Raw genomic sequence first — 72,089 nt, 5'->3', positions numbered from 1 at the left:
TAAAAATAAAATAATAAACCACCATAAATACTCCCTGGTCCACCATAGTCTTAAATAACGAGTGTCCCAAGACAATCTCACGTGTAGAACAGTGACATCGGGAGATGTGACTGTTCTATCCAGCCTCCCGGTGATACAGTGACAGGATATAATTACTCCTGCAGTGTATCACTGAGCGTTCACCGGAGTTCGTGCTCTCACTCTACAGCACCGCTGAGTGAGAATTTTCTCACGCAGTGGTGCCACAAGTGACAGCACGAATTCCAGTGACCTCTGACACCGGCTCAGTGATATACTGTGGGAGGATACCTCCTGATACCGGAGCCGTGTAGAGCAGTCACATCTCCCGATGTGACTGTTCGACACATGAGATCATTGTGGGATACTCATTATTTAGGACTACGGCGGACCAGGGAGTATTTACGGTGGTTTATTATTTTATTTTTAATACAGGAGATCGAGGGCGTCGGGGAATTAGGTGTTTGGTGAGTATGAATGTGGGGTTTTTTTGTTTTACACTTGAACACAGTCCCATCATCGTCTCTTGAGGTCACTGTTATATATGACACCAGACATAGCCGGATGGGAGTAGTAGTCCCATCAGATGATGCCTGGCTACACACAGACACCCACAGACAGACACCCGCAGACAGAACATCACACATTCTCCGCTCACATATATTCTCTGCCCACACACTCTTTCTCCTCCCTATCTGCAGCGTTTTTGGAATGCAAATCCGCAGCTAATCCGCAGACCTTTTTACACCTAAATGTGAGTCAATAAGTGCAGAAACGCTGCAGATCCGCAAAAAGAGCAGAGTCCTGCAGTGCGCAGGCGCCGGGAGAGGTCCGGCGCCTGCACACTACAGTATTCTGCTCTGCCCTCAACAGGGCAGAGTAGTGCACCTGCGCTGGAGCCGCGATGGGCAGGAATGAAGAGGACGTCATCGCTGTAAGATGGGAGACGCCGGACCGGACCACGACTCCCTCTGGACCCGAACCGGGCCGGGACTGCCCCTGGGTGAGTATAATCTAACTCCTTTTTCTTCTCTTTCAGGGTACATCGGGGGCTTATCTACAGCATTACAGAATGCTGTAGATAAGCCCCTGATGGCGGTGCCGGCAGCTCATATTCGAAAAAAGGGGTGACAGATTCCCTTTAAACCCCACATACATCCGTAGGAAAAACGAGAAGCAATGGAATGAAACTGAAAGCAAGAAGATACAGATTAGATACTGGAAAAAACTTTTTGACAGCGAGGGTGATCAATGAGTGGATCAGGCTGCCACGAGAGGTGGTGAGTTCTCCTCCAATGGAAGTCTTCAAACAGAGGCTGGACAGACATCTGTCTGATATGGTTTAGTGAATCCTGCATTGAGCAGGGGGTTGGACACGATGACCCTGGAGGTCCCTTCCAACTCATTCTATGATTCTATGATTCTTTGACAATTTGACAATCGGCTTTTCAGAAAGTGCCCCCTCAATGTGAACCCCAACAATGCTCATCTGTGATCTGTTGGGAAATACAGTTGTGGCCAAAAGTATTGACACCCCTGCAATTTTGTCAGATAATACTCAGTTTCTTCCTGAAAATGATTGCAATCACAAAATCTTTGGTATTATTATCTTGATTTAACTTGTCTTAAATGAAAAAAAACACAAAAGAGAATGAAGCAAAAAGCAAAACATTGATCATTTCACACAAAACTCCAAAAATTGGCCAGACAAAAGTTTTGGCACCCTCAGCCTAATACTTGGTTGCATAACCTTTAGCCAAAATAACTGCGACCAACCGCTTCCGGTAACCATCAATGAGTTTCTTACAATGCTCTGCTGGAATTTTAGACCATTCTTCTCTGGCAAACTGCTCCAGGTCCCTGATATTTGAAGGGTGCCTTCTCCAAACTGCCATTTTTAGATCTCTCCACAGGTGTTATATGGGATTCAGGTATGGACTCATTGCTGGCCACCTTAGAAGTCTCCAGTACTTTCTCTCAAACCATTTTCTAGTGCTTTTTCAAGTGTGTTTTGGGTCATTGTCCTGCTGGAAGACCCATGACCTCTGAGGGAGACCCAGCTTTCTCACGCTGGGCCCTACATTATGCTGCAAAATTTGTTGGTAGTCTTCAGACTTCATAATGCCATGCACACGGTCAAGCAGTCGAGTGCCAGAGGCAGCAAAGCAACCCCAAAACATCAGGAAATCTCTGCCATGTTTGACTGTAGGGACCGTGTTCTTTTCTTTGAATGCCTCTTTTTTTCTCCTGTAAACTCTATGTTGATGACTTTGCCCAAACAGCTCTATTTTTGTCTCATCTGACCAGAGAACAAAACGTTTTAGGCTTTTTCAGGTAAGTTTTGGCAAACTCCAGCCTGGCTTTTTTATGTCTCGGGGTAAGAAGTGGGGTCTTCCTGGGTCTCCTACCATACAGTCCCTTTTCAATCGGATGCCGACGGATAGTACGGGTTGACTCTGTTGTACCCTCGGACTTCAGGGCAGCTTGAACTTGTTTGGATGTTAGTCGAGGTTCTTTATCCAACATCCGCACAATCTTGCATTGAAATCTCTTGTCAATTTTTCTTTTCTGTCCAAATCTAGGGAGGTTAGCCACAGCGCCATGGGCTTTAAACTTCTTGATGACACTGTACACGGTAGACACAGGAACATTCAGGTCTTTGGAGATGGACTTGTAGCCTTGAGATTGCTCATCCTTCCTCACAATTTGGTTTCTCAAGTCCTCAGACAGTTCTTTGGTCTTCTTTCTTTTCTCCATGCTCAATGTGGTACACACAAGGACACAGGACAGAGGTTGAGTCAACTTTAATCCATGTCAACTGGCTGCAAGTGTGATTTAGTTATTGCCAACACCTGTTAGGTGCCACAGGTAAGTTACAGGTGCTGTTAATTACACAAATTAGAGAAGCATCACATGATTTTTCGAACAGTGCCAATACTTTTGTCCACCCTCTTTTTTATGTTTGGTGTGGAATTATATCCAATTTGGCTTTAGGACAATTCTTTTTGTGTTTTTTTCATTTAAGACAAATTAAATGAAGATAATAACAAAGAATTTGTGTTTGCAATCATTTTCAGGAAGAAACTGAGTATTATCTGACAGAATTGCAGGGGTGTCAATACTTTTGGCCACAACTGTATGATTGTAAATGTGCAGTTTCCCTACAACATCACCACAGGGGAAATTATTTAATTGCACAATATTTATTCAAATTAATGGGAAGGATTTGTACATCTGGAACAACAAAAGAAAAACTCTTTTCAGCTACTCCAGCTTTGGCCAGAAAATTAAAGTTTTTATCAGAAGGCCCTCAGAATTTGTTACTAAGATGAATGAAAATTACTTTTTTAATACTGGATAACTCCTTTAAAGAGCACCTGTCACTAGGTCAAAAGTGGTCAGTCCCCTGAGTATTTCTTTTTTTTCTCTAAATCCAATATGAGCTTCCAGTGATATGGGCATTTTTATTTTGTGCTAGTTTTTCTGGTCTTTACCAAGGGGGCAGTGCTCACAAGGTAGTTATTCAAAGCATCCTAAAGACACGCCCCAGAGGATCTTTGAGCCACGCCCACTTGTCAAGATCATAACAAAGGTCCAAATCTCTGGAACTCTATGGCAGATTTCTAACAAAAAAAATTGAAAATGCACAGGGACGCAGCAGAAATTAAATAAGAGCAAAAACTGGCCACTTATCAACTGTGACAGGTTCTTTTTATATGTAAGGAGTCATAGACAACCTATTGCCGCAAATGGTGAGTCTGCCCCTGGTCCCCAGTCACATACAAGTAAACTAGTCATTACTATGATGTCAAATGATTTTGATATGACCCGCTCCCTAAGAATATATGAACTAAACCACCGATCAGTTCTTGTGTAGAGAAGAGTGACCGAAAAGAGAACAAACAGCGAACATCATCTGTGCATTTTTAAGTAAATCACTAACTTATGGTATTTCGTAATAGCCTATTAAGAAAATGGATGTAGCAATTATGCCAGTGACAACCGCCGACAATTTATTTTTCACATTTAAAGCGACACTTATGCTTTAGTGGGTATCATAATAATGAAAAGCCCATAATCAATGCATTCCTTTCTCTTACGTCAGTAAATTACTCTTCACGTTAGTCAATCAAGCTCCGAGATTAAACTCGGTTTTGGCGATCAAGCTGTTGCTATGGTTACGGAATCCTCAACTATCTTTTAAAAAAAACAAGGTTTAATCGTAGGAGCTTTACCTTTCATATAATGAGGGGGGAGTGGAGGCGGTGTAGGCAGCACAGAATGGGTTAATGGATGTGAGGCGTCCTGGCAATCAGGTAATTTATGGTGGGTTGAAGGTGGGCATGTGGTCTCTGAAAACCATAGATCACTGCATCAAATTTTTATTGGTTTAGAGAATGTGCTCGGGTTGAATTATTATCTGACCCCCCAACCAAGATTAAGTCAGAAGAAAGTGACCTAAGAAGCAGGGGACAATTTATGGCGGGCAGTGAAATTACTCCTGATATATAGGATTTACAGTTCTTTCCTGTCAGGCCTAATACAAAATAATACCTTGTCTTGTATAGAGGGGGATACGGACCTGTACATACCCGTGAGTATATACCTATAGCTACCAGCAAGGAGCAGATTATCACCCGGTACAGATTTTTGGGCTAGTTTTAGAAATGAATTATAATAGTTCCATCATGAAAATTAGGAATAAATTCTAGTTTTTCAGCTTCCAAAAGTGGCGCTATGACCATTAGACGAAATCTAGGTGACGGCCTGTATGGGAGGGTTGACATGGCGGTTATAGTGGCTGTCAGGAGCGGACATAGAAAGAAGAGGCCCCTATGCAAGCACAATCAATAGCAGATCAATAGCTCATCATAATACACAATTCCATCCGTTTTGGAGGTATAAGTGACCCCTTTATCTCATGGGCCCTTGTGCAGCTCCACAGGTTGCAGCAGCATAGGGGCGGACATAGCACTGGTGCAACCTGTGCAGCCATGAGGCCCAAGGATAAGGGGGCTACTACCACCTCCAAAGCAGAAAGCAGCTTCCGACATAGACAGAACTCTTGGACGGCCGAGGGCCCATATACGGTTTTTGTGAAGGGAAGCTGCTTTTTTCTGTCTGCGTCCACCACTGCACCAGTGCTATGTCCACCCCTCCTTGGGTTGTCTAACAGCTCCTCACAAAACAAATCCATAAAGTTTATGAGTTTTGGGAGTGGATTCACTCAAAAAAGGTAAAAAAAATTTCCAAAAACTCCTGGAAAAACTTTTCATTTCCATAGGAAATTCACTTTGCTACCTATACTAGGAGTTTTTTTTATTGTTTTTTCCTTGAAGAAGTTTTGAAAAACGCCTTGTAGAAAAAATGAAAGCTCAAGTCACGTCTATAAAGTATCGCCCGTGATTGAATCCACTCAAAACTAGATGCTGTCCAATTATAAAGGCTGCAAAGAACATTTCAGGGGAAACAAAACTTCTATAGCTTCTGCTTGAAAAAACTTGTGTGTCTCAGAGTTTTTTTGCTGAGTTTTCAGAGCAGAAAATTCAACCCTACAATCAAAACTTGTGGGATTTTAATTCCCTGTAGTTTTTGAGTTTCTGTTCCAAAAGTTTAGCAAAGAAATCCTCAGTGTGAACAGACCCCTGGTGTGTCTGCCTCAAAAAACTACATGTGAGTACAGCATTTCGAGACTGTTTTTTGTTTTTTTTTCAGTTTTTGAGCTTTCATTTTTTACTCCCATCTTTCAGGAGCCATAACTTTTTTATTTTTCTATCCAGATAGCCATGTAAGGCCGGTTTCACATTAGCGCTTTTTCAGCGCGCGCACGGCCGGGGGTAGCTCCGCCCCCGAGCCGGCTCTCTGCCCGGCGTGCCCGCCCCTTGCTTGTAGCGCCGCCTACTAGCGGACAGCGGCGCCTGCGATCGGCGCACCCTATCTTTAGCATAGGGTGCGCAGATCGTGCGCAGGCCGTGCGCTAGTTGCGCTTTGACCTGCGCTGCGCACTTTTGACGGTGCGTCGTGCGCGCCAAAATCAAACTTTTCGGATTTTGGCACGCACGGCGCACCGTCAAAAGTGCGCAGCGCAGGTCAAAGCGCAACTAGCGCACGGCCTGCGCACGATCTGCGCACCCTATGCTAAAGATAGGGTGCGCCGATCGCAGGCGCCGCTGTCCGCTAGTAGGCGGCGCTACAAGCAAGGGGCGGGCACGCCGGGCAGAGAGCCGGCTCGGGGGCGGAGCTACCCCCGGCCGTGCGCACGCTGAAAAAGCGCTAATGTGAAACCGGCCTAAGGGTTTGGGTTTCCTTTTTTGAGTTTTTTGCTGGAACCCGTTGCCGTTTTGAATGATGCCATGCTTTTCACTATGCATTGTACTAAAAGACGGGAAAAAATCCAACTGGTGTGAGAAATGATTATTCCAAGTGGCATAAAAAGGTGAAAAAAACAATTCTGTTACAGTTTTTGGTTTTGGTTTTACAGCTTTCATTCTGCAGAAAAATAACCTGGAAAAAATGATACTCCAGGTCAGAATTATTATGGTGATATCAAACTTATAAGATTTATTATTATATTTTAGTTGATAAAAAAATCTAAACTTTTTTTTTAAATTGTGTCATCATTTTCAGAGTTAAATAACATTTTTATTTTTTCCATCATGATCATCAGGATGATAAAAACATATACAATTGTAATTCTTTATTCATAATTCTTACAATATTTTAACTTTTTTTTGTCCCCTTTGGGGACTTGATCATTTGATCGCTCATACCCCAGAATCTATTTTACTATTTCTAAACACTGTTTTTCGGTGATTCCTTTGTATCTCCGTTCATACTGCACCCACACACACAAATGATACACCATTTGAAAGGTAAACTTGCTCCCTTCAGCAAGAAAATAGCCAAACAAACCACACATCCATGATCTGATCACAAAATACAGTTTAAACATTAATTTTCATAAACCTGCAGTAAGGAAAAATGACCTGCAGGTGGCACCACAGTACCCCAAAGCACACTACCAACACATTTGTAAACACGCACTACTTTTTCGCTGATTACTTAGCCCCACACACACAAATGATACACCATTTGAAAGGTAAACTTGCTCCCTTCAGCAAGAAAACAGCCAAACAAACCACACATTCACGATTTTATCACTAAATACAGTTTAAACATTAATTTCCATAAACCTACAGAAAGACACAATGACCTGCAGGTGGCACCTTAACCGGAAGACATTTTGTGTCCTCTACTTATCAAACCAATTTATTGTATTATCAATCTACATATATAAATACCTGTCTGTGTTCATCAGCTCATGAAATACATTTATATTTGACCAGCTTGCTTTTTCTGAAATTGCCTGCACCCCCGACGAACAATATGCGAAAATTTTGCACGGGCCAAGCTAGTATAGTAGAAATTACTTTCTTCAATGAAGTCGAGTCCAAGATTGCTCTTCATAGGATAACTATGATGGCGGCCATGGGGAAGCCTTCAGCAGGTGCCCAGCTCACATCGATCACGTCTCAGGGGAACTGATGGGAGCTGGTGGGCGCGCTCATTGGCAATCCTGTGTAACACAGCTGGCATCCACCCATTATAGAGTGGGCTCAGCTCCTCTACCAGCTCCATACATGCCGCATGTGACCTGCGATGAAAATGTACATCATAGGCGACCATAGGTCCTGTGTACCTGTGTACGCATATGGAGGATTTTCTTGTCGGTTTTCCCATAAATAAGGACAATATTTAGGGTGGTACCTTGCTAGGAACCATTCTCTGTCCACTTCTTTGTTAAAACAATTCAAAACTTTTACTCAATATCATGAAAAATATTGTCCCTCTCAATAAGTCCAATAAATGGAATTTTACTATGTGTTTCAGACAAGAAAAAGTCCTTAATCGTGGACTATTTCTGGTCTGAAACGCATAGTAAAAATGCATTTTCCTTGGACTTATTGAGAGTGCCAATTTTTTTCATGATTTGGAATAAAAGTTTAGATTTTTTTTAACAACTAATCATCTGGAGTATCCGCTATTTGCAGTACAATTTTTAGACATAACGGGCAGGAATGGCGCTTTTGTGCCAGTAGTTCTTGGAAGCCCTAATTAGGGAAGCTGGACTACGTCTGTTTCCACTCACGTCTTTGAGCCTGGACTGGAGTCGTCAGTTTTTGCTCTAATTTTATTCCTGCTGCTCCCCTGAGTATGCCGTTGCTCACAGGGTAAAGATGCAGAGCAGCCTAAAGACTCGCCCCAGAGAATCTGTGCACTTGTAAAGAGTCTAAAAATTATCACTAAAAATGATCACTAATTAAAAAGGTCCTATCTCTGGAACCGAATTATAGATATAATGAAAAAAAATGGGAGCAGCAGAAATTTAAAAAAAGACAAATCGGACCTTGACATTACAATTTTGCAAAGCGATCTGGATAAGATGTGTGAATGGGCAAACACTTGGCAAATGAGGTTTATTGTAGATAAATGTAGAGTAATGCACCTGGGTCTGAGTAATCCTATTGCTGCATATATATTAGATGGTAGTATACTCAGGGCTACAGAAGAGGAGGACTTGGGTATTGTGATTACAGGTAAGCTGAGCAGCAGCACTCAATGTCAAGCAGCAGCTGCAAAAGGAAACAAGATTTTAGGATGTATGAAAAGAGCTAAAATCCCATGATCAAATCGTTTTATTACCCCTTTATAAATCACTGGTGAGGTCACATCTAGAATATGGGATCCAGTTTTGGGCTCCAAATTTTAAAAAGGATATACAGAAATTAGAGTCAATTCAAAGGCAGCAACTACATTATTACAAGGGATGGCAGGCCTCTCATATGAAGAGACGGTTGGAAAAGTTGCCCTTGTTTAGCTTAGAAAAAAGACCTCTCAAAGGAGATCTCATTTATATGTATAAATAAATGTGTGGTCAGTACAGAAGACCATACTGAGGACCAGGCTGCATTACCGGTGGAAGAAAGGTGATTCCGGCAGCTAAATAGGAAAGGGTTCTTTACAGTTAGAGCAGTCAGAATGTAGAATGCCTGACCACAAGATGTAATGATGGCAGAGACTGTGACAGCTTTTAAAAAAAAGGAATGAAGGATTTCCTCACTGCACACAACATTGTGGCTTATAGTTAATTTAGTGACAAAAAAACAATTGATGGAGGAAGGTTGATGGACCGGGGTCTTTTTCCAACCTATGTAACTAAGATTATTTTTGACCTGATGACTGGTCCTCTTACAGCTCGGTCTTTGCCACTGTAAAGCCACGCCCCCAGAGAATCAGGTAGCCACACCCTCTTTTAAAGAGTCTAAAAATTATCACTAATTAAAAAAAGGTCTCTGGAACCGGTTGGCGAATGTAAAAAATAAATAAATAAAAAAGGGAACACTTAGGGGAGCAGCAGGAAAAAAAATAATAGCAAATAATTATCATTTTTTACCTGATGACCAGTCCTCTTTAAGTTCAACCTTTAGCACTGTGCAATGAGGTTTTGAAGACCTCACTAGGGAAAAAAAAAAGAAGTAAATCCTCACTGAATCATGATGTTTATAACTTGACACTATCCAAGCTGCAAAACACAGTGTGGAAGAAAAATACTTTCGAAAAGCTCATGAAAACCGAATCAAAAAGTTATTTAGAAAAAAAAAAGTAGAGTTTCCTGAAGCGGTTTCTTCTTGAAAAACTCATGGGATTTTTTTGGCACCAAAAAACTCATATGAACATGACCCAGACATCTCAGGTCTCTCCACATCTCCACTATGTGCACAGCAGGGGGCGCTCACACATTGAATTCTCTTCTCTCCCTTTCACCTCCAGAGCCTCTAAATTGTACCAATTCCCGGCTGTAACTTTTGATTTTTATGACTTATTTACGTTGTGCGTCTATTTAACAATACTGTTAGCGTTTGAGAATTCGTTTTAGAGAACATATTTCGTTATAGAGCACCCATAAAAGCCACAGCCGCCTCCGCACAGGGGCAGCCATTCTCTCTGCTTTGTTTTAGTATCAAAGAACAATTTGGTTCTGGTGGAAGATTAAACTCCGCAGACATTTCCCTAATATGCAGAAGAGACCTACACTGATTACTGTCATCTGTCCGCACTCATTGTATGTCACAGGTGTGAGAATAGAAAACAACTCAATAATGATCACAACCACACAAATATATATATATGTCCTGGCTAAAGTAACATCTGACAGGAGAGAAAAATCACCTGATTACAGGTCAGAAAGAACACCATGAATGCTAATGGATGGAGATTAGATGAATTGATAGATAGATAGATAGATAGATAGATATTAAATAGATAGATAGATAATATATAGATACTGTAGATAGATAGATAGATAATATATAGATACTGTAGATAGATAGATAGATAGATAGATAGATAGATAATAGATAGGTAGATAGATAGATGGATAGATAATAGATAGATAGATAAATAGATAATAGATAGATAGATAGATAGATAGATAGATAGATAATAGATTAGATACTGTAGATAGATAGATAGATAATAGATAGATAGATAGGTAGATAGATAGGTAGATGGATAGATAATAGATAGGTAGATAGATAGATAGATAATAGATAGATAGATAATAGATAGATACTGTAGATAGATAGGTAGATAGATAATAGATAGATAGATAGATAGATAATAGATAGATACTGTAGATAGATAGATGATAGATAATAGATAAATAGATAGATAGATAGATAGATAATAGATAGATAGATGATAGATAGATAGATAGATAGATAGATAGATAGATAATAGATAGATAGATAACTGGAAAAAAAACAGGCAGCACTCCAGTTACAGGAAAAATTGTGGGCTTTAATCCAGCGCCAAGTGGTGCAACGTTTCGACCTCACAACGCAGTGCTTGACAAAGACGGTGCTGTGAGGTTGATGGTTGCACCACTTGGTGCTGGATTAAAGTCCACAATTTTTCCTGTAACTGGAGTGCTGCCTGTTTTTTTTCCAGTTATATTTTGAGTTGGACAACCGCATTACTCAGGATTCAGTATTGCACCCAAAATCTCAAGTTTGTGCTGCTGTCTGTCTTTTCTAGATAGATAGATAGATAGATAGATAGATAGATGATAGATAGATAGATAGATAGATAGATAGATAATTTCACAGATCTAGAGGGCTGCATTTTTTATCCATCTCACACTTTTTGCACTCATCCATGATATGGGATTTGCTCACCGATGGTTATTAGCTCCTGACTTTTCCCCCAGGTGTTTTCCCTGCCCCTTTGATGCTGCAGACTCTCCGCACTGGTCACTGTATACAGCGCGCTGTCTGCGGGTATTTACCCTGCGCGAGGGTATGGTGATTGTGCTCCTGGTACCTGTGTCTGTGGCTGGATTTACACCTGATGCCTAAAGATGATCTGCTCTAGATGACAAGTTTACAATCACAGGAGAGTTCCGGGAGCCATAAACTGTCACATGTGACGTCACAGCACACTGAACATATCGGCTGCCACATACAAGGAGGAAGACACAGCTACATCTCACAATGTACAGCAGGTACTGGAGGAAATGTCAGCTCAGGTCTGTGTGCACACTGTGTGCGGCAAGAGCCAGCCTGAGTCACACAAGAGACTGGAGAAAGTACTGTCAGTCCTCTCCTAGCAAGGTGAGAACTATGCAGGTCTTACAGGGTATATCCTTAATAGAATAGATAATTCAATAGATACATAGATAATAGATAGATAGATAGATAGATAGATAGATAGATGATGGATAGATAGATAGATAGATAGATAGATAGATAGATAGATGATGGATAGATAGATAGATAGATAGATAGATAGATAGATAATAGATAGATTGATCATAAATAGATGGATGGATGGATAGACAGACCACATGAAAACAAATATAAACAAATAACTTAAGAAGATATATGAACTTCAAAATTAAGAGAAAAATGAACAGATGGAAAAAGCAGAAAGATGAAAGAGGCAGACATGCAGAATGATAGATATATAGAGAGGCAGGCAGACAAACAGTGCTGCCCTTATCCTTCATTCCCTTATTTTCCACTTGCTCTGGCAATGTTTGTGTGCATTTGGTGCTGCAAAAAAGCTGATTTCAGTTTATACACATATGGATAGTAAATAGTTAAATATACAGATAAATAAATAAATCATATAACGTAAGTACAAATACAAAAAAAAGAGTGATAGATATACAAATGTATAAGAGAGAGAGAGAATAGAAGGCAGCACTCCATGATATGTAAAAAGTGGACTTAGGATTGCAATGTTTTAGTTACAAAGAACCTTTATCAGGCCTTTATTTCTTTCTATATTTTGCAATTGGATAACTGCTTGGAAGGCCTTGCATCCACCATTAATTGGTTATTGTGCTGTACTATATGTTTTCATAGATAGATGAAGGAAAGAAAGAGAAAGAAAGAAAGAAAGAAAGAAAGAAAGAAAGAAAGAAAGAAAGAAAGATGCAGGCAGCACTCCAGGATATGCAAAACAAGTGGACTTTAATTAGCCATTGCAGCCTTGTCAACATTTCGGTTACAAAGAACCTTTATCAAGCTTTTATTTTTATTTGGTTATTGTGCTGTTTGATGGATGATACATAGAGCGATAGATGGTGAGATAATTATGAGTTGATAGCTATAATAAATGCAGCTAATTATTCTATTTTATTTCGTAAATTAAATATAACACATGGAGCGTAAAATTAATTACATTTCTGCAAACAAATAAGAAAAAAATTTGTCAGGTACATTGAAAGTAAAACAGGCGCAAACAATCTGCGTCTTTCCGACAGCAGGAGGAGATCTGCAGGCGGGACCCCGTCGGGTGAGCGTCGTCTGCTTCAGATCGATGCGATGGAGAAAGGACCTAGATTGCGCCATAAATCATCAGTCACTACATCGGGAGATCGCGCCGATCAGCACTCGGGGCCTTTGGACATTGATTTCAGTAACTGATCTCCCAGCTGCAGACAGGTGACCTCATATCATATCTATCTGGGCAGCACTTGCCACAGGTGGAGGTGACTCTGTAGGAAATCATTGATGGAGGTGTAATTATGGAGCTCAGGTGATGCTGGAGAACTTGGTGCCAACTGCAATGAAATGGCAGAGCATAATACTCTTATTTTGTGTCTAACTTGTGCCAACCTGGAGCCGCCTGTGCCAGCAGTCAGCTCCATGTCCTCTGCCTGCTGCACTTGTAGCGGTGTTTTACTAAAGCCATATCCTTTGTGCTAATAGCCCTGTCCCCATTTGCTGCCTAATTGGACTATATAAAGCCAATAAGAGGAGAGTCCTTGCAGCCTAGAGGCAGAGCACTGAGTGTGAGGAGTTGGGCAGTGCTGCAGCTGTGCAGAACCCTCCTCCTCCTGCTCCCCCAGTTCCTCCACCTCCTGGTCCTCTTCCCTCCATCCCTCCTCCTCCTCCTCCTCCTCTTTGACTCTTCCTCCTCTTGCTTTTTCCCAGTTGCTATCAGCCTTCCCAGTTTGCAGGTGCTGACTGCTACTCCCTGGATGGCTGTTTAGTTTGCCTTGCTGGCCTTCCTTTCAAATGTTTGCTTGGGAGTTGTAGTTCCCTTGCTAGCTTCTAAAATCTCCTGGATTTTGGGGATCCATTTGGAAAGAAAGAAAAAAAAAACTTAATTTCTTAATTTTTATTTTTTGGTTCATGGTTACATCTGATCATAGCCATGCCTGAAACGGGACAAGAAAGCAATACCACCCCGGCCAAGGAGTCCCCCTTCTCCATCAAGAGCCTCCTGACTTGTGAGCCACCTAAAGCTGCTCGTCCACCAAAAGCCCTCTTCACCCCCATCAAAGGGACCTTGGATGGAGCAGCCTTTGCCTTATCCCCCCTGACAGATCTCTCCTTCCCCAGGCTGGAGATCCCAACTCAGAGGTTCGCTTTGCCTGCACATTATTTGGAGAGGTCCCCTGCTTGGTGGTACTCCTACACCTTGACGCATGGAGGTCACATACCCAGGACTGAAGGTAAATTAATGCAATGTCCCATCAGGTTTCTAGCTGAAAGGGTTAAAGTGATAAGGTGTGTAAAGTGGGGCACAACTACAAGCCCTCCATATCTTCATCATAGGGTCTCACCATTGCTTAGAACTAGAAGGTAATGAGTTCCCTCAACAAAATTATATATAAAAAAACGCATATATCCAACGATCCAATTATCTAAATTTTTTTTCTTGGTGAATTTAATTTAGCTTAGAACAATACAACAGACAGGTAAGAAGGAATTTCTAATAATACTTTTTATTACAGCGAACAGACACTTCAATTAGCTTAGACTGGGATGAATAGGTTCCTGGCAATGTCCTAATGGACAGGTGTATTAATAGGGAGCTAAGTGCTGCTGAGTTTCAGATCTTCTCTGATGGCTTTTTTTGGGGCAATGAAGAAGAATTTGATGGATGAAAAGAAGGATAATGAGATAAATAGGAAGAAGAGGAAATTGAGCTTTTCTGAAGGTGCATTGGGCTCATCATCTTCTCACATTACCTTCCTTTTTTCTGGATCTGCATGTTAGACATAGGGCAATTATTTCAAAAGGGAACAGTCAGTGTTTCATAGAGGAGACGTATATATTGGGTTCACAGAGATCCTAATATTGTCTCTGACCTCTATGGACTATATACATATGCTGCTGTCCTTGCTCTGGGCTGGGTAATTGCATCATGTTCCTCAGAAGACATGGCAGCAGATAAATTGATCATAATGATGACATAATAGATAATGTTATTGGGACAATGACTAATGGCTTCTCTTGTTTGTTTGCCTGTATAGTTCCTGAGAAAAGCCTCCTGCTTGGTCCATCTTCACCTATCTCTGGTGGTGAAAGAGAGTCTCCAGAACCCATCCATAGCCTCAAACAAGACCTTGATCACAAGGAGAATGACTCAAAGAGTCCAGAAGAGATCATCCTGGAAGAGAGTGAAACTGAAGATGGAGGAAAAAAAGATGAAAGTGGTGAGGACTGGAAGAAAAGGGAGGACAGTCCAGACAAGAAGCCCTGTAGGAAGAAGAAGACTAGGACAGTGTTCTCCAGGAGCCAGGTCTTCCAGCTAGAGTCCACCTTTGACATGAAAAGATATCTGAGCAGCTCAGAGAGGGCAGGACTGGCAGCTTCACTCCATTTGACAGAGACCCAGGTCAAGATTTGGTTCCAGAACCGTAGAAATAAATGGAAAAGGCAACTGGCAGCAGAACTTGAAGCTGCCAACCTCAGCCATGCAGCTGCTCAGAGGATCGTGCGAGTGCCCATACTGTACCATGAGAACTCATCCAGCGCAGAGAGTGTCAGCTCTGCTGCCAACGTGCCAGTCAGCCAGCCCCTCCTGACTTTCCCCCATCCAGTCTACTACTCCCATCCTGTGGTCACCTCAGTCCCTTTATTGAGGCCAGTCTGAGGGCATCACCTTGGCACCTGAACTTTCATTTGTGGTAGGGATGGACAACGTATATTTTATAAGGAACCTCTGGTGGACACAGGACAATCCACTGTCAATTAAAGCTGCAGGACTTCTCTGAAAAATAAAAAAAAAATATTTGTAAGTATTGAAAGTGTCTTGAGTTCTGCGACAATTTGTTGGAACTCAGAAAAACAAGGACTTTAAAAAATACAGGTTTCAACAGTTTTTTTTTAGTGAACAAACTTCTCCAAAAAAAATTTTTTATGTTTAAAAAATAAAAAAAGGGCAAATAATATTATTTCATCCATTTCTTTTTTTTCTCAAAGTGCCAAATACTGAACCTCCTGGCACCATGTTATAACAGGTAGCACTGTATTATGTTATTATGTTCTGGGCAAATTCACTGTCTACAAAATAGCTTTGTTCATTTTTGTGTTTAATAATTATTATTATTATTGTTATTATTATTATTGTTTTTTTTTTATATAAACCACTGAGTTGTTATTTATTATAAAAAAAAAAAAGAAATCCTTATTATTCTGTTTTCAGAGCCCATTGTCCTCTTCTTTTCACCTAGAACATTTTCTCTTATAGACTTGTGGACTACTTGAAACAAAATTTAACAATATAATTATTAATATTATTATTTTTCTGTTTTTTATGTTTTAATATAATTTTTTTTTTTTGGATTGTGCAATAGGAGAAGTGGGACCAGGTCATAACCCCCTTTTATCGTGATGGTCACATTACAAAATGAATAGATAAATAATCCATAAATAAAATGGACATTTCACAAATGTAACTATTGAATCTAAAAAAAATAATTCTGAAATAAAATGCAAAGCTGATTTGCATATTTAAAGGGGCAGGAGAATGAAATGTGCTGTGTACAATGCGAACAGGAGCTGGGCTTTGTATTAAGGGACAATCAATGATGTAATTTAAGTTATTTTCTATATGTACATATACAGCATCCATACAAGTTCAGTATGGCCTTGGGGCTGCTTGTGCCTTGCTCTTCTTCATTACTTGTTGCTAGAAGAGGGGAAATACTCAAGCTGAGCGCACAGGCAGCTCCATCCTCACCTGTTACCTGGGACAAGTTACAGATTTGTTTTTTTTGTTTTTTTTTAATAAAATATATTTGTAAAAAAAAATGAATGTTTGTTGTGACAATGAAATAAAATACAATTTTCCTTATTTTGTCTGTGTTTTTTTCCCATCTGTTCATAGAGTCATCAGTGTACCATATGTAAAGGGAGATATAAGTATCTGTATCTATGAATGTGCAGATAATAGTAACTTCCTATGGTACACAATTTATTGGTATTTTAAATCATTATATGTGAGTGAAATTTAAGTAAAGATGTGTGTGTAATTCAGGTCACAAATGATAATCATCCATTTAAATAGAAGGGTTTTTAGGGTTCTGCCAAATTCTTCTTATTATGACTAGTAGTGCTTTAACATTTTATTATAATTATACAATAATAATTATAATTACTATTAGAAGCATTTTACATTTACTATAAGGAAACCATTACTTGTTTATAATCATAATTAAATAGCATTTATAATTATTTTTAGTAATATGTATATTAGTATTAGTAGTAGTAGTAGTAATAGAAGTAGCTAGATGGCATTTTACAACAATAAATAATATTATACTTCCTGGTGTGTGTACTAGTGGAATTTTATATTATTGTTATTGTTGCTTTTATTTTTATTACTAGTTTGTTGATAGTTATTATAAGCCTATCATAATTGACATTATTTATCAGAATTCATACCATTATTTATGAGTATCAGCAACATCACTAATATTTTACAATCTTTTTTTTCAGCACCCTTATTACTATTGTTATTTTAGCCAGCATGAAATAATAAAGATGATCAATAAATTTATTAATATGACTAGTAGTAGTATTGACAATAAGAATGATAACAATATTAGCAGTAGGAGCACACATGTAATTTTTTTTCCCCAAAAAAATACAGTGTAGTATTATTTCTTGTAGTTATGATTTTTTTCTCCATTTGATGATGGTTTTGATTGCTATCATATCATTATTTTAAATAATCACCTTTTCATTATTTCTATTATTTTTTGTGACTATCTTGACCATTATCCCCATCATCACCAACATTATTTTATTTTCCCCTGCCAGTCAAAAAGAGATTTTTTTAGCTGCCAAAAATATATATTTTCCCCATCAACCCTCTCTCCAGTGCTGGATCTTACTCCTCAGTACATTTGACCACATCAGTGGTTGGTGGTATAGTTGGGATAGATTCTTCCTTCACAATAGGATTTTTCACAAATATTTCCAAACTCCAATTAGAAATTCTATAAGAATATATGTCATGTGCGTTATCTGTACCCAGCACCAGTGTGAACGTGTGCATGCACTGTTTGGAGCCTGTGCTTTATAGTCAGGGCCTCAATCTGTCAGATCCACTCCTGTTGTGATGATGATGATGATAAAGATGCTATCAAATGCTAGAACCCTTAGTATAATCTGTGTGTGTGTTTTCGTTGAATGATTCCAAAGCAGAACGTAAGACTTTGAAATGTAGAGTTTATTTGCAGAACCCCTTGGCATGTGACCCAGCTGGAAAAAAAAAAAAAGCCTGGTATTTGAAGCCAAAATATGTTGCCCTTGTGTATGTGACAACATAGGGATGCGTCCACTGTTTGCAATACTAACTCTCAGACAAGTCAGAGGGAGCTCATTAAAGTGTTTCAATCCCAAACAAGCGCCAGATTTCACTGAGATTATTCACGTTACCAAATCACAAGAAAATAACTTCTTTATTTAGGGTTTAGTGGCTGCAAAGCGCTCCTTGACTTTTCCAGTCTTTGCTAGAAGAATTGGAAGGAGGTTGTAACCCAAAATAAGCCGATGAGTGTTATTGTATCAATTGTCAGCAGAGCCTGCAAGAACAGGTTCGGTTCTGCTCCACACACCTGAGTCCAGGACATGGATCCAAGGAAGATGGAATCCCCTCTGGATGACACAAGACCAAGTGCAGATTGTGGAGCTCAGGGACCAAAGATGTCATTCATGGATGGAGGAGCACCAGGGACCACAGAGGAGAAGCTCTGACTTTTATTGGGCTGGAGCCACCTATCCAGTTTTGGTGCAGTTTTCATCAAATCTTTGAGCCATTCCCAGGAGTGGATATAAAAGAGAAGGGTCTGTCTTTCCTTTACACATTTTCTTTCCTTTTGGAGACACTTTTGGCTGTGTCTTAAAAGAGTGCATCGAAAACTTTCACAAAAGCTGAATGTGCGATTCTCCAACTTTCCATTTTTAAATTGTTAATGCAGATTACTAAAATATTACAGAATAGATAGGTAAATAGATATATAGATAATAGATGGATAGATAGATAGATAGATAGAAAGATGGATAGATAGAAAGATAGATGATAGATAGATAGATAGATAGATAGATAAATAGATATATAGATAATAGATGGATAGATAGATAGATAGATAGATAGATGAGAAATAGATGATAGATAGATAATAGATAGATAGATAATAGATAGATAGATGATAGATAATAGATAGATAATAGATAGAAGAAGAAACGATAGAAGGAAGGGAGTAAAAAAAGTAAGAAAGAGATAAATAAAAAGGGAAAGAAGGAAAGAAAGAAGAAACAAAAAAGAAACAGAACAAAACATAGATGATGCTTGATAGAGAGATAGAGATAGTGATAGGTCTAATATTAGATACAAGATACAGAATACACACACTAAATAAATATATTGCACATGTTCCTGCTCCATATCGTGTGTTGCATGTATACAACTATATCATTTATGTATAAGGAGCTTCTTCCTTTTCTTATCCAGGTTATATAAGGGTTTTCATATACAGTAATGACCCTGCTATTAGTTGATGGAGGGTCCTGATTAAATCCGAAATTCCCTGCGCTGGTGAAGCTGCTGGAGATGGAACTATTGTGGGGCATCCTGAGGAGCGCAGGTAGAAAGACATAGTGTGTGCAGATGAGGGGCCCGGAGTCTCCCACCTGGGGGCCACATCCCCGAAATACAGCAAATTAAACTATTAATGGAACAGAGAGGAGCCTCCACATCACAGATCATTGTGCTCCACAAGACAACACTGCGGGGTGGAGGGGGCATATTCACCAGGGTAACAAAAAAACAGCTGCCCCTCTTCTTCCTCTTCTTCTGCATCATCTTCCTCTTTGGGAGGAATGCAATTACATGAAGAACATAGAGCAAAGCTGGAACAAGTGCAGAATGTTCTCCTTAGAACTCACAGCGTTCTGCATGAAAGGGAGGAGGCTCTCATTGGATTATGAGAGATTAACGTGCGCAATTGGCACAGAGGATGGCGCAGGGCGCAGTGCAAGGGAATGGCACAGGGCGCAGTGCAAGGGAATGGCGCAGGGCGCAGTGCAAGGGAATGGCGCAGAAAATGGCACAGGGCGCAGTGCAAGGGAATGGCACCTGGCGCAGTGTAAGGGAATGGCACAGGGCGCAGTGCAAGGGAATGGCACAGGGCGCAGTGCAAGGGAATGGCACAGGGCGCAGTGCAAGGGAATGGCACAGGGCGCAGTGCAAGGGAATGGCGCAGAAAATGGCACAGGGCGCAGTGCAAGGGAATGGCACAGGGCGCAGTGCAAGGGAATGGCGCAGAAAATGGCACAGGGCGCAGTGCAAGGGAATGGCACAGGGCGCAGTGCAAGGGAATGGCACAGGGCGCAGTGCAAGGGAATGGCACAGGGCGCAGTGCAAGGGAATGGCACAGGGCGCAGTGCAAGGGAATGGCACAGGGCGCAGTGCAAGGGAATGGCACACGGCGCAGTGCAAGGGAATGGCACAGGGCGCAGTGCAAGGGAATGGCGCAGAAAATGGCACCTGGCGCAGTGTAAGGGAATGGCACAGGGCGCAGTGCAAGGGAATGGCACACGGCGCAGTGTAAGGGAATGGCACAGGGCGCAATTGGCACAGAGGATGGCACAGGGCGCAGAGAAGGGCGCAGGCGGCATTTGTTGTCTTTCTAGAAGCTCCACTTTTATAATGTCACCTGAATGATATAATATGGGTGAAGCTTTCACTGTGCCATAGCACCAGAAATTGTATTGTGCTGTGCCAAATAGTGCCAGGGTGGCATCTCATATAAAGGTGCTTTATCATGGCACGCCTTCATTTATACGAGTTATTTATTTGTGCCCCAGCACCCATACATTTTGTAATGCATTGCATCACATTGTGCCAGGGTGGCATCACATAGAAAGCTTTATATTCAAACTGATACTTTAGTTTTCTATTATTGTCAGTCGATAGCAGCAGGGACCAGGAAATTCCAAGAGGAAGGTAAAGGTTTTCTGGTAAGCATTGCTGTGCCATACTACCTAACAACGAGATGTTTCATGGAAACCACTGTTTTTCAGAGTTGGGAGAGTTGAAAGGTTTTTTTTATATAAGTTCTTCTATTGTGCCATAATGCCCAGCTACAGCAATGCAAAAAATCCCAGCTGGCATGACATCTCATGCTTTATAATGACAACTGTGCCACAGCACAGGACAGCAGATGCAAGCACAGTGGTTAGTGCTAACTTGGTTAAGTGTTCCTGCTGTATTATAAGGTTCTGTGCCAAATGAAGCTTTATCTCCAGACGTCTTCAGGTGTGGCCCTTTTAGAGCAGAGAGAAGGAGATGCCATGAGTGATGCTATGAAGTCCTGCCACAGCACCCATCAACAGCAATCCACTGTGCCAAATGATGTCACAGTAGTAGCATGGCACCTATAAAGTTTTACTGTTTTTCGTGAGAGGCATTCAGGTGATAGACATGATACAAAAGTGAGAGTGATCGGGACCCTTGGCCTCCTCTGCAGCTGCTGTGCCCTCTCCTGGGTTGGCAGGGGGGCTGCGCTTTGCCCTGGCGCTTCTCCTGGAGCTGCTCTCAGCCATCGCCTCTTGCTTTTGATGTGGGCAATCCAGTGAAGCGATGCATTTCCCTTGGCGATCTGTGGGTAAGTCCCCGGACACTTGAGTTGATTCTCTGGAGTTTGAGTTCTAAATCTGAGCGTTTGTTTGCAATTAAAAAATGCAGAATTGGCCATGTCCAGTGTTTGGGATCAGACCGAGCAGATCTCGCTTGGGCTGTTTGTGGTAATAACACACATGTATTTCTTTTATTTGATAGTAAATACTCCAGCTCTTTGTATAGCCAACAGCAGAGAAATATATAAATCTCCATCCAGGCTCCACACTCGCTCCCACTATACAGCAGAGGACCAGATGCTGACACTACACCCTGCACACCTGGCTGCAGCACCCAAGAACCTTCCCCAGTGCAGGTCAGTGGGAAAGAGAGGGGGATGCACAATCCAAATTGGGTGTGGGGGGGCTGACAGTTCAGGCTTAACCCCTTCTGTGCCAAAGACTCCAACTAGTTATCACTGACTGTAATATTCAGCAAAAAATAAAAGATTCTTCTCTAGTCTGCAAATGAGGAGAACATCCCAGATCTGCAGTGAGGAGAAGGAAGAGCAATAATAATAATAATCTATGAGATGATTGATGACATGCTGCACGGTCTTTTTTTTCAGTAAACGTTAAATAATTGCAATAAAAAAAACCGATCCTCATCATAATGCATATTAGCCAGGGAATCCAATAGGTTCCATTGATGTTGGGATTAAAGGGTTAAAAGTGTGACAGCCCATATGCGCTGCCTGTATGCAACATTGGGTGCAATGTATGGCACATTTGTAGTATACACAAAATACATATTAGTTAGGGTGGGGAAGTGGGATAAACCTGTTCAGAGAATACTCTGCAGGGATTAAGGGGTTAAATCCTAAACATTTAGTAATTATCATGTGTATAGGTGTAGTAAAAAAAATAAAGCAACAAACAGTAAATGTACAGTGTATGAGGTGTATTAGCAAGGGAATGGCTTATGTTCCTTGTTTGGAGGAAAAAAGAGTTAAAAAATGACATTTAATAGATGTCAGTAGATGTCATAGGTTCCTTCACACTGCTGCCTGCAGAAACTCTCCTTCTCTCTTTATCTTCCCCTGTCCCTGCCTTCCACTATTTGCTCTTAATATTTCTCTATCTCTCTGTGTTTTTCACTCAATTTCTCATCTTTATTTCTCAATGATTCTAATTCTATCCTTTCTATTTTTCACTTTCTCTTCCTCTTTCATTTTTCCTTTCTCTCTTTCATCCTCTTTTTTCTGTCACTGTTTTATGAAGTCTTCTCTTTTTTTCCGTCAGTTACTTTCTCTCTCTCTTATCTTTCAGTCTTATTCTGTGTGTCATTCCCTACCAAGCAGAACATGCACAAATGATGCTGGACAATATATATTTTATATATATATATATATATATACCATGTACATAAACGAAGGAGACACACAGTCACACACATTTGTATGAACGTACAAATATAGGAACACGAATATACATACACACATGGGTACAAAGACATAAAATGTAAATAGAGACACAAATACACATACAAATACTTAGAAACATAAATATATATATATATATCCACTAAAGTATATACACACAAATATAGAAACACAAACACACATATAGATACAAACATAAATATACACACAAATATGCATATACACATATATACACACACACACATATATATACACATACACACATATGTATACACACACAGACGCACAGATTTATATATATATATATTTACAAACATACACACATATACACAACTACACATATATACACACACCCACACATATATATACACACATACACATATATTATACACTCATGCACACACATAAACATATATACACTACACATATATATGCACACACACACTCAATTATATATATACACACACACACAGAAATAAAGATACACGAATCTACTTATACACATATACACAGCACATCACACATAGATACAGTATTGTCCACATTGTAGAGCACACTTCTTCCACACAATACACTGCACACACATGACTGCTCCTGGACAGTGGATTTAGTGGATTGCCCTTCAGGAGTGGATATTCCATAAGTAGACATTGCTCATTGATTCCCAATAGTTCATCTAACCGTATTGGTCATTCTCCTTCTCACAACTAATGATGAGTATAATCATGCAATAGAGAATGTGTCCCTGCATGGTCCTCACTAATAGCAGTCCTCATTATCACTGATGAGCCTGATTCACAGACACAGCATTACACATCTGCCCCTAGATGTATACAGTGCATACAGTATACAGGTCTTATTATACACATGGAGCCTTTGCAAATAACCACTTTTTGCTATCGACTCGTACGGTAGTGTGCAAACAGAATGAGAAGCCCATTAAGAAACATTAACAGATTGCTGCAGCATAATGCTCCAGTCCATATTGATCGTAAAATGTCTGTAAAATATTGTTTCAAATGAATCTATTGTTCCTGTGCTTTGCTGTCACTTAGTGACCTTGGTTTGTTCTCAAACTGCCAAATGAGCCTTTCATGAGTGTTATTAGATTAACAAGTTTAGGGAAATATCACTGCAGGGGAGGCAGAGCACATGGAGGTGGGGGGCCTGCAGAGCACATGGAGGTGGGGGGCCTGCAGAGCACATGGAGGTGGGGGGCCTGCAGAGCACATGGAGGTGGGGGACCAGCAGGGCACATGGAGGTGGGGGGCCTGCAGAGCACATGGAAGTGGGGGGCCTGCAGAGCACATGGAGGTGGGGGGCCTGCAGAGCACATGGAAGTGGGGGGCCTGCAGAGCATATGGAGGTGGGGGACCAGCAGGGCACATGGAGGTGGGGGGCCTGCAGAGCACATGGAGGTGGGGGGCCTGCAGAGCACATGGAGGTGGGGGGCCTGCAGAGCATATGGAGGTGGGGGACCAGCAGGGCACATGGAGGTGGGGGGCCTGCAGAGCACATGGAGGTGGGGGGCCTGCAGAGCACATGGAGGTGGGGGACCAGCAGGGCACATGGAGGTGGGGGGCCTGCAGAGCACATGGAGGTGGGGGCCCTGCAGAGCACATGGAGGTGGGGGCCTGCAGCACATGGAAGTGGGGGGCCTGCAGCACATGGAGTTGGGGGGCCTGCAGAGCACATGGAGGTGGGGGGCCTGCAGAGCACATGGAGGTGGGGGACCAGCAGAGCACATGGAGGTGGGGGACCAGCAGGGCACATGGAGGTGGGGGGCCTGCAGAGCACATGGAGGTGGGGGGCCTGCAGAGCACATGGAGGTGGGGGACCAGCAGAGCACATGGAGGTGGGGGACCAGCAGGGCACATGGAGGTGGGGGGCCTGCAGAGCACATGGAAGTGGGGGGCCTGCAGAGCACATGGAGGTGGGGGACCAGCAGGGCACATGGAGGTGGGGGGCCTGCAGAGCACATGGAGGTGGGACACCAGCAGGGCACATGGAGGTGGGGGGCCTGCAGAGCACATGGAGATGGGGGACCAGCAGAGCACATGGAGGTGGGAGACCTGCAGGGCACATGGAGGTGGGGGGCCTGCAGAGCACATGGAGGTGGGGGGCCTGCAGAGCACATGGAGGTGGGGTGCCTGCAGCACATGGAGGTGGGGTGCCTGCAGCACATGGAAGTGGGGGGCCTGCAGAGCACATGGAAGTGGGGGGCCTGCAGCACATGGAGGTGGGGGCCTGCAGAGCACATGGAGGTGGGGGGCCTGCTGCACATGGAGGTGGGGGTCTGCTGCACATGGAGGTGGGGGGCCTGCAGCACATGGAAGTGGGTGGCCTGCAGCACATGGAGGTGGGAGGCCTGCAGCACATGGAGGTGGGGGGCCTGCAGCACATGGAGGTGGGGGGCCTGCAGCACATGGAAGTGGGTGGCCTGCAGCACATGGAGGTGGGGGGCCTGCAGCACATGGAGGTGGGGTGCCTGCAGCACATGGAGGTGGGGGTCTGCTGCACATGGAGGTGGGGGGCCTGCAGCACATGGAAGTGGGTGGCCTGCAGCACATGGAGGTGGGGGGCCTGCAGCACATGGAGGTGGGGGGCCTGCAGCACATGGAGGTGGGGGGCCTGCAGCACATGGAGGTGGGGGCCTGCAGCACATTGCTCTGCAGCAGCTTCCTGATTAGCACTTAGCTCAATGGTGCCACATCCCCCCCCCCATAAACCTGAGAGCCCCTCACTAACTCATCCCATGGTGATGACCTTCCTCAGCAGCCACCAAACGTTTCCATTCCAAGCTAAATACACTTCTGTCTTCTGCACATATTAGATTAGGTTTCTTAAATCATTTCAAGAGGGCAGGGGGGGGGGAGAAGGAGGAGGTGGGTGTAATACACCTGCATTGTTCTGAGGGGAAATAAAGATGAAATGCCACTTCATTAGTCTACTTCTGGAGCAGGCTCAGGGGAATAAGAGCTCAGCTGCTCATGCAGAACTACAAGTGCCAGTGTTATCTGGAGGGAGAGATTGCTGGGGGTTGTGGTGCAACAGGAGAGGGGAGTCAGGTGCTGCACCAGTCATTTGAGAATGTATATTATCTTTATTACGAAGGAGATATATGTATAAAAATAATGCTGTAAACATGAGAGGCAACACATATAGCACAATGCAAATAATAATAATAATTCAATTATTATTATTATTTTGAGGAACCAATCATAAATAATCTTAAAAGCTGTCCATCTGTATCCCTGGTATGATGTTCAATAGTAATTGTGCCATACTCATGCATTTTATGTGCTTGTTTTTTTTACTGAGACACATAAAAAAAATGCAATAAGGTAATGCCAAGTCAGCGGTTCAATCAGTGGCTTTAGGACCCTCATTTAAATGAATGGGTAAAATCCACACCAAAAAAAAGTGTCTTTCCGTAACAGAAAATTGACACGCTGCAGAGTTAGAAAACACAACAAGGGTATGTGCACACGTAGTTTTTAGGTGCTGCGGATTTCTCCCCGCGGATTTTGTAAAATCCGCAGGTAAATTTCAGGTCAAAAGACCTGCGGTTTACCTGCGGATTAGGCTGCGGTTTTGCCCTGCGGTTTATCACCTCTACAATGGAGGAGATGGCAAACCGCAGCGGAATCCGCAGAAAAGAAGTGACATGTCAATTCTTTCTGTGGATTTGAAACCGCAGCAAAACCGCATGGAAAATTCCGCAGCATGTGCACTGCGGTTTCCATTTTACATAGAGTAAAGTGGTACTGTACAACGCAGCGGACCCGCAGGGCCAGAAACGCTGCGGATCCGCAGCAAAATCAGCAACATGTGCACATAGCCTAAGGCTGCGTTCCCACGATGAGCTTTTGATTGGTTACTTGCATTTTTGCGAAAATACGTACAGTAAAAAAACTCACCAAAACTCAATGTGGGAATAAAGCCTAAAAGCCAATTTCCTTACAGATTCTGCAAAAAAAAAAATCAGCCTCTGGATGTGAATAAGTTAAAAAAAACATCCTCTTCGCTGGTACTGGAAAATGCTGTGACTTTTGTGCATGGAAAACAGAAAATACGCACCAAATCCACAATATATGAACCCAGCATTGAAGTCCAAACCATAGGTCAAGTTCTGCTCAGAAATCTTCAGCAATGTGTATATGAGCTTTGTTAAAGTCTCATTTCCTTAGCTGCTATACTACACTAAGGCCGGGGTCACACTAACCTGCGCAAAATACGGTCAGTATTTTACATGCGTAATACGGATGAATTACCCCTAAATAGTGCTCCGTATGTCATCCGTAATCAAGGTGTGGTCGCGTATTTTGCGCATGTCAGCATCCGTATGTAATCCGTATGTAATTCGTATGGCGAGATTTTCTCGCAGGCTTGCAAAATGGACATATAATGGAGCCCTATGACAGTTTTAATAAAGAAATGAAAGAATAGATATAGACACATAGAATGCACACATATATATATAGTATTCTATGTGTATATATCTATTCTTTTGTTTCTTTATTAAACCTGTCAGTGTGAGTTTACTGTATCGTGCACTGAATTGCCGGCTTTGCTAAAAGGCAGCGGGTGCGTATTTCTCGCAAGTCACACATCTGGTCCGTGTGTAATCCGTATTTTTTGCGCACCCATAGACTTGCATTGGCGTACTACGGCCGTAGTACGCTGACAATCGCAGCATGCTGCGATTGGCACGGAGCATAGGATACGGATGAGAAATATACGGCTGGTGCGAGGGACCCCATAAAGAATCATTGGTCCGTGTCTAATGCGTGCTTTTAGCGCCTCTCACTCGGCCGTATTCCTCGCCAGTGTGACTCCGGCCTAAGGCTATGTGCACACGTTGCGGATTCTTCTGCGGATTTGCAGCAGATTTGGCACTGCAGATCCGCAGCAGATTATCCTGCGGTGTACGGTACCATTATTTTCAATGTAAAACAAAAAATGCTGTGCACATGCTGCGGATTTTTCCGTGCAGATTTGCTGCAGGTTTGAATCCGCAGTATGTCAATTCTTTGTGCGGATCCGCAGCGTTTTTAAACCTCTTCCATTATAGGAATCCGCAGGTGTAAAAATGTAGGGGATATCCGCACAAAATCTGCACTAAATCCGCAGGTAAAACGCAGGTCATTTTACTTGCGGATTTAGCTAAATCCTCGCAGAAAAATCCGCAGCAGAATCTGCAATGTGTGCACATATCCTAAGGCTATGTGCACACGTTGCGGATTTTGCTGCGGATCCGCAGCGTTTCTGGCCCTGCGGGTCCGCAGCAGAATCTGCTGCGTTGTACAGTACCATTTTACTCTATGTAAAATGGAAACCGCAGTGCACTTGCTGCAGAATTTTCCATGCGGTTTTGCTGTGGTTTCAAATCCGCAGAAAGAAATGACATGTCACTTCTTTTCTGCAGATTCCGCTGCGGTTTACCATCTCCTCCATTGTAGAAGTGATAAACCGCAGGGCAAAACCGCAGCCTAATCCGCAGGTAAACCGCTGGTCTTTTGACCTGAAATTTACCTGGGGATTTTATAAAATCCGCGGGGAGAAATCCGCAGCACCTAAAATCTACGTGTGCACATACCCTAAAGCCCCCGTTACACACTGCGATATCGCTAGCAATATCGCTGTAAAGTCACCGGGCGAGAGGACGCAGGATCGCCGCGTCTGACAGGTAAGTAGCGATCCCCGTCCCCAGCGATGTTGCTGGTGAGATCTGCCTGTGTGGCAGCTCACTAGCAACCACCTAGCGATGCACCAGCGATCCTGACTGCGTCATATCGCTAGTCGGGATCGCTGGTGCATCGCTAGGTGTAACAGTACCCTAAGGCTGTGTGCACATGTTGCGGATTCTGCTGCGGATCCGCAGCATTTCAGGCTCTGCGGGTTCGCAGCAGATTTAGGTGCATTGCACAGTACCATTGTTTTCAATGGTAAACTGAAAAACGCTGTGCACCTGCTGTGGATTTTTCAGCTCGGATTTTCTGCTGGTTCAAATCCGCAGCATGTCAATTCTTTGTGTGGAATCCACAGTGGTTTCACACCTTCTCTATTATAGAAGTGTGAAACCGCAGGCTAATCCGCAGGTAAACCGCAGGTCTTTTGACCTCAGAATTTACCTGCGGATTTTTCCAAATCCGCAGCTCCTAAATCTACGTGTGTACATACCCTAATGGTTTTCCACAAGCAAATCTGTGCTGAAAATCCACATCGTCAGACCATACCTTCAATGAGGTTTGGGATTGACCAAAAAATGCTTTACCTAAATGTTTTGGTGGCACTCTAACATATAAAGTTGAACCATAAAATAAAATTCACTTTATACAATGCTGTTGGTGGCTTCTTAAAAAAAAGCATCCTAAGGCCACGTTCACAGGTTCAGTATTCGGTCAGTATTTTACATCAGTATTTGGAAGAAAAAACCAGGAGTGGAGAATAAATCCAGAAGTGGTGACATGTTTCTATTATACTTTTCCTCTGATTGTTCCACTCCTGGTTTTGACTTACAAATACTGATGTAAAATACTGACCAAATACTGACCGTGTGAACATGGCCTTAGTTTACATGACCATTCAGTGTGGTTGTGGTACTATGACTCCCGGCACTCATCACATGTATATCACAGAGGATACTCTGCACGCTCGGGAATAATGTAGGATACATTTCTACGTTTCTAAGGAATCGACGCATGCAAAGCAGGCAAAGGTGACAATCAATTGGTGCATTATAACGCCCCAGGCTATAATTCTCTGAAATTGTCCTTGGCTTCTGGTTAATTGTGGATCAGTGTCCCATGTCATCATTAGTGGACAGAGTACCCCATTCATTTAAATCAACGTGACAGTGTGTGGGGGGGTTAACCCCTTCACTGCCCGGTGCTGTGCCATCTGGTGCCTTCAGAGAGGTCAGGCCATGGTATCCCAGCAGCTTGTACCCTGTCTCTCTCTCTGTGTCCAGGGCTGGTCTTGTAGTCTGGCAGCCTCCCCTCGGCTTCTTCAGCGCTTCTTGTTGATAGAGAACAGGCATCAGATTTTCATCAAACTTCTATTAAGTGAAACATAGGTTGGAGGGCAGCCCCTGATTGAAACAGTTTAAATTTTAATTGTGTTTTTAATTTGACATATAGTTGCAGAAAGGAATGACACTACAACGCCAAAGGCCGGTCGATTTTCTTAATTTCTCCCAGAGGAATTGATGGGTTTATCAGGCAACTAGATTGGAAAGCCATTAGCGGCCTCTCTGGCTGGCCTGTTAATTGGAACTTGATGGATAGTGGGAGTCAGGGTAGGCAATGCTGATCCAATCTTTAGGACTTTCTGTTTTCCAATAAATTACCCAATTCATTTTCCAACCACAGATTACATAAATTGTACACCTCTAGGGCTCGGATCTTTCAAAAAGAAAAAAAAAAAGCCTCCTCCCTCCACTTCCCTCCCCCCCCGCCCATAGCAGAGTGCCAAATGCCATTTGCTCCAAAATATGTTCTGAATGAAAATCGAAAAATAATCAACGTTTATACTTAGAAAATTTATTGCAATCATTTTCTCTGGTAATTTCCTTATTTTAAAGTTTGGACATGTCATATATCATAACCCCAGTCCATGTAAAAAAAAAAAAAGGGATTGCAGGCCTGTGCTTAATATTTGGCAAAGCTTGATTCCAAGATCAAACGCGTTTATGATTCCATCTGTCATTTACTCCTATAGACTTCTCCCAATATAACAGCTGAGCTACAAGCCTATTTTCTAACTGCTGCAAAAAAAAAAAGGGAGAAGAAAAAAAGATCAATTTTTATTAAGGCTTCATGAAAGCTCCCAGCTCCCTCCATAAGAACAGTTCTGCTGATCTGAGGCCATTTACCCCTTCATTGCAGGTTATTCGCTGATAACATTTACTGTGGGTATTTCACGGCCGGACAAATGAAAAACCAAGACAATCTGCACAGAGAAAATGCATATGTGCCTTTACCAACCCTATACCCGAAGTGATATAATGTGTTACAATGCAGTGCATACATTATTACTGGACAAATGAGGTATTATCTATTGGATATATGTCTATTGAATATCTCCAAAATACCATAAAGTCAGCCTCTCCAGCTAATATGGGGGCCCTAGAGAGAGGGGGCCAAGCCAGGGTTGCGGCACCATTTATTTTAATAGGTATTGATCATCTATACTGGCTGTGGCATAAGAAGTCCAATGCGCCCCCATGCAAAAGTTGGACCTGCCCCCACCCTCTCGCATGCTGGTCAGATGTATGGACCCTTGTAGAGTTCTAAATCTGATAAGAACTTACGGAGTTGCACCATATCCCCCATTATGTAGTAAGGTCCCCCATCTTGGGTTCCTTCCTGGTATATATGTGCCTAACACTGGCCACATCCTAATATATATATATATATATATATATATGTCCTCCATCCTGGTATATATTTTCCCCATCCTGTTAAACTGTGTATATCCCCCATCCTGGTATGTATGTCCCTTATCCTGGGCCCTATCCTGGTAAGTATATACCCAATCCTAAAATTTATATCCCCCATCCTGATATATAAATTTATATCCCCCATCCTTGTCCTGGTATATATGTCCCCCATCCTGGCATATACATTATATCCCCCATTCTGGTATATATGTTCCCCATCCTGGTATACATATACCCCATCCTGATATATTTCCCCCATTCTGCTGCTGTTCTTTAATACATAGAAAGAAAAATATATATATTCTACTCACCTTCCTTCCACTCCCCCGCCGTGTATCATCCTCTGACTTCAGTGTGCAGGCGATGGAAATGCATGATATCACTGCCATGTGCCCCCTGGTCACATGCCCGGCGACATCAGCTCCTGACCTCTTATGATTGGCCGGCAGCGTATGTTGCAGCGCACGGACCCAGCGGGTCTCTGCGCTGCAATACACTTCAGCTGAATGTGTGTCCGAGGACACACATCCAGTTAAAGTTTGTGCTGGCACCAGAGGGACCATCACCTATATAGGTCCAGTTGTGACCTCTCCATTCGCAATCATTTTGCCTCTGGATACTGGGATCCCTCATGTCTCATGGTCCTTCAGTCTGAGGTGGGTTGGGGTATTAGTCTATTTTAATCTTTTGCTATGGGGTCTGCCCATGCTAGCAAATAATAAACATTTGAGTTGCTAATGTTAAAGTCACAATACCATTTTGGAGATTTATAGCAAATCCTTAGGGCATCCCATAAAAGCCTAATACATGTCACCTCTGGGCCGCACTCCTTGGACCTCTGGGAATGGGGATGTGACCATATATTTACTTCTTTTGGAGAGGTGAAAATTGTTGACTGTGCCACCTCTCCAATTCCTAGATAAGATCTCATCTTTGAGATAGTGTCCTGTTTTGGACATAGGCTGTAGTCAGACAAGTGTATGAAAAATTGCCCTAAAATTCAATTGATTTTAATCTACAGATCTACAGTATATAGTCATCCATGTGCCATCTGTGTGTTCATATTTTACATACATGTGCCAACTGAATGCCCGTATTCTATGTAAATGTGCCATCCGGGTGCCCGTATTTTATGCACATGTGTCGAGTGTCCGTATTTTACGTACATGTGCCATCTGCATGATCATATTTTACGTACATATGCCATCTCAGTGTCCATATTTTATGAACATGTGCCATCTCAGTGTCCATATTTTACATATATGTGCCGTCCAAGTGCCCGTATTTTATGTACATGTGTTATCTGAGTGTCCATATTTTATGTACATGTGCCATCTCAGTGTCTGTATTTTACATACATGTGTCATCTGAGTGTCCGTATTTTACATACATGTGCCACCTCAGTGTCCATATTTTATGTACATGTGCCATCTCAGTGCCTGTATTTTACATACATGTGCCATCTGTGTTGTGAAGATCTGAGGTTGTGGGTTGTAATAATCACCTACGCAGGTTAACAATGCAACTATTTTTTATTCCTTACATCCATGGTCTTATAGCAATTCTGGGTAGATGGTCACAATGCAATGTCCCCAGTCTAACAGATCCCACCTGGAGCCGATAGTTCCACTGCTCCCGTACCAGGCGATACCCACAGTCTCCCAACTTTTGGTTGGCCCACAGCTTTGGTATCTCCCGCCAGTATAGTCTGTAGTCACAGTCCATGCTCCATACCATGACTGTAGCTCCAGCTGGCAACAACAGTCCTTAAGGTAGTCCCTCACATCCAGACAATAGATATCACGACCGTAGCATTTTTAAGTACATGTCACATCCGTGTGGCATCTGTTTTTATACATCAACATTTTAAAATATACATGACCAAATACAGTTTGCTATGGTATAATAATTGTAATCTATTTGTAAAATTCAGATGCTACACAGATGATTTGTTTGTGATCCAATTTTTTTGGCCAGCCATAGATTTGTATAAGCGATTCTTGTCTGAGAAGAGAAATGTGAACACTGTAAATTTTTCTCACATAGACACTCAGTCCATGTGAAATAGCTGAACAACCCAATTGAATTACATCGGTCGGTGCGGCGTCCAATTTTTATTTGGACAGCGCACATACGCATTGTACTCTCGTCTGAACAAGCCCTAAGGTTCATTGGGTTTTCCATCAACCCTTAGGAAACAGACCTTAATGACCTGTGATTAGCTCCAAAGTCAGCATGAAATTGAGTGGTCTTTTGTTGTACCCCTGAGGCTCATTACTGTGTTAGAACCTGGGCCTAATGGCCTAATGGAGGATTCTCTGATACTCTAGTTGGCCAGCACAATCCTGATAATGTTCATAGATGTCTAAGGATCAGTCACACGTCAAAACTTTGTTAGATGTATCTAAACATAAAGGCCACAGCATACGTTAGAACAAATTTGGCAGAACCAAATAATACCAGGAGGATCAGCAGTGTAATATGTATGGAGGCCTCACGGACGATCCTTTTGGTCTCTGGGAGATAGGCTGCTGCCAGATGATTCTAGCAATGGTTCGCTCAAGTAAAACACACACAAAAAAACAGATGCCAATTATAAACTTTTGATAGATATGTAAATAGTTGGAACTTTTTTTGTTCTTGTTTTGCTATTGTAGTGTGAAGCTCTATGGAGACACAAAAGCGTGTTCAATGGGGTCCAATAACTGATCTCAATAATGTGAGAGGGATAGTGGTAGAAGTGGCCTTCATGTGTTCCCTCTCTCCGCCTCTTCTTGCTAACCTCTAGACCAGAGGTGTCCAACCTTTTGGCATTTTTGGGCCACATCTTGGGTCACATATTCAATGCACGAACAGTAGTGAAAGCTGATAAGCAAATAGTGAGCAGAATTTTCATGACTTCAGCCACCACAGATAAGCAAAAGATTCATCCCATAATAATTCTAACTTTGCATCAGCCCATTCGGATAGTGTTTTAAAAATAGTTGACCAGGTCAAAAATTGTGGTCACTAATATAGAAAGTGTTAAAAAAGCTACACATCACAAAAGATGCAATGAGACTGCTGTGTATAAACCACACATAGGAAACACTGAGACTGCTGCATACACATCACATAGGAGACATGAGACTGTAGTATATACATCACATAGGAAACATGAGACTGCTCTATATACAATACATAGGAGACACTTAGACTGTTGTATACACATCACATATGAAACACTGAGACTGTTGTATATACATCACATAGGAGACACTAACACTGCTGTATATGCATCACATAGGAGACACTGAGACTGCTATGTATATATCACATAGAAGACACTGTTTTATTTACATCACATAGGAAACACTGAAACTGTTGTATATGCATCAAATAGTAAACACAGACTACTGTATACCCTTCACAAAGGAGAAACTGAGACTGATGTGTATACATGACAAAGGAGACACTATGACTGCTATATATGTCACATAGAAGACACTGAGACTGCTGTATATACATCATATAGAAGACACTGAGACTGTTGTATATGCATCACATATGAGACATGAGGCTGTTGTATATACTTCACATATGAAACACTGAGACTGCTGTATATACATCATATAGGAGACACTGGCATTGCGGTATATACATCACATAGGAAATACAGATTGCTGTATATACATCTCACAGGAGACACTAGGACTGATATGTATGCATTACATTGGAGACACTGAGACTGTTTTATATACATCACATAGGAGACACTAAGACTGTTGTATATACATCATATAGTAAAGACAGACTGCTATATATACATCACAAATGAGAAACTGAGGCTGTTGTATATACATCACAAAGGAGACACTAAGATGGCTGTTTATATGTAACATAGAAGACTCTGAGACTGCTGTATATACACCACATAGAAGACACTGACACTGATGCATACATCACATAGGAGACACTAAGACTTTGGTATATACATCATATAGTAAACACAGACTGCTATATATACATCACAAAGGAGAAACTGAGGCTGTTTTATATACATCACAAACGAGACACTGAGACTGCTGTATATACGTCATATAGAAGACACTGGGACTGTTGTATATACATCACATATGAGACATGAGGCTGCTATATTTAGATCACATAAAAGACACTGACACTGCTGTATACATCACATAGGAGCCACTGAGACTGCTGTATATACATCACATAGGACACATGAGGTTGCTGTATATACATCACATAGAAGACAATGGGACTGTTGTATATACATCACATATGAGACATGAGGCTGCTATATATACATCACATAGGAGACACTGAGACTGCTGTATATACATCACATAGGAGACATGAGGTTGCTGTATATACATCACGTAGGAGAAACTGAGACTGCTTTAACTACATCACATAGGATACATTGAGACTGCTTTATATGCATCACGTAGGATACACTTAGACTGCTGTATATAGACCCACTTAGACCCTGGAGATGCAAACCAATGGAGTGCCTGCACAGTTCACTGCACAAAAATTAAATGGCTGGTAAATGGAAAAACTGGACCAGTGGCCCACTATACATTTAATCACTGCAGCTCCTAGAAATCTGTATTAGGCCACATAAATAGCCATTCGGGGTTACGCATGCGTAACATGAGTAACACAACTGCAAAATCAGACTACACAGCGTTCATTTGTAGTCTGCAACTGTGGAAACAGGTCTGCATAGGGCACAAAGCAGTAGGATATTTTGTTTTATAGAGTTTTTGCAGCTCTGCTTCATTTTTTATTTTAGACACATTGGAAATGGAAATAAAATTGCTTGTGAAGGTGACATCGCCTCCTTTTACATCTATCGTATTGTTTTTCTGTAATGCACTAACAAGTTGTAGCTTTGTTTAAGTAATTGTAGAAAATCCAAAGTGAACGTTGAAAAACCCAGCTTAGTCCTAGATCATCTTGCATTCTGAGAAGTAAAAAGGATTCAACATTACGTCTTGGATTACACCTGCTCTACTACACCCCCTCCATAGCTTCTTACACTACTAAATATTTAACCACACAGCGGAATAAGTGTGGATTCCAGGGGCGCCGCCTGGCACTCAGCAGGTGCTGTCTTTGGATGGTATCTGGACATACAGGCTTGTTGCTGTTTCTCTATAATTGTGTTTTGGCTACAGTGGAAACTTTTTCACTGATACATTTTCTTCTTGGACTAGAAAATTCTAAGGAAGCGATAAAGAATTTCAAGACGTTTCCCCATATTGAGGTTTCTTCATCCATAAAGGGGTTGTTCTACTTTGGAGACAATTTTTTTTTTTGCTTCTAAAATGCATGTAATTGGGTTAGACAAAATATTTTTTTATAATAGAATTGCACTGCTTGCTTTCTATAGCCTATTTCCCTGCACGTGTGTATAGAGAGAGACCTGTTAGCCATTGGCAGCCGGCAGAAACAAGCCTTTCCAACTAGTCTCCCTTGCGGCTTCGTCCCCGGTGGCGTTTAATGTATGTTTTTTTCTGAAAGGCCACAGCGGTTCAGAACCAAACAAACATGGCTGAAATCATACAGCCAGTATCTGATACTTGTTGTGGTTCTGACAGCATGCATCAGCAGTCAGGTTCACACTTAACAGGCTGCAGCTTCCACACATTCCTCTGCAGCTCCAACACACAGGCTGCTCAGCTTTACCATCTGATGCATGCAGTCTCTATTCAGAGAGAGACTCTGACATGTCTCTCTCCCAGCTACAGCTCACATTTTGGCTGGTCACTCACCAGCTTCAACACACTTCACACTGCTCAACATGCAGCCGACTGACACAAGGTGAACCCATTTCCTGGTTCTTAGTCAAAGATAGCCAGGTGCATCTAATTAAGACCTGCAGTGGTACTGTTAAACCCAGTGCTACCTGGCTTTGCTACAGCAGATATGACTGCAGTGTAAAGCATGGGGCAAAAAAATAAGAGAATCTAAATATTTCAGATTATGTAACATTCCAATTAAATTATCAATTGCTCTTACATTTACATAATGGGGCAATAAAGTGCAACTTGACACAACACAGTTTTATTTTAGTAAAAAATACTAGCTAACCTTTGAAGGTGAGCAACCAGGAGGAGAATCCACGTTGCCAGCAGATTTTGTACATAGCCATTGACGTAATTCCCAATCCCGGCTCCTCCATACCCCATTCCCAGCCTTACTGAATGAAGAAACCTCGATGGTTTCCACAAGGTTTCAGGCAGGTGTGAGGATGGTCCTTCTGAGTGTCTCACTTAGGCTAGGGTTACAGGCGCGCATTAAAAATCGATCCAATTTTAATGCAAAAAAGTGGGACAATTTTTTCTTGTCATCCGTGTGCAATCTTTTTTTCTTTTATTACAGCAGCAGACCATTTACAGTTTCCTATGCTACAGAAATGTAATGTATCCGTAAAAATTGGATGCTTCATTGCTGCTCCTTATGGCATCCGTTTTTTTTGCACCCATCCAATTTTGTAGTGAAATGCCATTTTTCTTACTGACAAAAAAAAACGTCATCATCAATGCTCCATTGAAAAACGCTGGTGCTATAAAAACTCGGATAGCACTTGTACAATTTATACAGTGCTGTAGGTGAGCCCTATAACTAAGCTTAGCATGAGATGTCATAAAAGTAACCAGAGACTTAGATGCCTTAGGGCTCATACCCACTTGCGAAAGACTCGCACGATTGTCGTGCGAGTCTCTCGCATGAAAACCTGGCACTGCCGCTGGCACTTGGACCAGATCATGCGGCTACATGTATTTCTATGTAGCCGCACGCTCCGGTCCGAGTGCCGACGGCAGTGCCAGGTTTTCATGCGAGAGACTCGCACGACAATCGTGCGAGTCTTTTGCAAGTGAGTATGAGCCCTTAGAAGGTGTATTTGGGTGACAACCCCTAAGACCACAGTAATGGCAGCCATTTGTGGTTGTCAGCCTGCATATTTTACTATGTTAAGAGACCAAAATAACCCATGGTAGGCTGAATAAAAATTAAAAAATTGCCATTCCATGGGATTGTCATACTTTAAAGAGGTTATCTGCTGCCATCCATTTCCACACTGTGCCCATGACATCACAACCCCATGCTACTAGTAAGACATGCACACCATCGGTTGGTGTCATGCACATCTTCTGTTCGTTAGCCTCCTAAATCCACTGGATGGCACAGTTTAACCCCTTTAATGGTGTGATCAAACAAGAATATGAGCAGTATTGTGGCTCAGTGATTAACATTGCAGCCATGCAGTGCTGGGGTCCTGAGTTCAAATCCCACCAAGGACAACATCTGCAAGGAGTTTATATGTTCTCCCCATGTTTGCGTGGGGTTCCTCGGTTTCCTTCCACACTCCAAAGTCATAGTGATAGGGAATGTAGATTGTGAGCTCTAATGGGGACAGTGATAATAATGTATGTAAAGCGCTGCGGAATTAATGGCGCTATATAAGCAAAGCATAATAAAGGCGGTATAAACCTTGCTTATACATGTAAATCAGGTTGTTCCCGCAGCATGTGCATGGATTTCTGGAAGCCATATTCCCGTATATTAGACAATTGTAGAAATTTCTGCAACCAATCTGCCGGGAGTGAATTCACCCTAAAGGTCTCCATGGGGCTTGTATTTATGATCATACTCCTTCTCCCTCGCCTCGTTCATTTGTGTCACTCAATTGAACAGTTTAACAAGGCTTCTCTTTTAATCTTCCCTACTTATGAAACACGTCCACTGCATGGCTGCTCAGGTTTTAATGCCGCCTGCCCGGCAGAATTAATATTTCATAAGCCTCCTGAATTAAGCGAGAGGTCCGCTCGCACTATGACTGCGCTCAATTCTCCCGCAGAGCAGGACCATGAAGGTGTATGTATATTGTGGTGGATGGAGAGCCTGGATATGAGGTGTCTAAAATGGAATAAGACATTGATTTGTGGAGTATGCCTACTAGAGTTGGAAAACCAGCCCGAAAGGCCTTTGAGATTCTCCGTTCAGCTGACAGATGTGCTCATTTAACAATCTGAGGCTGAAATGGGTGTATAAAACCTCCCCATTTAGCTCTGACAGAGGAGATTTCACGGCCTGTCTACAGAGGTTGTAAATTCTGTCCCCAACTGTGCGGCTGCAAAGTTGCCCAATGTATCGCGTCACTGCGGGCAGAGACCCCCTGCTCTTGGCATATGCCATTTTTAAATGGACATGCTGGGTGTTATTGACTGGCATCACTATAACAAACCATCTTCACTTTATGAACCCTACTGCCCCTTCCCCAGCTCTTCTTTCCCAGGATAGGACCGTCTGGGTGTCTATTGCCCCTACACAGCAATTAGGGGGCGATCATCTGATATAGCTTCTAGGGTTATTCACCCGACAGGGCAAGAGTGCAACAAAGGATAGTATGTAATATGACATCAGTATCATTAGCAGAGCTGTCTTCATTGGTTACTAATAGAGAGGATCGAGTCTCCCAAAATTTGGTGCTGCAGATTTGCTCAAATCAGCCGGCAAATTTGGTTAGGATAACATAAATTTGGGCTAAATCAGTAGTGCCCCTGTTTCCATTACTATCCTTTGAGGTTCCACCAGACCCCAAGGCAAAATAAACGGCGGGAAGAAAAAGTGTTAAAAATAATAATATTCATTGTACTCCCCTTCCTTAGGTTCTCACCTGTCTTACGCCGTCTCTACCGACTCTGCAGATCTTAGGTTCTTCCAGTGCTACCTCTCCTTTCCTTAGACTAGTAATTTGCTTTCCGTGGTCACATAGGTCAAGATGTACATCACCCCCCCCCCCATGTGACCTGCATAGAGGACAAACGATTGGCTTCACGCTCATTGAATTCCTCAAAATTTAGAATTTTCCAGAATATGACATTTCTGGGAAATTCATTACAAATTTGATGCGAGATTGAAATGTTGTTATTTTATCAGACAATTCCTTTGCAATGATTGGTGGATGAATCATGTATATCACTTTCCTTCTCAGGTAGAGAAGAGAGAGGAGCGAATCTTTTAAAATTTGAATTCAACAGCTGTATTTGCATCAAATTGATCGGTCTAGTGATGAGCGAACGTGCTCGGATATTGTCTTATCGGAGCACGCTCGGGTGTTCTCAGAGCATCTGGGCATGCTCATATATTATGTTTGAGTCCCTGCGGCTGCATGATTTGCTGCTGCTTAAGCTCTATGAGCATATCTGAGAATCTGCCTCCAGAGCTTATTTTAATTGAAAGGGGGTGTCACCGTTGTGATACCTGTGGATCAGGATAGAGGACTGTCAGTCATTACATGTCTCACAATGGTAACTCCGTCTTTAATTTAAAATAAGCTCTGGAGGCAGATTCTTAGAGAGATCTATGTCCGGCCCATAGATCTTAACAGATAATTTACATATTAAGAAAAATGTAGATTTCTCTGGAATAAGATATAGGATCACAGATAGCAAAGTATCAGTTTATTCAGCTTCCTATGACCTATGTGCGCATGTTAAGTACTTAGTACAGATGCCCTTTAAAGAAAGTTATTTATTTAAGAAATCTCCCCGTGTGTGTGGGGGATGGCAATATTTTTCTGATTAGCTGACCCCCAAGCACCAGAGGGTTAGTAATACCCCGGATAGCTTCCCCTTCCTGGAGTTCTTCTTTATTCCAGCGCTGCTTCTGCTTCCCCATGCTCTGGGCATTATAGTAGCTGCCCGCTGGATTGACAAGTAATTGATACAAAGACGTTATCGCACATTTAATTACTTTAACACCTTATCTTGACAGCTGAGATACAAGGCCGGACATTTACTGAATTGGCTTTATTTTGTCCTTGCCACCAGGACAGTCATTTAATTACTCCTATTGTTGTCACTGACATCAACATGGAAATTAAATGTACAGGAAAAAGAAAAATATGGAATAGGACGGACAATGCCACCTTTACTGCTGAGCTCTATGGGGGGGAAGTTATTTTTAATTCCCTTTTCTTGCGCCTGCGTTGCCGTTATTTGAAACAAATTTATTAAGTGTCACAAATGTTTTAAAAATAGGGCACATTTTTAAAAAAAATGATATATCTGAAATAGTTATGGTGTCTCAAATCATGCAGATGAGACAGCGAAATCTAAATCTCCGAGCAAGCCAAAATACTCGGAGGACACCCGAGCATGCTCGGGAAAACCCGAGCAACGAGTATACTCGCTCATCACTACTATTGATCTATCTGCCATTCCATATAAAAAAGCGTAACGAAACAGCACCAGATAAACTACAACATGGGTAAAAATAAGCAGCACTACAATCCAAAAATTGCAAAAATGAAGGACTTTTTATTAGCCCATGTGGCGACATTTCGGCTCTACTGAGCCTTTCTCAAGCTTTTCCATATATCCATATTTTCTTGTAAGGAGATGGATATACTGCCCACGTTTCCCCTTGAAGACACATGTGTTTTGCATTGTCATGTGATGAAGCTGTATTCTGCCCAGCAACAGGTAGTGAGTAGGCATCGACAAAGTTAAGGTCTGACTAGTTTGCAGATCCACGTCACAAGGGTGTCCCTGACATGAGTGGAGATCGAGGCAGTGGATAGCGCGATCTTGAGATGAGAGAGAAGGGACCATAGGACAGAGTGATCGGCGCGAGATGGGTTCTGGAATAGGACGCCTAGCACTGCGGTCCTGACTTTACAAGAGAATACCACGTTGATGAAATTCTGAAATATGGCTGGGGCATTGGTAAGACCAAACGGCATGACTAAATTTTCAAACAGTCCCTCGGTCGTGAGGAACGCGGTTTTCCATTCATCCCCCTCCCGGACCCTTATCAAATTGTATGCCCCCCGAAGATCCAGTTTGGAGAACCATTTTGCCCCTGAAAGTTGGTTACACAAATCGGGAATCAACGGAAGGGGGTACATATTTCGTACAGTAATCTTGTTGAGCTCACGAAAATCGAGGCAGGGACGTAAACCACCATCTTTTTTCTTTACAAAAAAAAACCCTGCCGCCACAGGTGAGACTGAGGGACATATGCGTCCTTTGCGAAGACTCTCAGCAATGTAATCTTTCATGGCCAAGCGCTCAGGGCCAGATAAATTAAACAGACGGGCTTTAGGCAATTTAGCCCCCGGGACTAACTCGATAGCGCAGTCAAAGGGTCTATGTGGCGGCAACGTCTCGGCCTCGCTTTCAGAGAACACATCTTCGAATTCTTTCAGGCACTCCGGAATACCTTCCAGCTCGACAGATGACACAGATACAGATTTAACAGGTTCAACCAATAGTGCAGACTTATCACATAACATCGAATCATTAAACCCCCACTGAACAATCTCCCCCGTTTTCCAGTTAATGACTGGGTTATGGCGTTGTAACCAGGGCATGCCCAACACCAATCCTGCTGGTAGATTGTCCAGAACCAAACAACTTAATTTTTCCACATGGGTAGCGCCCACTTTGAGCGAAAACAAGTCAGACATAAAGAGAATTCCCTCTTTAGTGAGGGGGGAGGAGTCAATGGCCACCACTTTGATCGGAATCTTAAGTCTAACTGTCACTATCTTACAGCGTGTGACCAATTGGGAGTCAATGAGATTGATGGATGATCCGCAGTCCACGAAAGCTGTAGAGGGAAAACAACAATCGTCCACTAACAATTCCACATGAAGCAACACCTTAGAAAATGAGGAAAAGGGTACCTGAGGGTCTGAGTAGTCTCCCCGCTGACTACCCAGACCTAGTCGTTTCCCGTCGACCGGGATGAGGATGGACAATCAGGACACTCCCTTTTCCAATGTCCCGTTTTACCACAGTAGAAGCATAACTGCTTTTCTCTCCGGCGTTGTCTCTCCTTTTCCTTCAGGGAGAGAGCCCCTACGTCCATGGGCACATAAACAGTCTCTTTTCCACTAGGGAACAATGGAGTCTCCACCTGCATCACCCCCCTGGCCCGCAGCCTGCGGTCCATCCGGGCGGCCTGGGTCATGGCGTCCTCGAGTGAGTTAGGTGGGGGATGTAATGCCAAGGCATCCTGTAACCGCTCGGACAAGCCTCTGCGAAAGAGTCCTCGGACTGCGTCGTCGTCCCAAGAGACCTCTGCAGCCCAGCGGCGGAATTCTGTACAAAACCACTCAGCCGAGTGTTTCCTCTGACAGACACTCATCACCATGTCCTCTGCCAATTGCACTCGGTCCGGCTCATCATATATGTACCCGAGGGCCTCAAAAAACGGATTCACAGACACTCTCTCAGGGGCAGTGGGAGGAAGGGAGAAAGCCCAAGCTTGTGGGGACCCTCTTAACAGAGACATAATGACCCCAGCCTTCTGACTTTCGTCCCCAGAGGAACGTGGCCTCAAACTAAAGAAGAGTTGCACCCCTCTATGAAGCCCCTGAACTCCTTTTTGTTCCCAGAAAAGAAATCAGGCAGTTTAACTCGTGGTTCTGGGGACACCAAAACAACATCACTTGCCCCAGCCCCCAGAGACCCAGCAGCTAAAGCCCCCCGCACTGTCTCAGAAATCTGCTGCTGAGAACAAGCCAGAGCTTGCTGCTCCAGAGATAAACCCTGAAACATCTGACTCAGATTTTTTATTTGCTCAGCAAGAGATTGTATGGGATCCATATTTCTCAGCAGAGAAAGAAAAAAAACCCAAAAACTTAACGGTCAGTTATAATGTCAGGATCCTGTCAGTGCCGACGTGCAGCCTCCGCTGAGCAGGGATTCACCCGCAGTGTTGGGGGGCCTGGGGTCAGGTACAGCCGGAAAGCACAGATACACAGGACCTGTGGACGCTGAAGTTTAGCAAGCAGTCACAGGACCTACGGTCTTGTGACTGCAAGGGAGCGGGGCTTAGCGTCCTGCTTTCAGAGATGGCAGGACACTATACAGAAATTCTCAGAGTCAGGCAAAACGGAGGTCATACACAGAGATATCAGTAAAGTACCAGGGATGAGACAGAACGGATAGTCAGGGCCAAGCAGACGTCAAAACCAAACAGACATAGAAGGTACCAAGCAGAATCCAAAGCAATATCCAGAGAACAGACCGAGTCGTACACAGAGAATCAAGCAACCAGAAAACGGCACAAACACACTCAGGGGTCACCACACAATGCCAAGGGCGAAAGTATAACTGACGGGGATGGGAGCGTCCTGAGGCTACAAGAAGCCTCTCCCAGAACCAGGGAGAGGCCCCAATCATAGCCCCAGGTGTGCAGGTAAGCTTGCACTGGGATCACAACCTTTAACCCCAGAAATGCCAGTCATCAGCACTGGTTCCAGACATTAACCCCACGTGTGCGAGTCAAACCCGCACTGAGATCATGACACAGATATATTGTAAGAGTTTGTAACAACTTGATAAATAGCCTATACTCAATATATGCAGCTTCCTAAACTTTCTGTTACTTGCATACATTACGGTTGTAGTCGGTGCCATGTTTAGTAGCCCGTGGCTGAATGAAGCTGGATTACAGTAGAGTACTCTGATAAATTGCTAAGTCCTTATGACGACTTAACATTCATGTGGCGGAAGAACGACACAACTCAAGTTTCTCCTGGTGCTGGTTCCTTGATAGAATAACAATTGCTATCTGATTCCAGGAGCTCATCCCTCCCCAGGAGATAGCAGCGGAGCGCTCCTGAGATCTAATATATGGATGCACCCTTCTTTATGGAGCTTCCTCATGATCCTCTTTGTTACTGTAGAGTTGTAGGTTTGTGCTTTCTATAAAAGAAAAACCCAAAGCAAAACAAAAACATTTTGACACAATATATAGGAAACACATAATCCCAAAGACTGATCTCCAGTTATAATCGACTTTATAATGCTGCTGTGCAGTTATCAGCCACAGACGTGGACCATACCATTGTTGTGTGACCCATAGAGTAAAGGGCAGGATAAACCACATTTGAGTGCCAATTCTTGTATGAGTTGTCCATATTGAAGCTATTGACCTTGGACAATGCCTTTTTGTTAGAGAGGACACAAAATTAGAGTTAAGCGAATATGTTCGGGTTCCATCTTATTCGGCAAGCTATTGCGCTTGACAAATAAGCTGCAGAGGGAACCCGGCATCCTGGATCACGCCGGCTGAACAGCAGATCGGTGTTGCAGCTGCATGTGTCGCGGCTGTGTCACTGTTACAGAACATGCATGGAGAGCCTGTTTGTTGGACTCTCTATGCATGTGCTGTGACAGTGAGACAGCCGCGACACATGTAGCTGCGGTGCTGATCAGCTGATCGGCCGGTGTGATCCAGGAAGCCAGGTTCCCTCTGCAGCTTATTTGTTAAGTGCTATAGTTTGCCGAATAAGAGGGAACCCGAACATATTCGCTTAACTCTACTCAAAATGTAAAGTTGACTGCAGGGGTACCGCTGTGGGGTCCCACTATGACCAGCTGTAATCTATATGGGACAGCATAAATTGGGGTTTCCATTTCTTTAGCTTTAGACTAAAGTGATTTGTAGGATATATTCTGTTTTAGAATAGAGGAGGTCCATCTCCCAGCACTTTTCGTCAATTGGTTGATTGTCTTCTTCTTTGCCTACCAGACACAGTGCCGTATTCTTTATAGTCGCTGTGCATGGTACTGCAGTTCAGTCACATTCGCTAAAGATAGACCATCAGTATTGAAGTTTCTCAAAACCTATTAATTGGGTTCTCAAGCCCTTTTTGAATGTGAACCTGCCAGCAGGATTGTGCACAGTAACCTACAGACAGTGTCAGGTTGGCGCCTTAAAATCATACTTTGGTTGATGAAATTCGTCTTGTGGTTGAGGTTTAATCTTTATTTTCAGCTTTGAGTTAATGATATGCTCGTGCTTTGGGCCGGCCTGTGGGGGAGTGTCTTCATGTGGTGCTCTGATTAGGTATTCATGTGTATGGCTCATGATAGGTCACTGATCCCTCAGTGACCTACCTTTTATTTTACATAATGAATATTATATATAAATATTGGGAAAAAAATCCCATTCAGCAGGCAGGCGGCAGCGCCTACGTTGCAGCATGATCTCATTTATAATGTGTATTTAATTCTTTTCTTTGATGGTATCCATAAATTCATTAAAGTAAAAATTAGTTTGAAAAAGGTATCATTTTAATCTGTATAATAGCGCCGACCTGACAGTGCCTGTAGGTTACTGTGCACAACTCTGCTGACAGGCTCGCTTTAAATATTCACAGTTGAAAGCCTGACTATAAGTGGTGGTAACACTGGTAACCACATCACATCACACTGGTAACACTGGTAACCACATCACATCACACTGGTAACTGCCCCTTATATGTAGAATAAGCTCTGGGGGCAGAGTTATCTCCAGGCACTATCCGCCCTGGAGCCTGGAAAAGGTCATTTATATAAAGTGATAAAAGATGATTTCTCAGCAACAACACAGCTGATGCCAGACACACAGGGAGGAATTTTATCAGCAGTCTATAATCTGTGTGGCCATATTAATAGTTTACATAGGTCAAATGTGGTGACAGTTTACCTTTAAATGTTCAGAGAAACAGAGAGCCTGTAACAATGAAATGGTGCAAGCTTTTTAATAAAGCTTAATTGCAAAAATGATTTTTAGCCCCAGACAAATGCACTTAAAAAAGAAAAAAAAGTTGACCCCCGAAGTTGGACAACCCTTAGGGTCTTATCCAAAAGACTTTTAGCAGACCCTGATAACGCTCATTTGTGAACTGAAGTTTGGTACCATGGTTGCTCTGCCCCTATAAACCCCATCTATTCTCCTGGACACATGTCATCTCTGACGTCCATCTAGGAAATATTAATGGATCAGCTGGCTTCTTCTCCGACTACGAGTAACCTGATTCACTTAGAAGCACATAATGGCAGGTGAAAAATAGTTAACGTGGTCAGATTAGTGACAGAAGAAAGGTTGGAACTAGTTCGGAGCGGTCCTTTCATCAGACATCTTAAAGGTTATTTAAAAGTTACATTTTGTATTTTGGGTGTATACAGAGGGCTTGCCTCCGTGTGGATGTCTGACTTTACCTATTTACACATATACAGGCTGCTCGGATTATCAGTACAGCCATCTGTCAGTCTGTGGGGGATCAGTCTATTTCATCACAGATAGCGGCAGTGTCCTGTAAATACACCGTGTGTATATGTGCCACTCTCACACCAGAAATGATCAGAAATTATACACCTGTTCTAGCACTTGTCATAGTAGAAAAGGGTTGGTCAAGTGTCACTCCCTGGACTGACACCTGCAAGCAATAGAGAACTATGCAGAGATGCATTAATATGGCCTTCGCTCCTAGAACAGGCGTCATATAGAGTAATTATGAGTATAAAGTGAGAAGCTGACAACCGTATATTCACTAATCCGAAAGACTCACACTCTGATCAGACTCTGATTAGAGTTTGATCAGAGTGTGATCACAGAGTGTGAAACTCAGACTGCACTCAGATGCCATCCGAGCGCAATCAGATTTTTCCCATGGACTCATTGATTTGCATAACCGAGCGCAATCCAAATATCGGATCAAATTCGGACATGCAGCGCTTATTTCCCCTGACCGAAAACATCTGACATGTGCACGGCCCAATAAATAACACTGGTCCAAGTGCCATTAGATATTTTGTTGGACCACACTTGGACCAAAAACACAGCCGTCAACATGAGCTCTTTTTGCCATTTTGTGACACAGAAGACATACCCTTTTTTTGCTTTCTACATTTTTAGCTAACTGCAGTGAACATGCATGGCAATTTTCTTCAATCCTTCTCATCATAAGACGCTGCTGTTTAGGTGATAACTGCCATCTCTGGATGCTTCTGTGAGATGGTTGCAGCTTCATTTTTGTAAAACTTTTGCGCCAGTATTCTGACTGATGAGTAAAGCTTTGCTGATCTTCTTGTAGCCTTCACTTTCTTGTATAAAGAAATTATTTACTTTCTCAGGTCTTGTGACATTTCTCTTCCATGTGGTGCCATTGCTGACATCATGAAATCAAAGGGGTTTTCTTTGTTAAGAAGCGCCCTTTTATAGTCACCTTTCTGCTGGTAGAAAAATGATAGATTATGACATTAAATGGATAGAAAGTGGAAGAGCAGGAAAAAACAATAACACAATAGGATCTAAACAAACTAAAGGATAGAGCGGATGGGTGAGGGAATTGTTCACCAGAAATCAGGTAGGAAGGCTGCTGCAGACCCACATGGAAGATCAATGCAACGTGGAGGGAGGAGATGGGGTTAATCATGCGCTGCCTATTCGGATGAAAGATGATGGATGGAGCCAACGAAGGATCAGTTAAAATGCAGTTTATTTGTCGATGCGTTTTGAATTATATGCACCTTCTTTCTTAAGACAAAACCACAAGTGACCAATAGGCAGCGCAGGATTGACCCCAGCAAATAGAGATTTAGGATTATAATACATTTTAATTTCGGACCACCCTTTTAAATTATTTTTCTAATTAAAGTATTATGATATTAATACAAATCTTATTATCATTAATAATAATTACAATCTTTACTTACATTGCTTTTTATCATCTGAATTGTACAAGTTTCAAATATTATTATAGTTCTTGGTTTTATTATTATCATCATGCCTCATTATCATTTATTTACTTTACTTATTTATAACGCACCAACCTATTCCGTAGTGCTGTACAGAGCTTCTCAGCATTTCCATTGACCCCCTTTCCCCATTGGGGCTTGCAAATTACATTTCAAATTAACCTACCAGTATATTTTTGGAGTATGGGAGTAAATATGGGATGAATATTCTTATTTATGAGGTCATCCGCTATATTTACTAGCTTATTACTACATATACCACCAGAATAGAGCACATGGCTCTGACTTATCTCCAGTTTTTAGTCCATTTACGGATGGTCCCAAACACGATCGATATACTGACGATTACCAGGCCATAAAATTCTAAACCTGGTGTCATCCAAATATCACTATTCATACATGACCCCCCACTTCTTATTGTGCACGGCCAGATGGATGCTCGCTATATGTTGTATTTAACAACTTCATTTTAATAGTGGATTGAGGGCCTGCGAGGCACAACCAGAATGTGTGAATGAATGTGGAAATGGACTTGGGCTGATGAAGGATAGACCCCCAAATAGTTATTCAATGACTGGGTCTCCCAGGGTTAATGACCTGACATCATGATTAAAGCTGACCATTTGTAATGTGTCTGGACTGTGCTCCCGAACCCTGAAAAGGTTAATGCGCTGAAAGAGGAGGTCTTTTTATGCTGCACCTGCCCCTCTTGGCTGTAAGAGAAAAGGGGGCATGTTGCCTGGGGAGAGGAACAAAGGGGCAGACATACCCCTGATACAGAGAAAGGTGAGAGGTCTGAAAACAGCAAGATAGAAAGGAGAGACTGATTGGGATAGAAAAGAACCTCAAGTGGCCACAAGAACAATGATTTCCTGGAGAAATTTGCCTCATCTATTAAATAACACTAGAAGTGTGATGAGCTGGAGTGAAGGGGGGGCATTTACAATAAATGGAGACCACCTAAGAAGTATAACAAAATCAAAGAAATGAGCCGAAGCGTAAGCTGGTATTCATGCAACGTGTAAGATCACGTTCATATCGTGGCCATTTCACCCTATAGTGAGTAAATAAGTATATAGTAATAGTACATGTCAATAACATAGAGGACTTAGTTGATGCTGCTTTGATAGTAAATGCATAAATGCCATCCCACCACGACAAGGTGACCCATTGGGATGGCCTTAGCCTGTCACTAGTAATAAAATCTTACCTTGTGTCAGTCTACCTCAATGTGACTAAGGGCATTTAAAATAAATGGAGACCACCTAAGAAGTATAACAAAACTAAAGAAATGAGCCAAAGCATAAGCTGGTATTCATGCAAAGTGTAAGAGCACGTTCACATTGTGGCCATTTCACCCTATAGTAAGTAAATAAGTATATAGTAATAGTACTTGTCAATAACATAGAGGACTTAGTTGATGTTGTTTTGATAGAAAATGCATAAATGCCATCCCACCACGACAAGGTGACCCATTGGGATGGTCCTAACCTGTCTCTAGTAATAAAACCTTGCCTTGTGTCAGTCGACCTCAATGTGAATAAGGGCATAGCAGGACAAGCGCCCCGACTGTTCAGCCACCTGTCTATAAGAGGCTGTGGGCCCCTGTCCTGCTCTGCCCTTATTCACTTTGAGGTCGGCTGAAACAAGATAGGGTTTTACTACTAGAGACAAGCTAGGACCATCCCGATGGGTACACCTTGTCGCGGTGGGAGGACTTTTATGCGTTTTTCTTTGTCAAACTAGTGTTAACTAAGTACCCTATGTAATTTACATGCACTATTACTATTTACTTACTATAGGGTGAAATGGCCACAGTGTGAACATGCTCTTACACTTTGTACATATACCAACTAAAGCTTCGGCTCATTTACTTATTTATTTACTATAGGGTATATAATCAATTTATTTTTTTGGGGGGGGGGTTCAATTAAGAAGTATGTCCTATCAATCTATGCATAATCTACCAAAATGAGTATAATCTGAGTCCAAACATAACAAAATACAAAAATTAAATGCAAATATTTCTTAGAAGGACCATATCAGTACCACAGTCCCATATTCCCTGTGTCACATAGTTCACCTCCTTTTTCTCTCTTCTTCTTAAACTACAAAAGTAAAAGACATGGTGACACAGGATCAAGCTACACAAAAATGTTGCTTCAAGTCTGTAACAATGGAAACACTTAGATTTACATAGGAACAGTTTGCAAAAAAAAGTAGGATATTTTATTAATAATATTTCCAATTTGTTTTTAATTGCATTGCAGTAAAAGGGTTATAAAAGTTGACATAGCATATTAGCATAGTATAGGGTTAACATGTAGTAGTACAGCCCTGTTTGCATGATATCGGATGCTGTATAGCTTTCTCCACACTACAATATATTTCCATAAAGCCCTTTTAGGAATTCTGAATTAATACGGTGAAAAGGGGTTTATTTTAAGCACTAGCCAAAGTGGAGAAAAGCCTCAAAAAGATTTTCATGTTTTGGAGGACTTTAAGCTAGCAGGCAAAAGCTTTCAATGGGGCTTGTGCAATACTCAATTTTGCCTGTGGGGTTGCTGTAGGGGATTTAAACACTTTCTTCTAGGTTTCCCTGCTGGTTACAGCTAATCACTGTAATGCATGTGGTATTGTTATATACTATTCCTAGTATAGTATTGTAATGTTCTATTATATCTAGATTACAGTTTGTTATTGTTTTACAGTATTTATTCTACTGTAAACTATTGTTGCATACAACACAAATTCCCAAAAAAGACATTGTGTAAAATGTGACGAAAACAAGAATGCAACGATTTGGAAATCTCTTATAGCCATATTTTATTCACAAAAGAACTGAGAGCACAAATCAGAAGATGAAAGTTAGGCATTTTCCATTTCATTTGAAAAAGTAACACATTTTGAAATTGATGTCAGCAACACATCTCAAAAAAGTTAGGACAGAGTTAACAAAAGGCTGGAAAATTGAGTGATGCTAATGAAAAATAGGTGGAGGGGCAATTTTCAACTGTCACATGACATCACATTAAAAAAAAGGATTGTTAGAGAGGCAGAGCTTCACACAAGCAAAGAAGGTCAGATGAACAATGGCATGCAAAAATCAAGGAATAATTTCAGAAAAATCTTTCTCAAAGTAAAATTGCACAGACTTTGAATTTCCCACCATTTATAGTACATAATATCATCAAAAGATTCAGAGAATTCCATAACCCAAGGGACAAGTCCAACCATTGATTTTTGATACTCGTGGTCTATAGTATAGTATAGAATAGTATAGCTTATTACAGTGGAGCGTAATTTGGTATGATACAGTGTATTGTAGTGGAGCGTATATTTGCATAGTATAGGGTAATATTGCTCTGTAGTATTTATAGTATTGGTCTCTATAGTATGTAGATTGTTCCTGGGAACAGTGACACCTGCTGGGGGAAAACAACCGAGAGCTGCAGAGCAGAATATAACAATATCCAGCAGTACATGACACAGTGGAATATAATTTTATTTTATATTTTAACTTACCATTTGGTTTAACAGATGCAGACTTGCATCAGAGTGTACATAATATACTATATGATATATATTATACCTGCTTAAAATGTAGTCGTAGGTGAATTTCAGATATTGGAGAATAAAAAATCCCAGATCTTTGTAAAAAATTCTGCCATTTACGATTTGAGTGCCATTTTTCTTCCTTAGACTACTGGCAAGTAGAACTGGTTTTGAAAAAGGAGCTGATATAGTTAGTGCTTGTCATTAATACTATGTGGGGTGACTATAGGAGCGCACAGAGGCACAGATTTAGCACCCTGAAGATGGGTACCGATTTGGAACCCTACCAAGGGGTACTGATTTAGGACTGTATGGGGGGGTACTGATTTGGGATTTGGGACCGTACAGAGGGGTACTGAGTTGGGACTGTACAGAGGGGTACTGACTTGGTTCTGTACTGAGGGATATTGATTTGGTAATGTACAGAGGAGTATTGATTTGGTACCATACAGGGGGTACTGATTTGGTAATGTACAGAGGAGTACTGATTTGGTACCATACAGGGGGTACTGATTTGGTAATGTACAGAGGAGTACTGATTTGATTCCGTACATGGGGTACTGATTTGTGACCATACAGGGGGTACTGATTTACATGAGGTCTTATTTTCCTATTCACTACAGCATGCAGAGACAGCGGGGGAGAAGGGCAGATTTGGGGAGCGTACTGGCAGAGTATTGTGAATCAATTAGTCCATTACCGAGTATATCAAGGAGTATTTAAAGATTAGACATCTGGTCAAAGAACAGCGGGCACGTGATGGCCATTTAATAACATTACCAGCACTTTATTCAATAACGCACGCATAATAGACTGCTACAAAGTTAATGAAAATATCATCTGAGAAGCCCTGACATTTGTCTCTATTGATTTCTATACAGTCCTGTAATTTCTTTTTTTAATATATTACAATTTACGCTGAATTTAAAGTATGAAGTTATTTTTCACTGTCTAAGAAAAAAAAAAAAAGACCACAGGCAGGAAACATTCCTGTGAAGATGGAGAACTACAAATCTCAGTATAACTGGCAGATGAGTCCCTCCTTTCTGTGTGCACCAGCAGATTTATGAAAACTGTCTAAAAGTAAATGCTACACGCCCAAAAAAAGGAGCATGAACCGCACCTCCAAAAATCATACATTGATCAAAGCTGCTAGATATATAACTGAACATGAGGCTCTTAGTTTAACATTCTGATCAGACTGTATGAAGCCCATCGCCACGTCACGGCGACCCTCCGGTGCACTGCTGCTGTGGCAGTGGTCAGCGCACAGCTCCGCTCCGGGCGGGAGGGACCCACTACGAGGTTTACCGTGAAGTGGCAGTGGGCTTCATACAGTCTGATCAGAATGTTAAACTAAGAGCCTCATGTTCAGTTATATATCTAGCGGCATTAGATCATTGTATGATTTTTGGAGGTGCTGTCCACTCTTTTTTTCAGCAAGTCTAAAAGGAAAACTTTATCTTTGTTGTCCCTAGCAACCAATCACAGCGTGGCTTACATTATACCAGAGCTGTTTAAAAAATGAAAGCTGAGCTCTGATTGGTTGCTAAGGGCAACAAACACAGTTTTGATAAATGAGGCCCTTACTTCTCAGACCTATAAAGTGTGCGTCACTACCAAGTGCAATTAACGGCATATGGGTCCATATAAGTGAGTGGATTAAAGAGCCGTATTGTGCTGATCCAAATACGCGACTCATACTGTACCTCTGTGTGTGTGATATTATGCAGAGGCCCAAAGAAGTTACTTGTGTCCATTGTTACCAACATCAGTGTTATCAGTTCAGGGCCTTAACCCTGGACAGAAATGTCCCAAACCCAACTAAAAATGCCCATTTGTGGGTGGATTTTGTGTAAACAATGCCCCTTTTAGGCCCCAAATTATGGGGGGCTGTTTATGAAAAATCAGGATATTCCCAGCACATTTGGGACCGTCGGCATTTACGGCAGACTATAATGTCTTAAGGGGGCACCATATGGTAACGCTTGGCATAAAAACTCTAAGGGACCAAGTCATCAACAATGGTGTTTTATAAGCCAGTTTTGATCCAGGGTGCACTGGAGAAAAATGTGCCACATTCATTAGAAGTATTCCTCTGAGGGAAGAGTCAGACGGCCGTATATCTCGGACGAGGATCGCAAAGCAGTACTCGGACTGGTCATCGGCCCACCTGAGCATAGAAATACATGCTGTCATGTTCGCGTCACTAGACCCGCCGCCCAGTCCGAGCATTGCGTTGCAATCCTTGTCCGAGTTATACAGTCATCTTACTCTTCCCTAAATCGATTTCACGCATCTTTCATGTGCCAGTAAAAGTCTGTACTTATTTACACCACTTTTGTGACGTAAATTATGATTAATTTTTTGGGCTGCGCCCAGCTATGCCACTTTCCGATTTTCAAAAAGTTGCTAGTGCTGATGTTAAAACGCCAAAAGTCACAAAATTGTGCACCGCTACGAGTTACGCAAATATTGAGCAACATTTTAAACAGTTTTACTCCATGTTACTGGCGCAAACTGTTTAATGAACCATTCCCTATGCACCAGGATATTGGGTCCATGCCCAAAGTCTTACTACCTGTGCAAGCCCATGCAGAAAATTCAGATAAAAATGTGAATTTATTCAAAACACTGTCCACACCCCAACATTACAGATCTATGATATTGTAATATTCAGGACCTGGGGCAGTCACTGACAGCTTGGGGCCCCTGTGCAAGAAGTGTGTCTGGGCTCCCCTCCTTTTATGGTGACAAAGATATATATATATATATATATATATATATATATAGTCACACACACATACATGTATATATATTACATAGTCTCCTTTATTATGTATATTGCCGTCCCTTATACAGTGCCCTCTCTTGCTATGTACAGCACCATCCCTTACATATTGAATTATATAGAGCCTTGTTTTTTTTATTACATACCGTCCTCTCTTGTTAGATATATAATGCAATGATGGCTGATGGAGCATGGGAAAGCTTCTTTTCTAATGGAAGAGATAATGGACTGGTAGTCTGGTCACCGACTCCTCCATCAGCAGTCATTTTATATCTAACAAGAGAGCAGACTATGTAATAAAAGAGGGCGCTGTGAATAACAAAAATAACAATAATACACTATGTAAGAGACAGCACTGTACATAACAGCAAAGGAAGCTATATATTAAGGGATGGCACCATATTTAACTAGAGAGGATGGTATGTAATAAGGGATGGAGATATACATAACAAAAGAGGAAGCTATGTAACTAAAGATGGTGTTATACATAATAAGTGAGTACACTATATACTAAGGGACTGTGCTATACATAAAAAGTGACTACACTATTTATTGAGGGATGGCGCTATACATAATAAGCTTACTTAGTACACTATATACTAAGGGACTGTACTATACATAATAAGTTAGTACACTATATACTAAGGGCCTGTACTATGTATAATAAGTGAGTACACTATATATACTAAGGAACTGTGTTAAAGGGAACCTGTCACCTGTTTTGGCTGCTATAAGATGCAGCCACCCCCTTTCAGAGCTTATCTACTGCATTCTATAATGCTGTAGATAAGCCCCTGATCAGATCTGAAAGATAAGAAAAATAAGTTTTATTATACTCACCCAGGGGCGGTCCGGGCCGATGGGTGTCGCAGGTCTGGGTCCGGCTCCTCCCATCTTCTAGCGATGCTGCCCTCCTGCTTGCTTCATGGCTCCCCGACATCGCGCTCCTGCGCAGGCGTACTTACCTACCCTATTGAGGGCAAAGCAAAGTACTGCAGTGAGCAGGTGCTGGGAAAGGTCGGTGTGTCTGCCCATGTTCAGGATGTTGTAGATATGAAGAGAACAGTCATCAGAATTGGGTGAAACCAGAAAATAGGATTAGCAGGCCCAGTAAGGTACATGGCCATTGTTCTTTAGTTCAGCAGAGCTTGACCACTACGCAGGAGGGTTGAAAAATTGACTTTTTATTTTTTCTGGACAGCTTATCAAAAATATCACGGACAGAGAATATATTTTTGAGACACATTGTAAAACCATAATAAATAATTCTGACTAGAAGTGATACACATACATTTCTACAGCCCATAATTCTGACGTGTTGAATTTTTATGGACTGTCCTGGATTTTCAGGCAGCACTGCTATAGTAGTGAGCAATGCAACATCTCTAGGTGAAAATGCACCTAAATGTATGAGAAAAAATGAAGAAGAGAAGCAAGGCAGTTTTTGAAACGCTCCTTAAAAAGTGCTACGTAAACGCGTAAAAAAAAATGAACATACACATTTATTTTTAAAAAATGACTTGCTCTTAATATGGTCAGTCTTTTCGGCATCTTTTAACCTCTTCAGGTTTCCAAAGGCAAGCATCTAAAAGAAATGAGAGGAACATTCTTCAGACATTTTCCGCTCTGAGGATACACTATACAGTGGGGCAAAAAAGTATTTAGTCAGTCAGCAATAGTGCAAGTTCCACCACTTAAAAAGATGAGAGGCGTCTGTAATTTACATCATAGGTAGACCTCAACTATGGGAGACAAACTGAGAAAAAAAAATCCAGAAAATCACATTGTCTGTTTTTTTTTCATTTTATTTGCATATTATGGTGGAAAATAAGTATTTGGTCAGAAACAAAATTTCATCTCAATACTTTGTGATATATCCTTTGTTGGCAATGACAGTGGTCAAACGTTTTCTGTAAGTCTTCACAAGGTTGCCACACACTGTTGTTGGTATGTTGGCCCATTCCTCCATGCAGATCTCCTCTAGAGCAGTTATGTTTTTGGCTTTTCGCTTGGCAACACGGACTTTCAACTCCCTCCAAAGGTTTTCTATAGGGTTGAGATCTGGAGACTGGCTAGGCCACTCCAGGACCTTGAAATGCTTCTTACGAAGCCACTCCTTCATTGCCCTGGCGGTGTGCTTTGGATCATTGTCATGTTGAAAGACCCAGCCACGTTTCATCATCAATGCCCTTGCTGATGGAAGGAGGTTTGCACTCAAAATCTCACGATACATGGCCCCATTCATTCTTTCATGTACCCGGATCAGTCGTCCTGGCCCCTTTGCAGAGAAACAGCCCCAAAGCATGATGTTTCCACCACCATGCTTTACAGTAGGTATGGTGTTTGATGGATGCAACTCAGTATTCTTTTTCCTCCAAACACGACAAGTTGTGTTTCTACCAAACAGTTCCAGTTTGGTTTCATCAGACCATAGGACATTCTCCCAAAACTCCTCTGGATCATCCAAATGCTCTCTAGCAAACTTCAGACGGGCCCGGACATGTACAGGCTTAAGCAGTGGGACACGTCTGGCACTGCAGGATCTGAGTCCATGGTGGCGTAGTGTGTTACTTATGGTAGGCCTTGTTACATTGGTCCCAGCTCTCTGCAGTTCATTCACTAGGTCCCCCCGCGTGGTTCTGGGATTTTTGCTCACCGTTCTTGTGATCATTCTGACCCCACGGGGTGGGATTTTGCGTGGAGCACCAGATCAAGGGAGATTATCAGTGGTCTTGTATGTCTTCCATTTTCTAATTATTGCTCCCACAGTTGATTTCTTCACTCCAAGCTGGTTGGCTATTGCAGATTCAGTCTTCCCAGCCTGGTGCAGGGCTACAATTTTGTTTCTGGTGTCCTTTGACAGCTCTTTGGTCTTCACCATAGTGGAGTTTGGAGTCAGACTGTTTGAGGGTGTGCACAGCTGTCTTTTTATACTGATAAAAAGTTTAAACAGGTGCCATTACTACAGGTAATGAGTGGAGGAAAGAGGAGACTCTTAAAGAAGAAGTTACAGGTCTGTGAGAGCCAGAAATCTTGATTGCTTGTTTCTGACCAAATACTTATTTTCCACCATAATATGCAAATAAAATGAAAAAAAACAGACAATGTGATTTTCTGGATTTTTTTTTCTCAGTTTGTCTCCCATAGTTGAGGTCTACCTATGATGTAAATTACAGACGCCTCTCATCTTTTTAAGTGGTGGAACTTGCACTATTGCTGACTGACTAAATACTTTTTTGCCCCACTGTACTTTGCAATAGAAGTCAAAGGAAAGGTTCAAAAGACACCCAGAATATGCTCAGATCTCTTTTTGAGCATTTTGACAGCAATTTTTTCAAGAAAAAACTCTAGTGTTTAATTCCTGATTGAATAGAGCTAAAAAATGTCATGTAAATTTCAGTAAAAAAAAAAGTTGCCACACAAAAGTGCTGGAAAAAAAGGTCCAAAATATTGAAAAACCACTCAGGGAAAACAAGATCACTTCCTCGTTACATGCCTACATGGAAAAGGGGAGCCAAGAAAAAAAATAGCCTGTTACTTATTATGCTTACTTATATAGCGCCATCATACTCTGCAGAGCTTTACTAACATCATTATCGCTTTTCCCCTTGGGATTCACAATCTAAATTCCTTATTGGTATATCTTTAGGGGGTGGCAGGAGACCCACCCAAACACTGGGAGAACATACAAACTCCTTGCAGTTGTTGTCCTTGAAGGGATTTGACCCCAGGACCCCAGTGCTGAAAGGCTGCAGTGCTAATCACTGAGCCGCTATGCTAACCACTTAGCCGCCGTGCTAACCAATGAGCTGCCGTGCTAACCACTGAGCCACAGTGCTAACCACTGAGCTGCCATGCTAACCACAGAGCCACCGCGCTGACCTTACTTACTTGTTCATTCCTCTGGAAAAACAGATAATTAGCCCATTTAATGGAGCTAATTCTCTTGTAGATCTGTAGCATGCCCCCGAGGAAATTGGTGGTGAAATATCAGCCATGGATATCAGCCAATAAAATACACGTTGACCGTTATGACACAATGTGAACATAGCCTGAGCGTTTTGCCTTTACAATTTTTGGATACGTCACTCCTTGACACATGAGGGAATAGTAGCCTTATAAGAAATTAGTGGGGGGGTGAGGCAGCGTTGTATTCGTAGGCGGTTATTGGCCATAGTTCAGCTTTGTATCAAGGCCTGAAGAGTTGTGGCTTGTCTTCCCTTCACCCAAGGGCAATGATTCACTTTTGTTCCTGCATCCCTTGATCTAAATGCCAAGGCCAAGGCAGGAGAGGCTCGGTAATATCAAGTACCAATGGAACATGTGGCGCCCCTGAGGGTTCAGTCGCCACAGAGGTACTGTACCTCCTCCTAAGGTGTGGTGCCCCACCATTCAGGTAAGGTGGAGACACCTGACCACACTCCAATACCTGCATCCCACACAACATAGTAGTGTAGCAAAGCACCCTTTGGTGGCTCCCTGCTTGGAACACGAAGAGTGCTTGGGAGGTGGGTGGAGCTTAGTCTGCACCAAAAGATTGGGAAGAGTTTAGGATTTAGTCAGTCAGAAGGAGAGAGAAGATCCCCGGAGAGGGATGGACGAGGGAAGTGCTGCAGCCGACCTCAGTGACCTGGGTCTGCTGGCACAGGAAAGAGACATTGATGGAAAGCCTGACTCTTTATAAGAAAGATAGATTTGAACGGAACATAAGGAGAAGAGGAGGACTAAGGATTAGGGTTAGAGCAGAACCCTTCCCAAGTTCACAGCGCAAGGCCGGGGTCCGGCCCCCGAGGTTGTATGGATTCTAATGGTCCTGCAGCAGACACTGAAGGAATAGAAGTTGTCACCACTTGATTCCCACACAAGACTTGGGGGCACAACAGCAACGTGAGTGAGCTGGGACTGAGTAGCAAGGAGTCCTCGAAGCAGGCTACAGCTGTCTGCTGTACAAGTAGAGTTCATAGGAACATCTGACAGGAGGAACTCCAGTGTAACTCAGTACTGAGAGTACTTCACTATAGGCGCAAAAGGGAGACGTTCAGAAAAGGCACATATGTTGGCGGAGTTTTGGAACGGAGTACTTCATCCTGCCTGGAAGTTGACAGAGCTCCTGACCCGGAGGACACGGCACGGATGCGGGCACCTGTATGCACAACAGAATGTGAGTAAAGCTTTGGAACTACATGCCCTGGTGTCCTCCGCTTATTCCTGCGCCAACACCCTCAGCATTGCTACATCTCTGTGCCTGACACCACACCATCTACGTCTCTCCCCTATCTCTTCACCTACACTGCCCTGGGAATACTGCCCTACCTGTGGAGGGCCACAACATCATTGCTGCACTACACCATCTGTCCCAGAGGATCTGCTCGCAGCGTTGGCTTAACACCTTTCATGCCGGACACCACAGGTGGCGTCACGAATCATTCAATGAACATTTCTGCTATTTACAATGGGCGCCCAGGGCCACGGACCGGGTCATAGCTGCCGTGACAACAACCCCACTCATGGAGATCCGCGGGCCCGCTACCGAGTACCCCGCTGCCCTGGGTGTGAGGGCGACCCACACAAACCCCACCAGCTTCTTTAGTACGTTCTTGTACAGTTGAAATATGCAAGCCTTGACACCGATATGCTCAATGTGTAGGCCTTACAAGATATACGTTCTACAAGGAATATCATCATACTGTATGCGGTCTATTTTTAAAGTGGGCATTATTGAAGTATTGGTTCAGTGGGCATGATAGAAACCCTTATATTCGTGAGTGAGAGCTTTCATATAAAAGTCAGCATTTTTCAACCTAAAAATAGTTTTAAGATTGCAACCACATGAGGGCATGGTAGGAGATCAATAAACCATTTCCACCAAATGCAACATTAATTTATGAGTCTTTTCTCCTATTCCCAGTAAACATGACAGGTAATACAATGAGCTGGGGGCTGGGGGCGGTCGGCCTGCTGGCTTTGGGTGATCATGTAATAGTGCTTGTGTATGAAATGATGTTGGCTCAGGTTCCAGGCGCCAGACACTTGTCTCTCTTCTCTCCCACCACCCAGCAGCCATAGTCACCGATAGAGAGGGGGTGTGAAAGGGAAAAGGAGGATAACTAATTCCAAAGTTATATAGATGATATATGAGACAGGCAATGCCCTTTTAATAAACAGATGTCAATAAGCTGCATTAATGTGTTTACTTAAAGTAATTATACTTTGGGGGTTTAAAGTGGAACTCTGTGGCTATGGCTTCTGTAGCCCCCACATAAATAAAATTGCAACCAAGAAACATCCATGGATTCTATGGAAAAAAATATAATGACTGAATAATTGAAAGACATGGTTTAAAAGCAGGGATCAAGTAGAAGGATAAAATATCATCTTCCAATGGAATGTCTGCCCTGCAGCAAGGACAGACTAAGTTCTCTTTCCCAAGCTTGGACAAACTATGAACGTGGCAACCTGCTGCAAATCACAGTACCAATCAAACTGAGTAAAAAGAGAATTATACAATATCTGACCATTAGAGTTCAGAGAGATGAGTCGTCTTGTTCTTAAAAGCTTGCAGTTTAAGAGTTTTCTGCATTTAACAATCCAATATTATATTTTCAATTATGGTATTGTCCTCCCAAAATTAAGCTTTTATCCCATTTGAAACTATTTGAAAATATTCGATAGCACCCACTGAAATAGAATTACACTTGTAGTCCTGTACAGTAGGCTAGGATTTTTGTAGAGCTGACATTTTCTATTTTTTTTTGTATTGAGGATTGTGTATGTCATAAAGGTCAAGTAATAATATGTGTCAGGCCACGTTCAAACTTTCAGTATTTTCCATCAGTATTTGTAAACCAAAATCAGGAGTTGAACAATCAGAGAAAAAGTATAAGGGTGAGTTTCCACGTGGCGTATTACATCCGGATTTGCTGCGGATTGAACGCTGCATACAGCCACAGCGTTCAATCCGCAGCGTCCAGACGTTACAGCATAGTGGAGGGGATTTTATGAAAACCCGTCTCCACTATGCGTCCTAATACGCGGGTGACACACCCACGAAACCAGACATGCGGCGCTTCTTTTTAGAACCCAGCATGTCTGTTTACCTTGTGGAGACACTCAGTCTCCGCAAGGTAAACTGCCTACTCTATGTATACAATGCAGCGATTCCGGATGTGTTCAATGAGCACATCCGGAATCACCGCGCGTACAGAAGGGGGCAGAGCTTTGGGCTGAGCGGGGTTTCCGCTCCGTCCAAAGCGCAAGGAATGCGCTACGTGGAAACTCACCCTAATAGAAACACGTCACCACTGCCGCACTTTTCAACCACTCCTGGTTTTGACTTACGAATACTGATGTAAAATACTGACCAAATACTGAATGTGGCCTTTCAAAGGAGGTGACTACATATACAGTATATATATATATATATATATATATATATATATATTTTTTATAGATAGATGTATATATAGATATATATTAAAGCAACCACCTCCTTTGTATATATATATATTTATATATATATATATATATACACAGTATATGTTGATTTTGTTAATATAGCTGTTAATTTTCTATATGTTATTATATACAGAGCATGAAACAGGGTTGAGGATTTAATTTGATATCAAAATGTGTCACCTGTACTTTTACTTTTTCGTGGGACTGCAGGTAAACCTGCCAAATTAAATAGATTGCATAGTATACATATTGCAAAAAAAAACAACTGCAGTCTTCAATATGACTTGCTGTTACTTCTAGTTCTGCAGAATCAGCAAATCTTTCTTGTTTGCATTATATCATAACCCTGGCATATAAGTGCAGATGATTTTATATGTACTGTCATCATCATGTTCCTATAGAAAACCTGACAAATTAAAAAATTGAACATTAGAAGTTCTTTTCTTACATTAGGATTATTTATGCCAATTCTTAAGGCTATGTGCACACGCTGCGGATTCACCCGCGGATTTATATGTGCGGATCCACAGGTAAAACCGCAGGTAAAATGACCTGCGGATTTGCCTGCGGTTTTCCCCTGCGGTTTGACACCTGGACAATGGAATAGGTGGCAAACTGCCGCAGAATCCGCAGAAAGAATTGACATGTCAATTCTTTTTCAAAACTGCAGCTTTTCCGCAGTTGAAAATCCACAGCATGTGCACAGCACATTGTAAATCACATAGACTTACATTGTACTGTACATTGTCTGCAGAACTGCTGCGGATCCGCAGAGGCCAAATCCGCAGCATGTGCACATAGCCTAAGGCTGAGTGCAGACGGAGTTTTTAGCCCTGCGGATTTTTCCGCGCAGAATGGAAGAAATCCGCAATTTTTCCTGTGGTTTTATTGCGGTTTTTGTGCGGTTTTCCACTGCGGTTTTCCCCCTGCGGATTTGGTGACAGGGGAGATGGAAAACCGCACAAAAGAAGTAACATGCTGCGGATTTTGTACCGCAGGAAAACCGCGCAGAAAAATCCGCAGCGTCTGCACAGCGGTTTTTTTTTTCATTGATTTTAAGGCTACTGTACATCACAATGCGGATATGCAACGTTTCTGCGTGGTAAAATCCGCTGCGGATCCGCTGCAAATCTGCATCGTGTGCACACAGCCAATGGTTTGTCCTCCTCTGGTTTCCTTTTATTTCTCCCTACCAGCTATGTCTAGAGACAGTCATGTATATAGTGCACCCACCTGTGCTGACAGTGCCCCCCTCCCTCATGTGTCTCACTCAACTCTTTAGTGAAATCCTAGATACACTACTGACCTCATGGAAAACCTTCCAGCCTGCACCTCATTTCTCCACACAGGTGCATGGGGTTTTACAATGGAATTTCAATTTTTCCGGGGCTGTCTGCAGCTCGTGATTGGTGCTCTGGAGCTGGGAATGTCATGCAAATGTAGCCACGCCAGCAGGCAGGCAGCAGATCAGTAGGGACTTGTGCCTTGGATAGGGAGGGATGCAGTCTGTATGTGCAAACTGGAAGAAAAGACACCCCCATTATTAAAAACTGTAGTACCCCCACCTTTTTTCCAGCCCCCCTCAGTGCAACTCCATCATCATCATCTTCCTCATCCTCTTCCGTCCTATGTCCTCAGGATGAGCAGCAAAGAAGAGGCCACTAAGTGCCCCCCAGCCACACTGTCCAGCTTCACCATCCAGTCCATCCTGCAGGGCACCACCACCTCTGGCCGGGCCAAGACCTACAGCAGCAGAGCGCCCCTCATCACATGCCCCAGCCCCAGCGCCTCCTCAGATGAGGAGGAAGAAGAGGAGGAAGAAGAGGAGGGATGGAGAGATCAGCGCTGCTCCTGCTCTGCATCAGACAGCAAGGCGTCCAAGGATGAAGCCCCCCACACCTGCACTTCACAGAGGTGTCTCAGTGAGTACCTCTATTACACTACAGCTGTTGGGGGGACTGGGCTCTATTTCTGGCAATGCATTAATCAGAAGCCTGCTAGTCTGCTGATGTAGCTACTGTGCCTTACTGGGATTGCACCGGTCACTGAGTCTTCATCTTGTGTCCCAGGACCCTTATACTGGTTGTATATGACCACACAGGCATCTGACTGTAGCGCTGTGGTTTGTACAGATAGCCCTAAAAAGAGCAAATGGAAATGTCGCAGGCAGCAGCAGATCTGGGGGTGATAGAGGCGCATGGGACCCGGGACATGTCACCTGTGCAGGAGAATAGCGTCTGCACAGCGCCCAGCCCTGCGCCGGCCAGCACTGGGGTCTGACACTGGGAGGGAGAGCGCTGGAGACAGCTCAGCCCCTCATATCACAGGGGTGAAAATACTATCTATCTATCTATCATCTATCTATCATCTATCTATCTATCTATCTATCTATCTATCTATCATCTATCTATCTATCATCTATCTATCCATTATCTATCTATTATCTATCTATGTATTTATCTATCATCTATCTATGATCTATCTATGTATTTATCTATTATCTATCTATTATCTATGTATTTATCTATCATCTATCTATGTATTTATCTATTATCTATCTCTCTATCTCTCTATCTATCTATCTATCTATCCATCATCTATCTATCTATCTATCCATCATCTATCTATTATCTATCTATGTATTTATCTATCATCTATCTATGATCTATCTATGTATTTATCTATTATCTATCTATTATCTATGTATTTATCTATCATCTACCTATGTATTTATATATTATCTATCTCTCTATCTATCTATCTATCTATCCATCATCTATCTATCCATCATCTATCTATCTATCTATCATCTATCTATCTATCTATCTATCTATTATCTATCTATGTATTTATCTATCATCTATCTATGATCTATCTATGTATTTATCTATTATCTATCTATTATCTATGTATTTATCTATCATCTATCTGTGTATTTATCTATTATCTATCTATCTATCTATCTATCTATCTATCTATCATATGTTTGTGTTAAATACCTTAATATACTAAATCTTTTTTTCATGTTAGTGTTAGAATTCTCTAGATAAAAGTATTTTTCTTGGTTAATGTAATTTAGGGAAGCATAGATCGGTTTCAAAAAGTTAGTGAAAAATTCTACACAAGTATTAAATCAGATACAAGCTCTCTAATCTTACCTAGACATATCTATCTAATGTATCTTTATATAATCCATTTATCTATAATTTCTCGTATCTATCATCAATTTATCAATCATCTATTTATGAATCCATCTGTGGTCTATCAGTTCTATCTATTATCTATCAGCTATCTCTATCATCAATTTATCTACAAATCATCTATTTATCTGTCATCTATCATCTATCTCTATCATCTATCATATCTATTTAGCTATCATATATATTATATATAAATATATATAATCTAGTCAGTTATAATCTCTCATATATATCAATCAATGAATCATCTATCTATCATCTATTTATCTATCTGTCATCTATCATCTATCTTTCATCTATTTATCTATCTGTCTGTCTATTATCTATCTTTCTATCTGTTTGTCTGTCTATCTATCATCACCCTATAAATATATTTCTTGCTATATAAAAGTCTGCAATTCTTCAATGATATAAACATAGAACTTGTGACGTGACTGCCTATATATCTGTAATTATTATCCCTAGCTTCACTCCAGTTATTAGTGACTTGTATTGATAATTAATCTTCTAAGTGTAAGAGTTGGAGAGCATCTTGCTGGCACTTACTCTGAACAAATTGTCTCACAATGTGAGTGCTGATGGAGGAGCAGGCAGTGACATGTTGGTGATCTCTTGCAGATAACACACAAGGACCACACAGTTCAGATGTCAGGACTCAGCTGCCCTCTCCATCCCAGCAGGACTATACAGGGGACAAAGAGAGACTTCTCACCTCCAGCAGCAGCATACCAGGAGACAGGCAAAGGGATGTTCATGGGGACAGGCAGGGCAATGCCAAGAAAAAGACCAGGACAGTGTTCTCCAGGAGCCAGGTCTACCAGCTGGAGTCCACCTTTGACATGAAGAGGTATCTCAGCAGCTCAGAGAGGGCTTGTCTGGCCTCCAGCCTCCAACTTACTGAGACTCAAGTTAAAACTTGGTTCCAGAACCGCAGGAACAAATGGAAGAGACAGTTATCTGCTGAATTGGAGGCTGCCAACATAGCCCATGCTTCTGCCCAGACTTTGGTGGGCATGCCCTTAGTATTTAGAGACAGTTCTGTTCTGAGGGTACCTGTGCCCAGGTCTCTTGCATTCCCAGCCCCCTTATACTATTCAGGCAGCAACATGTCCTTACCTCTGTACAACCTATACAACAAACTGGAGTACTGACTGCTGCCCCCCTGTGCCAACCCACCAATGGAAATACAATCATACACCATGTGTATGCGCCCACCTTGACTCATCTCCATTATCTGCTGCACCAGATTTCTATGTATGTATCTATGTATTATTTACATAATTTTATTATATATTATTTTTTATTAAAGACCCTCCTTTCCCTTCTCCAGGTGTCTGTATTATTAGTGTTATATGCCAGTGTGACTCGAACAAGTGTACAGGGGCATGGGGACTATTAACCCCTGGAGTAAAAGATGTCTGCATAGAACAAGAAGTATTATCCTGTACAGATTTTTTTTTTTTTTTTTTTTTTTTTTTAATAATAATAAACCTCATATACATTGCTATTCTGTTTTCGGAGTTCCTGTGATAAATGTAGTTCATTTTTTTTCTCCAAAATTCAATTATTTATCTTATAATACTAGTATTCTATATGCATCCTTTATGTGTATTATATACCTATCCACACATTAGATGTAAGCTATGTGTATTCTGCATGGTTTAATTGCAGTGCTATGGAAAAGTATGGCAGCACAGGTATCATACTGCTATCATGATATAAAACAAAATTAATAGCTCAGCTCTGCTACATATTAATGAAAACACAGAAAAATAATATACAATTTTATTAAACTTAACATGCAATTTTCTAAAATGTATATAATAAACTATGCAATAGATCAGGTATATATTACATTATTTTTTATATTGTATAAAGTATAATACATTTTGCAATATATATTTTATAGTATGCAATATATTTTTTTTCTCTCTATATATATAGATATAAAATAGCTGCTCTTTTGACAAAAAAAAAATATATAAGACCTTTATGCCACATACATGTAGCAGAGTTGAGTTTGCTATTTGCTCTATCTCATCTTGATTTGAGGATGCAGTGATTTTCTTTTGTTCCATACAATTATAGAACAAATGATGACAAACTCAGAATGTCTATTAAATGTAGGTCATTTTTTTTTTACATCTGGGAGGCGATGGGGGTGGGGGGTGATATCTATTCCAGAATTTGGAGGTTGGAACATGAAGACCTGTGCCATCCTGCAGATCTCGTTGTGATGTGGAAGGTGTCAGTCGCTGCATTGTATCTGCTGTTCTTCTGTAATGAACGAGGTTCGTTTATTGTATCACTCCCTTTACTGATTGTAAACAAAGAATTAACCATTCGCTCGCCAAACTCCAGATGAATGATGGTGGCTGGCAGCACCGGTAGCTGCCACCTGTTTTCTGTGAAGCATCACTGGAGTAATAATAATCCTAGCAATGACCCAGGGAGAGGAGGCTGCTGCTCCTGACAATTAAACGTGTCATTCTCTCTCTCTCTTCTTCCTCATTGTCAGGGTAATGAGCTGTCAATGAAGCGATCTGCCTGTTTACCTTCCCAGGAAATCAACCATTCTAACGTGCCAGGCGATCAAACCAAACTGGGAGATAAATGGTGCCACCCTGGTCCTAACAGCCTTCATAGGGGACAGCTGCTGCCGCCAAAGACACTGATCATAGATAATTCATAGAATAATATGAAATACTAATCATAAATCACATTATAGACGCAGAGTTATGTGGTTTATGATGCAAATTTGTCCAGGGGGAATTTTCTATTTTTATTTCTATCTGTAAAATTGCAAAATTAGTAAGTTTTTTTTTAGCATTTTTACTTATTACTTATTTATATTATTGGCTTTGCTGTGTTAATTTTTTTTACTGTAATTTATATATAAATATTAATTTCATGTACTTCTTCACTTTACGATCAAGGTGTGTATATATATATATATATTCCTTCCTTTTTCTTATGAAATTTGCATATACATGTATGTATATATATATATATATATATATATATATACTGCTCAAAAAATAAAGGGAACATTTAAACAACACAATGAACTAGGATGTGTTCCCTTTATTTTTTTGAGCAGTATATATAGATATATACACACACACATATACAGAATGCAAATTACACAAAAAAAGTTGGGACTCTTTACTTTTGTAGGTGCATACAATATATATATATATATATATATATATATATATATATAAGAATTACATATATTATCTCTCTTTATACTGTATATATGTATAAATATACATATATAGGAATTCTGACTTCTATAGAATGGAAAATTACACAAAAATAGAAAGGAATCCTTACTTTTGTAGGTGCCTATTGCATTATCCTGTGCAAGATTTTTTTTTTTCCTAAGTACTAATACTGGATACTTATTTTTTATTTAACATTTTAAGTTCTCTAGAACATTAAAAAAAAAAATCTAACTCTAAAAATAATTATTTTATTCTAATCCAACTTTCTCCCTCTAAATACTTCTTTTAAACTCAGGCTTTACTGAAAATATGTATCACATCACTGACTTGTAAGGAGGGGTTTGCATCTCTTCACAGGCTCAGTAATTTGGGACCCTTCCCTGCCTTTTGATAGGAGTTGGCTGCTGTGTCAGTAAATTTACTGACAGCTGAGTTAAAATGATGCCACAATTTAATTTTTTGGTGCACCTTGTAACATTTGGCCATTTATTACTGTTACTGGGTGAAGGTTTTCAAAGCAAACACAACCATATAATGTAATAATTGTAAAGTTAGGATTTTAGAGACATGAAATTGGATAGATAATTATCGCAGTGGTTTGTCGCATGTGATGTCCCACAAAATAATCGTACACAAAATCCTAAATCTTACACAAAACTACAAAAATTGCAGGTGCATTGTCATTTTAGGGAGGAGGCTCATATTGCATAAAAAAAATCCTATATTTTTATCGCTTATTTAGAGATTTAATGCAACCGAAAAGGAAATACGCAAGTTGTGATGTCGCATTACGACCTAAAGAGATTATGTTAACGCGAGCATCACAACTGGTTAACAACTGTGTGGCACTGACCCTGGACTAATATATAATCACTTGCATAGGTCAGGTAATGAATTGGTTAACAATAAAATCTTCCAATATTGATGGAGCTCAATTAGTCAGTGTGATCCAATCCTGGTATCTCAGTCCATCATGTGTTGTGATTGTATGGTCATAGCAGATGGCATTACATCATGCTGCTGGAAGAATCCAATGTAGTTTCACTCATCAGTGCTACTTCCTAATCTATCCTGAAGATAGATATTAGATAGATAATAGATAATAGAGAGAGATAGATAGATAAAGGAGATAGATAATAGATAGATACGCAGATGAGATAGAAGAGATAGATAGATGGATAGATAGATAGAGGCGTAACGGTGACTCGGTGGTTAGCACTGCAGCCTTGCAGCGCTAGAGTTCTGGGTTCAAATCCCACCGAGGATAACATCTGCAAGAGTTTGTTTGTTCTCCCCGTGTTTGCGTGGGTTTCCTCCGGGTTCTCTGGTTTCTTCCCACATTCCAAAGACATAGTGATAAGGAATCTAGATTGTGAGCCACGTCGGGAACAGTGCCAATAATGTCTTTAAAGCACTGTGGAATTAATGGCGCTATATAAGTGAGTAAAATAAAAATAGATAAATACAGGTGTTTTATGATTTAAAAAACATAATTGGTGTCTATGGGAAGTGTTTGGTAGAGTAGTTGTAATGGTGATGACCTGCTGCAATACTAGATATACAGTATTCCAGGGACAGATGTTGTGCTGATTTTCAAAGAAGAAACCCTCTTTTCTGAACCTGGACAAAAATCATGTTTTTGAAATTGCATACAACTCATTTATCTGTATCTTATTTATCTAGACAGTTATAATGTCTCATATACACTCACTGGCCACTTTATTAGGTACACCATGCTAGTAACGGGTTGGACCCCCTTTTGCCTTCAGAACTGCCTCAATTCTTCGTGGCAGAGATTCAACAAGGTGCTGGAAGCATTCCTCAGAGATTTTGGACCATATTGACATGATGGCATCACACAGTTGGCGCAGATTTGTCGGCTGCACATCCCTGATGCGAATCTCCCGTTCCACCACATCCCAAAGATGCTCTATTGGATTGAGATCTGGTGACTGAGGAGGCCATTTGAGTACAGTGAACTCATTGTCATGTTCAAGAAACCAATCTGAGATGATTCGAGCTTTATGACATGGCGCATTATCCTGCTGAAAGTAGCCATCAGATGTTGGGTACATTGTGGTCATAAAGGGATGGACATGGTCAGCAACAATACTCAGGTAGGCTGTGGCGTTGCAACGATGCTCAATTGGTACCAAGGGGCCCAAAGAGTGCCAAGAAAAAATTCCCCACACCATGACACCACCACCACCAGCCTGAACCGTTGATACAAGGCTGGATGGATCCATGCTTTCATGTTGTTTACGCCAAATTCTGACCCTACCATCCGAATGTCGCAGCAGAAATCGAGACTCATCAGACCAGGCAACGTTTTTCCAATCTTCTACTGTCCAATTTCGATGAGCTTGTGCAAATTGTAGCCTCAGTTTCCTGTTCTTAGCTGAGAGGAGTGGTACCCAGTGTGGTCTTCTGCTGCTGTAGCCCATCTGCCTCAAAGTTCGACGCACTGTGCGTTCAGAGATGCTCTTCTGCCTACCTTGGTTGTAACGGGTGGCAATTTGAGTCACTGTTGCCTTTCTATCAGCTCGAACCAGTATGCCCATTCTCCTCTGACCTCTGGCATCAACAAGGCATTTCCGGCCACAGAACTGCCGCTCACTGGATTTTTTTTCTTTTTCGGACCATTCTCTGTAAACCCTAGAGATGGTTGTGCGTGAAAATCCCAGTAGATCAGCAGTTTCTGAAATACTCAGACCAGCCCTTCTGGCACCAACAATCATGCCACGTTCAAAGGCACTCAAATCACCTTTCTTCCCCATACTGATGCTCGGTTTGAACTGCAGGAGATTGTCTTGACCATGTCTACATGCCTAAATGCACTGAGTTGCCGCCATGTGATTGGCTGATTAGAAATTAAGTCTTAACACACAGTTGGACAGGTGTACCTAATAAAGTGGCCAGTGAGTGTATATCAATCAATGAATTATCTATCTAGTTACAAACAGATGAAAAAAGGGAAA

General features: G+C 41.8%; 2 protein-coding genes across 2 annotated transcripts; both read left to right on the top strand.

Annotated features, from left to right (window-relative positions):
* Window positions 1-13,503: 13,503 nt before the first annotated feature.
* On the top strand, window positions 13,504-16,674 carry HMX3 (H6 family homeobox 3). Its single transcript, XM_073546436.1, has 2 exons — window positions 13,504-14,044; window positions 14,849-16,674. The coding sequence occupies exons 1-2, from the start codon at window positions 13,744-13,746 to the stop codon at window positions 15,469-15,471; spliced, it is 924 nt and encodes a 307-aa protein (XP_073402537.1). The 5' UTR covers window positions 13,504-13,743; the 3' UTR covers window positions 15,472-16,674.
* Window positions 16,675-21,244: 4,570 nt separating this feature from the next.
* On the top strand, window positions 21,245-67,209 carry HMX2 (H6 family homeobox 2). The gene is made up of 4 exons (XM_073546435.1): window positions 21,245-21,493; window positions 21,667-21,820; window positions 64,323-64,606; window positions 66,503-67,209. Exons 1-4 carry the CDS (start codon window positions 21,469-21,471, stop codon window positions 67,033-67,035), a joined length of 996 nt encoding a protein of 331 aa, XP_073402536.1. The 5' UTR covers window positions 21,245-21,468; the 3' UTR covers window positions 67,036-67,209.
* Window positions 67,210-72,089: the final 4,880 nt, after the last annotated feature.

The sequence above is a fragment of the Dendrobates tinctorius genome, unplaced genomic scaffold (assembly GCF_039654945.1).
Source record: "Dendrobates tinctorius isolate UK_male_01 unplaced genomic scaffold, ASM3965494v1 ptg000147l, whole genome shotgun sequence".
Taxonomy (NCBI): Eukaryota; Metazoa; Chordata; class Amphibia; order Anura; family Dendrobatidae; genus Dendrobates; species Dendrobates tinctorius.
The sequence above is the reverse complement of the archived record's forward strand: the minus strand, read 5'-3'. Positions and strand labels throughout refer to the sequence as shown.

Bases quoted from the DNA above. Each gene is read 5' to 3' on its own strand.
- HMX3 (XM_073546436.1), top strand. From the start codon at position 13,744: ATGCCTGAAACGGGACAAGAAAGCAATACCACCCCGGCCAAGGAGTCC. The intron at 14,045-14,848 runs GTAAATTAATGC...TTGCCTGTATAG, and splicing joins TCACATACCCAGGACTGAAG to TTCCTGAGAAAAGCCTCCTG.
- HMX2 (XM_073546435.1), top strand. From the start codon at position 21,469: ATGCATTTCCCTTGGCGATCTGTGG. The intron at 21,494-21,666 runs GTAAGTCCCCGG...TTTATTTGATAG, and splicing joins TTTCCCTTGGCGATCTGTGG to TAAATACTCCAGCTCTTTGT. The intron at 64,607-66,502 runs GTGAGTACCTCT...GATCTCTTGCAG, and splicing joins CACTTCACAGAGGTGTCTCA to ATAACACACAAGGACCACAC.